The following is a 72,089-nucleotide window of genomic DNA, read 5'->3' on the forward strand; positions in this document are numbered from 1 at the left end:
ACCCATTGAATATGGTGTTTGTTCACTACAGAGTCCACTTGGCGCGAGCTGAGATCGAACCAGGGACCCCACGAACCAGAGGTGAACGCTCTGCCACTGAGCCACCACGCCCCCTTAGAACGTTCTTTGTATAGTGCTTCGATGAAGTAAACATTTTCTAATTAACAGGGAAAATATTTAGAGTTGGAAGCACTGTCTGGCACCCTTGGCTTTTAGCATTCTCTGGGCCAGTGATCATGAAGCCTTTTGCTTGGTTCACGAAACTTTCGGCAAACATAAACAAAAAGGAATTGGAGTTCCCAAAAGAAAAAGAAACGATTTAAAAAGAAGCAGGTTCTTTCAAATACACAAAACTAAAAAAAGATTCTAAATGCTTTGAGTCGCTTTTTGGGGAAACCGATAAAGCTTGTACCACATAGCCCGCGGGTCAGTTCTGTTGTATCGTTAATTCAAAAAGGAGGGGTGCAACAGCACGCAGTTGAAGATGACACGCTGTGTCTGTGTTGTAGTATTGTTGTGTTCGTGGCTGCCACCATTGTTGGGCTGGGGTTTCCGCAACGAGGGAGAAAGTATCCTTGACCCCAGCTTAAATCAACCTCTTCGAGTGCCTGCGAGTCAGGTAGCACAGCACATTCCCAGCGTTCCCGTCCTGGATGAAGTTCATCAAATCCCCAATCCCAACAACGAACAAAGGTTTACGCGAACACATTCATCAGTTCCAGTAGCAAATCCAAGGACACCAAGTTCGAGTCCGGGAACATCTCCATCTTCTGTAAGTAATAATCCATCAGTGAAAAATCAAAATAATGACGGTGGAGATGTAATGGAAGTTCAACATGCAACCTGTGAGATTAACACGGACGAATTGGTTGCAACAGCTCAAGCGACAGCCACCAGAGTATTGAAAGGACTCTGCAATCCCAGTAAGTATTCTAGCGCATGTTTGTACGTTTGGTATTATTTTAGGTAGAAAACTGCCAAAACAAAGATAACTTGGCAAGTCTTGGTGGAAGGGGAGGCAAGATTCTTCTTATTCGTTTCGGGTAAGTTAAGGATTTCTTTTGGTGGATTTTTTACTATGTGATTATTTTTTTAAAAGAAGGATAATTATCCAGAGCTTACAACAGAGAGCTGCGGTGGCTTAATCGGTAGAGAGTTTACCTACTACCTAAGAGACTCGGATTCGATTCCTAGTAGACGCGAAAAAATATTGTTCTTCCCCTTGTTCCAGTGCTGTTCAGAGGTTAACTTATCCTCTGTAAAATGACTATCTGGAGAAACCTAAATGATAAAGGCAGCCGGAGCTTGGTGCAAACTCTCACTTCTAGCTAGCCCTTAGGACTTGTATAGCCTGCCTACCACAAATGAGGGGGACACCATTTACGTAATAACACCATAGTTGTTTGGTTCCAATTTAGCGTTCCATTTCAGCCCCGAGGCTATACGAAACGTGGAAATACAGTTTAAGTACAATCAAAATCACAGTAATTCCTTCAATTTCAATACTCTCTTGTCGAGAACCGAACCCGGGATCCTGAAGGCCAAAGGGGAGCACGCTAACCACTAGGTCGGCAGGGAGTAATACGGTGCTAACATTAAATTCTCTAGGTCACAGAGATTGCTTTGTTACTATTATCTGATTTCTAGTAGTGGTAGAATGATAGAATTAGGCAAGATTTTTATTTCCTATACCTCGAATTTTCCATAACTCGAAGCAGTTTCGAGAGCTTTTGGAGATATCGAAATCCAGCTGCATACAGATTTCTCGTTTTATAAATTCTGTTGAAATTATGTCAAAAATAGACAAATGCTTATTGAACGTTCCTATTCAGCATTGAGTCTATATAAAACACGTATCTACATGTTTACGCAGGACTCAAACTGCATGCGCTCTTATATTCGTGATCGAACGGGAATCATGTGAATATATATATATATATATATATATATATATATATATATATATATATATATATATATATATATATATATATATATATATATATATGGCCGGATTTAGGGGGGAGCACGTGCACCTCCCTTCGTTGTAAATAAAAAAAATCTAGTGTCTTCAGTAGAATTCCCATTAAATCTACATGGGAGTTACACGGGAGTATATCATTCTTTTCTCAAGAGATAATTCGCTGTTTAGGCAAGAACATCACCATAACATTTTATCTATTAAAACATCGGCATCAAAACCAGAGGCGGCAATACTGCCCCCGCAAAAGCGAAATGGTTTGTGTGTGTGTGTGAGGGGGAGCAAAGCTAAAGGAAACTCGGCTTTGACCCTTTTTTAGTGGAACGATACAGAGACCATTGTTCTGGGCGGTGGTCTAGAGGAACGAAGCATCCCAGAAGCGTTCAATTATTGTTGTTTCCTTCCAAATATGCAACAATGGGAACTAAGAAGCCCAATTTAGGTGCAAAATTATAGGGCTCCAAGTATGGATCTTACAGAGTGAGGATTCGGGGGCTCTACTTTAGAATCCTGTCTCATGAATCCTTATAGGACGCAGAATGAGGTTTAAGGACCGAATGTGCGATACTCCAGTAAATATGACAGTTTCTGGTGGATTAGACCCCCGACTACAGGTTCTGTTCTTTGGAACCCCGCGGATGTGTGGTACCTCCAGACCACATTTCTTTGCCTCCCCTTCAATTTCCTAAAACTACGTTCTTATCAAGAGGGCTCAAAATCTTTTGCTGGGGGATCCAAAATCTGAACAGCCGCCACTGATCAAAATAGACAAATAATACCATTAATCGATTATCATTTCAATGGACTTCTATTTTAGGAAATTAGGAAAGGGCCTCGGTTACACTTCAGGGCTCCGTAATCAGGTGTTGAGTAACTTCATACAGCTGCATTCAATATACCTAAAATATGACGTCATGGCAGTTCTGCCTTTGTGATTCGTTCTTTTTAAAGTAGGCAATTGAACTTCGCCTGTCAAAATGAAGTCCTGTTGTTATTGGTGCACGTCTTTTTAGAAGAGCGTAGCCAGGCACTCGATAAAAGTAATTATAATGGGTCATGTGGCAATGGCCGTACCCCGGGGTCCCTCTTGAGCCCGATCAAGAGAGCCCCATCATATATATCTGTTCGCATAGAATTAGTTCTACTTCAGTGGTAGTATTTGAATTTTTAAAAATTATTGTTGACTCAAGGGGTCCACCCGCTCGGGCCAGTCCGCCCCTGCAATGGACAATTTGTACCAGGAAAATATCAAAACTTGAATCACCGAAAAATGATGTACATTGTAAGCCAATATTTCCAGAACGACGAAATGGAGGAGATGTCGATCACTCCGAGTTCAGCGATCGGTCCGTGCAGGTTATCGTGAATCATTTCTGAGCTGATAGAGTTTCAAAGAGAGCAAATTGTGAGTGTGCGCGTATGATGGGAGATTCCGTGACGAAAGTAGGGGAAATGTTCGGTGTATCAAGAGGCACAGTTTCGGAGATCATTGACTGCTTTCGAATGTTCTGGGAAGAACGCATCAGCGAAGCACCAGCGTGGACCTTCGTGTGTGTTGCGTGACAGAGACAGACGTCCACTGGATAGTAGCCTATTTTCATTTTGACCAGCAGAAGATCATCACGGAGCCAATAGTCATAGCTGAGCTGAATACAGTGCTTACAAACCCTATTAGCATCAAAACAGTCAGAAGATAACTCAACAAGCAGTGTATTTATAGCAGATCTGCAATTCCCAAACTACTCGAGACTGTTGACTATTCTGCTATACGGAGACAGTGGTGCAACGCCCATGAAAAGTAGGAGGAAGAGGCAGGGAGAACAACATTGTCATATTTCGATGGCAAATGTCTAGTTCATTTCCACTAAGAACTCTCTATATCCGCTTCTGGCTCTGGAATTTCAAGAGTATTTTCTTTGCACATCTCCAAACATTCTTGATAAATTTGTTCGAATATTGTAATGTTGTTCGTTGAGAGTCGTATTTTCCAGACCTCACCTTCGACAGCGTTTGAACTAGTGAATCTACAAGAATCAAACCTGCCGACCTGTCTGCATCTACTTTATATAAGGCAAAGCTCAAGGTTATAGCGTGGTAGCAGTTATGTCAAATTTTAGGAAACCGAAAACGTTCTCCCTTGTACAGATCACACTAATTGGGCCGGATGGAATGATGGAAGAAAATAAATATCACAAGTTCCAATTTGTTTTAATACGCATTATAATATAAATAGTTATTTGGTAGATAAACTGTACTACTACTACTACTACTACTACTACTACTACTACTAATAATAATAATAATAATAATAATAATAATAATAATAATAATAATAATAATAATAATAATAATAATAATAAATTAAAAGTGAACAGACAAATAACGTCGCACAGAAAAAGGAACTGAACTCCAACAGGACATTGATTTACCGTCCTGGTCCACTTTAAATTTCAAGCTTTGCTATTGTAGCTCCAGTTTCACTTTAAAGTAAATATCCAATAATTGTCATGTATTCTTAAAATTTCAGAAAAATATCCCGATTTTACGCTCTAAAAATATGGTAGCCTAACCAGTGACGAAACTAGATATTTGGTGCTCAGGGCAAATTTTGCGATTAGCACACCCTTTACCTACAAAAAAGGCAAATAACACACAGATTAATTTGCTGATGCCCGGGGCAACTGCCACGATTACCACCTCTTATTTCGATCTGGCTGCAGTTCAATTATTTTTGGTTATATTTACCCTTCAGCTCTGAAACTGAGTAATGAATTTGCTTCTACTTCATTAAAATGATAAAGTAAAGAGACGAAACGTAGTTTTCTATTCCTAATATGAAGCAGTGGTAGGTCAGACATTTCAATGGTAAATCCTTACAGCAAAAGAACTATAGTGGCCTTTTCCGACGTGAATTCAATTAGACAAACACTTCAAACCAGGGTGAAAAAAAATCATGATTTTTTTCAAAAAAATCATTTTTGTTGATTTTTTTGATTTAAATCGATTTTTTTGATTTAAATCAAATCTTTTTCTTCGTATAATACAAGTCGCGAACTGAAGAAAAAACATTAGGAATTAGTATTAAATGTTAATTATGTCATTTACGTGAAAGTATTGGGTTTAAATTTTGAATTAATTCCCAATCATTAACCTATTTCAATCCCAAACAATGTTTCTTAAGCATTAAGGAAAAAGTGCAGCAATGTATATCAACATGACCAGTGGCGGCTCGTGGAATTTAAAAGTGGTGGGGCACATCCAAAATACCTACATACTAGGGCGTCATATATATATATATATATATATATATATATATATATATATATATATATATATATATATATATATATATATATATATATATATATATTAATAATCTACTATAGTAAAATACTAATTAAAAAATTTAATTATGTCGGTGGATAGTCTTGCCTCCCGCCCCCTTCCATAATCTGAAATAATCTACTGCTGCACACTAGGATAACATTAGGAGTGACCATTTTTTGAATCCTGCCATCGTTGAAGATCAGTAGCGTGATATTCAGGGACGTGTTCAACATTTTTGCCGCCTTCGAGCCATTGTAAAAATGCCGTCCCGTCAATAACAATAAATTAAATACCAGTATAGCAAGGACACCCATGTTGTGGTTTCCAAGGGGGGTGCAAGTATAAGCGACGTTTCAAAAATAGTTTCAAATTTTGCTGTAACTAATGTAAACATTATATTGGATTTTCGATATTCTGAAGTACAATTTCCTCTAGGGGGCGATCGCCCCACCTTTCCCCCCCTGATGGGCGCCCTTGCAGTATAGAAATTATGAAACCAAGTTCATGAGATCAGCCAAGTTCAAGAATAATAATACAACATTGAAACATTCAAATTTCTTGCGTTGGCGGCTCGGTTGATGTTTGAAAATTGTAGGTAATTCTGGAAGTTTATCAACAATGGAAATGTTTTAAAATTACGATAAAAGAATAAGGTATCAATAATACGAGAGGGGAAATAATTGATGCAAATTAATAACTAGAATGTTAATTACTTCTTGCCAAGCAGATTTTTTTTTAAATATATTTACAAATGCAATAATTCCGTGTCATATCACCATAACTATGCATAATAAATAAATACCTGAAATTTCCAAAGCTGATATTAAATAAAATGATCTCACAAGTAAACCTTACGTTTGGGTGAATCGAGTTGCTGACTGAGACACATATGAGAAAGTAGTACTAAATGTGGTCAGTATTTCAGTGAAGTTGTAGGTGCGAAGCTCCAGGGGTTTAGGAGATACAGCTACCAGAACATCACATGGAAGTACAAAATAGTCTTCATACAGTTGGAGGTAAAAGCCCTGTAAGACCTCTTGTAACGACAAAAGGCGAATAACAAATATATGGATACATATTAGGACTAGGGGGAAGTCATATAGTAAGGGTATACCTGACGGCGGCCATCTTGAAATACGCCATTTTGAATTAAGGTTAAGTTTTTAAAATAGGAATAGGGTCATGTGATACATGATTTAAGGCGCAAATTTAATCAGAAGAACAATAGTGACGTTAGTTTTGATTTACGCGCAATTGATAAAGAGTTACAGGAAAATTAAATATGGTTGCAGCATATGTATTAGTCCTTTACCCCACCTTGTAAATTTTGCGTTAATGATAATAATTAAATAAAAAGCAGGTGGATAAATATTAGGTCTATGGTAAGAGTTGCCTTGATGGCGATCATGTTCAAATCCGCCATTTTGAATCAGACAAAAGTTTTAAACAAAACGCATAACAGTGACACCTTATTAGTAGCAAATTTTACCATAAATCCAAGGATATAACCATTTTTGCTTTATCATTAACCAGTACAAAATTAAATGGGAATAGAGTAATGCAATAGATGACTTCGGGCTAGAAGTTAATCAGAAATACAATGGTGGCGTTAAAGCAAAAATGGTTATATCGTTGGATTTATGGTAAAAGTTGCTATTAATAAGGTGTCACTGTTATGCGTTTTGTTTAAAACTTTTGTCTGATTCAAAATGGCGGATTGGAACATGGCCGCCATCAAGGCAACTCTTACCATAGACCTAATATTTATCCACCTGCTTTTTATTTAATTATTATCATTAACACAAAATTTACAAGGTGGAGTAAAGGACTAACACATATGCTGAAACCATATTTAATTTTCCTGTAACTTTTTACCAATTGCGCGTAAATCAAAATTAACGTCACCATTGTTCTTCTAATTAAATTTGCGCCTTAAATCATGTATCACATGACCCTATTCCTATTTTAAAAACTTAACCTTAATTCAAAATGGCGGATTTCAAGATGGCCGCCGTCAGGTATACCCTTACTATATGACTTCCCCCTAGTCCTAATATGTATCCATATATTTGTTATTCACCTTTTGTCGTTACAAGAGGTCTTACAGAGCTTTTACCTCCAACTGTATGAAGACTATTCTGTACTTCCATGTGATGTTCTGGTAGCTGTATCTCCTAAACCCCTGGAGCTTCGCACCTACAACTTCACTGAAATACTGACCACATTTAGTACTACTTTCTCATATGTGTCTCAGTCAGCAACTCGATTCACCCAAACGTAAGGTTTACTTGTCAGAAAACTCGCCGGCCCAGGCCATGACCCATGTTGGCCCATGTGTAAAAGCGCCCTTGATTGATATTTTGGGTGACGAATTATTTATTTGTTTCCAACAACAATTTGTTTCAACTACTATATGTCCATTTCCTTCAATTATGTGTGTTTTCTTAATTACTTTTCTGGGAAACATTATATACGTAAAGTGTAGCTCACTATTTGAAAATACGATTGCAGATGTCGATTGGTAACTTATGCGTGTAAATTTTAGGTCAATGTATTGTAAATTAACTGCACCATGGGGGCAACCCTTAATATGTCATTCGCTACACTCGAAAAGGCCAAGCATAAACCTTTTCCATCACCAAATTCTGAAAATGGCTTGACCCTCCTTCCCCTTCCTTCCGTTACCCTCTGTACAGAGTTGAGTTTCCTTGTCGCGACCTTCTTGCCGCTGTATGTTCCATAAGACAGAGCATAGCGCCTCATGCGACAGGTCTCAACATTACTGTGCCCATTTTCAATGCACATAGCCATAAGATCCCTTCCACCTCTGATGATAGGGCTACTGTCAAAGCATAAAGATTGTAAGTCCGCAGCCAAAAAGCAACCGTCGCTGTGTTGTCAAGTTTCGTCTATCCTACGAGAGCGCATAACAACAGCCTCCTTCACTCGCAAACATGGCTGTGGTGGAACAAATCCAAACATTACAAAAGAAAAAAGAGAAAAGCTTCTGTTAATGTATTAGTACTGATTTAATAATTGCAGTTCTATTTAGATCATGAATGGCAGGGCACGTGACCGGGTGCCCCTTAAACAAATCCGCCACTGAACATGACACTTTTCTTTTCACGAAAGTTACTGATATTTGGCAGGGTCATATTTTTAAACAATTGGAACTAGCTAGCGGCACGAAATCCATATAAAGTACATAAATTTCGCCTAAAATTAACTAACTCACTCTATGACCTATGGAACCCGGAGGTTCAGTGCCATGTTGACAAAAGCTCTCCACTGACTTCTATCCTTAGTCAACTGGATCCAGTTTTTACTTTGTATTCCTATTTCTGCGAGATGCAACTTAATATTGTCCTCCCATCTGCGCCTAGGCTTCCTAATGGTCGTTTTCGGATTGGACTTTCAGTTAAAACTTTGAAAGCGTTCCTACTTTCTTCCATTCTCGCTACATGTCCTGCCCACCTGGGCCTCCAAGATTTGATGACCCTAACAATGTTTGGTAAATGGTATACATTATGCAGTTCCTCATCATGAAGTTTTCGCCATTCCTCATTTCCGTTCCTTTTGGTTCCGAATATTCGTTTCAGGATTTTATTCTCAATTACTTTGTCTGCGTTCTTCCCTCAGCGTAAGCGACCATGTTTCACAACCATACAGCACAACAGGCATAATTATCGTTTTATATATTTTAAAGCTTCAAATTCCTCGACACAATTCGCGACGATAAGAGATTTTGAACTGAATCATAACACGAATTCCCTGTAGAAATTTTCTGCAGGAATTCCAAAATAAAAAAAAAATCAAGATGATCAGTTCCAGAAGAAGAAACACTTATGATTGTTAAAAATATGCTTTATGTGACGTGAAAAACAGTCCAAATGCGAGTTGTCCGTGCATTTAAGACATCTATACATAGCAGGCACGTTTTTATACTTTTCTGTTGGCTATTTTATTTCCTCTGACAATTTTTCCTGCACAGGCACGGCAAACTTTTGCGATCACATCGCAGATCGCGGAATGTTCTGCAATGGGATCAAGTATCCACTTTATCAAAAGTATTATTCGATATTTTAACGCATCCAAAAATTTGTCGTATTACGATCCCGAGGAACTTCTTTGTGTTTAGTACATAAATTTCGCCCAAAATTTTAAAATCTAATTTTTTTTCTTGTTTCGGAGAGGGGATCGGACCCCTCTAAATACGCCCCTATTATCTGGAAACAAACAAATAGACGTGTACACAAAAGAGTTTTCATCTTAAATGTCCATGGTGATTTCCCCGTTGGAATAGAAATTTTAAAACCTTGTGTTACAAAGAGAAGAAAGCAGGGTTCACCCGTAACCCGTTCAAACGGGATTTTCCCTGATCGTTCCCTACATGATACTAGTTTTCATACTGTGCTTACATACATTTGAGTCTCATTGTATTATGATTATTATCTTCCATACTCGAAATAACAGAAGAGAAACGGGATTTTACTTACTTTCACTTTAAATTACTTCATTTCGGAATTTGATTTAAATCAACGATTTTTATTTAAAAAATCAAGTGATTTAAATCTTGATTAAAATCGTGATTTAAATCAGACTGATTTAAATCAATCCACCCTGGTTCAAACCCACACCGAATAGCCAAATCTCAGCAGTAGAACATCGACTTCAGATTCGGAAGATGGTGTGATCGATCTCTCGTGGATATATATTTCGACTTGGGAGTTTACCAAGATTCTTCCTCGGTGTCACTAGGAAAATATTTATTACCCAATTGACTCATTTCCCTCATTCTACCCTCTAAGCTTCGGATGTTTCAGTCTTAAAATAAATTTAAGTGTAGTTCAAGTAACTTAACGCTACTATCTAGTAGTCGATGCTAAATTAATATTATTCGTTTTCAGATTAGATATGAAGGAGCGTCATTAATTAGTATGTCCTGTTCAAAATTCATGGCACCACTGATTTACGGTTCTGCATAACTCCTACAATGTACTTTTCCCAAAAATGCTTAAGCATATTTTGACGAAGAACAAATATAAATCCGCGATAAAATTGGAAATTCATTGAATGGAATCTCTGTGGACCAGTCCCACAAATTACAACATATATCTGATTACTAAGTATCAGATAATACAAAATTATGTCGCAATCTGGTTAGGGGAGCAGCTACCACTTTTACACAAAATAACATTATTGCCACGATCAAGCTGTATCATCTCGGTATCTTACCTAATGGTTAGTAATCAGGAAATTGTAACACTGGCTCTGTGATAAACTTCGAAATTTCTCAATGTAGTAGCATTTTAGGGATTAAGCTGAACGATTAATTTACGAAGAATCACTAATTTTTACTACATTTCCCCAGGTTTTAGTTAGTAGTACTGGTCCATCAAGCGCGACTCCTGAAGGTCGCTAGTATCGTTTGTCAACTTCGTAGCAGAAGGTCTTTACAGAGTTGCAAAAGGCCAATAGCGTTAGGAAACTAGACATACTAGATACAAGACCAGAAAGTAATCAAGAGAGAAAATCAGTATCAGTAGCAAATAGTAGATGTTGGTAGTATTCAGTACCTTATTTTTCTGAAACGATCGGAATACGAACAACAGAGAATGATTATTTCAGAAATAATAAAAACGGCTTTCTTCTCTTACTGTATATTAAACAAGACGGCTCAATATTAAGATTCTTTAAAATTATTATTATTATTATTATTATTATTATTATTATTATTATTATTATTATTATTATTATTATTATTATTATTATTATTATTATTATTATTACTGAATTATTTAATGGATGCTATGCATTTGTTCTATGTTGCCATAATCAATATAAATTAATCACTTAGTATACGAATTATAATTACTAGAGTACGAACACTTCTTTCGTCCAATGCAAGTGTAATGTTTTGCTGCAGTGTGTGCTATTCGTAAGCAAGCATGTCATATTTTAGTATGACTTTCAACAGTGTTCGAAGTGGGAAAAAAAGCAAAGGTGGTATGTTTTATTACGATTTTAACTCGACATACCGGCTATCTAAATGTTGACATGCAGTGAAGGTATGTTACCTAAAAATTGCATTTCTTTTTACATAATGACTAAAACCACTGGAAGAGCTTCTCTTTGGTTATGGGGAGGAGGCATGGAGAGTCTTTGTATGAAAAAAGAGTATAAAAATATCCCCTTATATTGTATTAGATAGAATTATACACGAAGATGCTCATAAACCAAGTTATTGTATTAACCGCCCGGTATTCCAAACACCCGGAAGATACGCTCCCCAGCAGAGATCCCGTAAATCTGCCCACGCTCAAAACACGACAAATCACATGCATTAAGACAAGAAGACACACACATACATACGAAAGAAACAATTCAATATGGCACATCAAAATATAAAGGTAACCGCTTTCTGTCGCTTTTTGTCGGGGTCTGTGTTCCATTGGCCCTCACACCGTGAGTTGAATGCAAATGGAGATAAGGTGAAAGTCAGTTGTTGGTGTAGGTATATCGAACATACTACCTGGTTATGGCAGTTCAGTTACACCGCGAACTTGCGTAAGGACAGAGTGAACATGAGACCTTCACAGAGCGTCATAAGGACGTGTATGCTGTACGAGTTCAAACTGGGGTCAAACGCCGCTGCAGCGGGCCGGAAGATATGTCAGGTCTTTGGTAAGGGTTTCGTGACTACGCAGACAGTACAGCGGTGTTTTAACAAGTTTAAGGACGGTAACGAAACACTCGAAGACGCACCACGTGTCGGAAGACACAACACATATACAAAATTAAAATCTTCAGGCAGCAATTGAAACGAACAGTAGCCAGATATGTAAGGAACTTGAACTGCAATTCAGTGTGAGTGGGAAGGGAAACCATTTTGCAGCACCTCCATCAACTAGGGAAGCACTAGAAGTTGGGTCGATGGGTCCCTGATGACTTGACTCCGGGCCAGAAGGCAACGCGAGCAGACACCTGTGTTTCTTTGCTGTCTCGTCTGAGGAAGTAGCCATTTCTGGAAACGGTGTCGACATGTGTTAAGAAGTGGGTCCTGTACGAAACTTCAGAGCGCCATCATTGGTTAGCATCCCATGAACCGGTTCCAAAACAGCGAAACCAGCACTGCAGCAGAAAAAAGGTCCTCCTGTTTGTTTGGTGAACTGCTCGCGGCATCGTGAACTGCTACCGGTGATCAGAGCATCAATGTAGCTGTGTACTGTCAGCAATTGAGCCGTGTTCAAGAAAAACTCAACACTGGAGCCAGCACTTCTAAATCTCAAAGGGGTCCTCCTGCTACAGGACAACGCTGAGCCCACGTAGTTACAATGACCCAGGACTACATTCTTCGCCTTGGATGGGAAACACTATTGCATCCGCCACTCCCCGGACATTGTACCGTCCGTATATCACCTGTTCCATTGCTTGGAAAATCACTGCAATTCAAATCCCTGGTAGAGGTGCAAAATGCATTTAATACCTTGTTCGCTTCACGGCCCACCATCTTCTACCGCGATGGAATCCATGGCTTTCCATAACGTTAGCTGAAGGTCGTCGATGCTGATAGGGGCTATTTTTGATTTTCCAGGCACGTCTTAGGTGACATATCGATGTTCGAAGGTGTTAGGTGAAAAAGCGACAATACTTTCTTGGTTACCTTTATATAAACTAAATGAACTTCTTTGAAGACACCTAATTTTAAAAATAAAAGGTAGAAGAAAGATAACAAAAATGTCGGTGTTATTAACTTAGAAATTATTTCTACATACGAAATAAAATCTTTTTACGTGCAAAGCTATTCCTCAATTACTGTGTATAAAAATGGATTTATTAAAAGTATATTAGCATCCACTTTCCAGTGACGGTATGTCTTGAGCACTAAAAACCAGAGGCGGTATGCCTTCATCACTGAAAAACCAAAGGCGGTATGGCATACCACCCCTACCTACCGTCTCACTTCGACCACAGACTTTCAACATTGAAACAAATGAGAATACAGACTGATTTTGCTTTCCTTTTTGGCTCTTTGTGTACAACAAACAAGATAACTATATAAGGGACAGACGTTAAAAGGAATGTTCAGGTGGTGAAGTCAATGAATGCACCTCACAGATTTCAGTGAATTAAATCTTGCTGTACTACAAACAAAAACGAACCTGGAGCTGTTTTACTCGCAACACAGACTATTGCAACATACGTTATTCTGCAGTTGGTAAATCTGTTGTCGAGAGATGTTTTGGTAGTAGTTTCACTGTGGCCACGGCCTACTCACTGTTTGTCGATCTATAGCAATATCACTCTGTGTGGGGCCACTAGGGGGGCCAAAATTTCAACAAGGGGACCTTCCCCCTGGCCCTCCCTTGGCTTCGCCACTGCTGTTGATGCTCTCTTATTAGTAGCAGTTTTGAGCTTCCACTATAAGGCTTGTCTACAATACTTTCCCTTTCACTAAATTTGGAATGAACCTTGCAATGCGAAATTGGTGGCCTACCTGCATGGCGGTTAAAATCAGTTCCAATATATAACTGTGAAGTCGGAATGGTCAACACCTCGTTCGTTTCGGAGAAGTAAGGGTACCTTGAAACTTTTGGTTCACCCTGTAGATTGATGAACTTGGAGAGTAAAGTCCTTGAAATTTTATTTATACCTATTTCTTGAATTGAAAGTGCCCTTGGTTTTTAAAACTCATTATTCTGAAGACTTTTATTATCCAAAACAAATTTCGAGATCATAACTCATTCAGACGACGGAAGCTTGCCAAGAATTAGCAGTTAAACTTTGGTCTTTGGGAATTCGGCGATATGGCTTCTTAATTGGACCTACCAGTTCAGGTCACGCAAAGAAAATAAAACTGAGTTTAATTTTAGCAGGAATAGAACAGTTTTAGTACTTGTTTAATTTTAACATTTTTTTCCCTATTTTTTCTTTCTCTGTATTGTTGACATTGAAACAAAGCCAGAAGTATCTGGGATGGCGTAGCGGAAAATAAATGCCTTTACGTTTCAGTTGGGAGGAATTACGCATTGGCAGTGCCTGAAAATCCAATTACTTGTTGTCTGTTAACGATGTCATAGCAACAAATGTCTTTATGTTTTTCCGTGATTCATTTGTTGCCAAGTGATTTGAAAGCTACAGATGGCCAAAATTCCTTGAAATTTCACAACTGATTGTTGCTACAAGGGAATTCTATCACTAGAAAAAAAAAGAGTTTCGGTAATGATTTGAAGAGAAAATGCAGATGATTGTTATTGCCTAATTAACATATAATCTTAACAACATATTCGTGAATTTACTTACTGATTCAATGTTTTGCTTATCATTGAATCAACTGAATGCTGTCTGGTATTTTGTTAAATGGCAGTGGCGTATTTAGGGGGGTGGCTTCCGGGCTTAAGCCCCCCCCCCGAAATCTTACTTAGTATAGTAAAGTAAATGAAATATCTTGCAGAATTTGCACATTTCCAGGCAAAGCTCGCCCCCCCCCCGAAAGTTAGCAAAGCCCCTACCGAAACAAAATCGTAAATACGCCACTGTCAAATGGTTAATAGATTTTTTGTAGAGTTTTGGTCCTTTACAATTATATTTCCTCTGCCCGGAAGATACAAATTCTCAAGAACTACTTAATGGATCCGAAGTACGTCAATTTTGGACAGCATTTAAGAAGTTCAAAAGTTAAGTATTGGATTCGTTTGTAGAGGTGATACTGGAACTGATAGAAAACCATTCTTTTACGTTGATCACTATAGAGCAAAAACAAATAATTATGGATAGCGGGAAGAATTTTTAAAAAAATCGATTCAGCGTTCCAAGAATATGTAGCACTCCCACCTTAATCCTCCACTTCTAATTTTGCTCGCTATAGAGTAAAAACGGTGGTGGTAAGTAGCAAGATGAAGTTTTCTGCAATCAATTAAACTTCCCAGTCCTAAGAATATTATTCCATCTCCACTCTAATGTTTCTACTAAAACCAGCAGTGGCAGGAATCTACTATCATTTCCGGTTTCAATATTAATTGAAAAAAAAAATCACATCATTAGTAAATCTTAAATATTATTCTTTTAAAATGGTTGCTATAGCAACACCAAGGCTTTTGAGTGGAAAATGGAGGATAATGGGCTGACAGAAGACTGGGGCGGCCTGCTATTTAAATTTGTATTGCCGACTCCAGTTTTCTCTCAAGGAGGTTACCATGTTTTGAAATGCCAAAATGCAGACACTCTTCAACTGGATAATTTGTCGTATGATATAAACTCTCGACACAAGAATGATACATCTTATATTTTATTTTCAAGTTTGCTTTTAAAACATATGAAAAATACATTCAAATATATAGAAAACAATTAAACAAGAATACTTAAATGCATCATGTTGACTTTGCTTATTCATATTTCTCATTATAGGCCTATGCGATCTTTTTTTTCTTTCTTTTTTTTTTTAACAATTCTTACTTTGAATAAAATAGCGAAACATATCTTTATATGTTAAATGCCTGAAATTGACTTGGCTACACAGTTAACCTTAGAAAATGTGGACAAATAAGGGAATTTCGGACAATATAAGCAGACGGAAATATTTCCTCTCAAAATGCGGACATGTCCGAATAAATGCTGATAAAACTTATGTAGTTACCCTACATCTCAAGTGCATCACAGTTTTTGAGTGGGGACTAATGGGAGAAATGTGGAGAATTATTGACGGGCAGACGGTGGCAGAGAAACTGCTATTCTTGAGGCGTTAACAAATTCAAACTGCAATTTTCACTATGAATTTTCGTTGTGTACACTTTGACAAACACTGCGATACTGTACTTCTTTATACAGAGTGTTTCTAAACAACATCGATAACGTTTCGGAGATGATTCCTGACACCAATATAAGACAAAAAGTATAGAGCAATCTGGATGTAGAAATCCTTCTTTTCGAAATGAAAATTTATCGGAAAAATTAAAAAAAAAAAAAAAAAAAAAAACAGCCATAACTGGAGAACAAAATTTCGGGTCAAAGTCGGGTAGAAAAGAATTTCTATTTTAGTCGTAGATTACACTAACGCGTAATTGGGTATGGTGGTGTATGGGCGGCTGAAGGGTGACCCCCAAAGCAGGGACGAATCCAGGACCGACTTTTGGGGGGGGGGCGGTGGGTTGTCATACCGCTACTTTTAAGGGCTCCAAACTTTGGGATGAGTTTTATTTATATATATAAAATAAGAAAGTTTCCTCTTCTGGGGGAGGGGGCGATCGCCCCGATCACCCCCCTGGATCCGCCTCTGCCCCAAAGAAACTGGAAATTATCAAAAGTTGAATGAGTAAAATAAACAGCAATCAAGTAAAATGTTTTATGAACAAAAAATATTGTACATAGTTCAAGTTAGAAGACTACAGTTAGAATTCGAAAGAAGTAAAGATTTACTTTGATTTGTTTGATTTACTTTGTCTCATTCGGGATGTACTTGAACCTGAACTCACAAAGTGGGGGTGATATTTCCTGAAAGCTTGAGTCAAGGTAAGATCAAAACCGGTTACCAAAATTGGGGAGCTCTCATACATTCCGCTTGGGGGCGGAACTTTACTCATTTTTATTAAAATCTTTAAGCGTGTTTATAAAGTCTGTTGCAGCTCCGAAAAATCTGAAACGGTGAGATAGATATGAAAACAGAAAAAAACATATCTTTCATCATTTCAAAAGTACAACGTATCTAAGTAAAATAAATGCATGAGACTTCCCCAATTTTGGTAACCGGTTTTGATCTTACCTTGACCCAAGCTTTCAGGAAATATATACATCATCCTCGCTTTGTGGGTTCAGGTTCAAGTACGTCCCTAGTCAGTACAGAATAATCTCTCCGAGGAAGAAGTGTGCCCCCGATGGAGACATTCTTTGAGTGTATGACTAATCGTTTACAAAAAATGTTGAAATATATATGATGCATTGGAGTTCGTTTCCTTTGTTTAGTGTTATTATGAAAAATGTACTTTACAAGCTAGCCATCACTTTAATTTTTCTCTTTTCGCTTTTTTTTTTTTAATTATAGAGTTTACCTTTGATGTGTTAACATTCCTGAAATATTACACAATTAAACTTCCTATTATACGACACTTTTACCTGCATTATTATCTAACAGTCTTTCTCCATCTTACTCTTGAAGTTCCCTAGTCGAAGTTTCATTGTTACGTTTCCTTCGCGGTACCAACTATTTTTGAGGTCCTAATACATTTGTGATGCTTTGAATTATGAAAAAGTTAAGGTTATTCAGAACGTCCAAACAGTTTGTGTCTAAAACAATAGATGGCGCCACCGTCACCAATGTTAACATATACAACTAATAAAATTAAAACAATCAAATATAAAATAAACAGTTCAAAAATTAAGCAAAAACGGATATAATCTGGTTAATGGACGTTACAAAATCTAGGGAATGGTACGTGTCGATTTCAGATATTGTTATTAGTTTCATTGTTAGAGGCCACTATTGTTAAGTAAACAATCAACTTTATCTGCCGTACTTTCTATCAGAAACTGACCAAACTTTGCACACCCATTTAAGATTGAAATATCTAGGGAATGGTACGTGTGGATTCCACATATTGTTGTTAGTTTCATTGTTAGAGGCCACCATTGTTAAATAAACAATCAACTTTATCTGCCACACTTTCTACCACAAATTGACCAAACTTGGCACACCCATCGGATTAGCACACAGATATCTACTGAATGGTACCAGTCGATTTCACATATTGTTGTTAGTTTCATTGTTCGAGGCCGCCATTGTTAAATAAACAATCGTTGGATTTCTCCATTGTTAGATAAACAATCAACTTTATCTGCCATACTTTCTATCACAAACTAACCAAGCTTGGCACACTCATTTACGATTGAGATATCAATGGAATGGTACGTGTCGATTTCACCTATTGTTGTTACTTTCATTGTTAGAGGCCGCCATTGTTAAATGAACAATCAACTTTATCTGCCATACTTCCTACCAGAAACTGGCCAAACCTTGCACACACATTTAAGATTAAAATATCTAGGGAAAGATATGTGTCGTTTTCTTATATTGTTGTTAGTTTCATTGTTGAAGATCACCATTGTTAAATAAACATTCGTTGGATTTCTCTATTGTTAAATAAACGATTAACTTTATCTGTCATAATTTCTACCACAAACTAAGCAAACTTTTCACACTTATGAACGATTGAGATATCTATGGAATGGTATGTGTCGATTTCACATATTGTTGTTCTTTCATTGTTGAAGGCCACCATTGTTAAATAAACAATCTTTGGATTTCTAAATTGTTACATAAACAATCAACTTTATCTTACACTCTTTCTACAAAAAACTAATCAAATTTGGCGCACTCATTTACCATTGGGATATCTATGAAACGTTACGTGTTGATTTCACTTATTTTTGTTAGTTTCATTGTTAGAGGCCACCATTGTTAAATAAAAAAATCAACTATATGTGCCACACTTTTTAACAGAAACTGACCAAACTTTGCACACCCATTTAATATTGAAATATCTAGGGAATGGTATGTGTCGATTTCACATGTTGTTGTTAGTTTCATTGTTGAAGGCCACCATTGTTAAAGAAACAATCAAGTTTTTCTGCCACACTTTCTACAACAACCTAAACAAAATTTGCAGACGCATTTAAGATTAAGATATCTATGGAACGATATGGGTCGATTTCACATATTGCTGATAGTTTCATTGTTAGAGGCCACCATTGTTAAATAAACAATCAACTGTAACGGCCATACGTTCTACCACAATCTGACCAAACTTTGCACACCCATTTAAAGTTGAAATATCTAGGGAATGCTATGTGTCGATTTCACATATTGTTGTTAGTTTCATTATTGAAGGCCACCATTGTTATATAAACAATGGTTGGATTTCTCCATTATTAAATATACAGTAACTTTATCTGTAATATTTTCTACCACAAATTAACCAAACTTGGCACACTCATTTACGATTGAGATATCTATGGAATGGTACGTGTTGATTTCACTTATTGTTGTTACTTTCATTGTTAGAGGCCACCATTGTTAAATGAACAATCAACTTTATCTGCCATACTTTCTACCACAAACTGGCCAAACTTGGCACACCCATTTAAGATTGAAATATCTAGGCAATGGTACGTGTGGATTCCACATATTGTTGTTAGTTTCATTGTTGAAGACCACCATTGTTAAATACACAATCGTTGGATTTCTCCATTATTAAATATACAGTCAACTTTATCTGTCATATTTTCTGCCACAAACTAACCAAACTTGGCACACTCATTTACGATTGAGATATCAATGGAATGGTACGTGTCGATTTCACCTATTGTTGTTACTTTCATTGTTAGAGGCCGCCATTGTTAAATGAACAATCAACTTTATCTGCCATACTTTCTACCACAAACTGGCCAAACTTGGCACACCCATTTAAGGTTGAAATATCTAGGCAATGGTACGTGTGGATTCCACATATTGTTGTTAGTTTCATTCTTGAAGACCACCATCGTTAAACAAAGAATCAACTTTATCTGCCGTACTTTCTACCAGAAAGTGAAGAAACTTTGCACACCCATTTAAGATTGAGATATCTAGGGAATGGTACGTGTGGATTCCACATAGTGTTGCTAGTTTCATTGTTGAAGGCCACCATTGTTAAATATACAATCAACTTTATCTGCCACACTTTCTACCACCAGCTGACCAAACTTGGCATACCCATCGGATTGCAACTGAGATATCTAGGGAATGGTAACTGCCGATTTCACATATTGTTGTTAGTTTCATTGTTCGAGGCCGCTATTGTTAAATAAACAATCGTTGGATTTCTCCATTGTTAGATAAACAATCAACTTTATCTGCCATACTTTCTATCACAAACTAACCAAGCTTGGCACACTCATTTACGATTGAGATATCAATGGAATGGTACGTGTCGATTTCACCTATTGTTGTTACTTTCCTTGTTAGAGGCCGCCATTGTTAAATGAACAATCAACTTTATCTGCCATACTTCCTACCAGAAACTGGCCAAACCTTGCACACACATTTAAGATTAAAATATCTAGGGAAAGATATGTGTCGTTTTCTTATATTGTTGTTAGTTTCATTGTTGAAGATCACCATTGTTAAATAAACATTCGTTGGATTTCTCTATTGTTAAATAAACGATTAACTTTATCTGTCATAATTTCTACCACAAACTGAGCAAACTTTTCACACTTATGAACGATTGAGATATCTATGGAATGGTATGTGTCGATTTCACATATTGTTGTTCTTTCATTGTTGAAGGCCACCATTGTTAAATAAACAATCTTTGGATTTCTAAATTGTTACATAAACAATCAACTTTATCTTACACTCTTTCTACCAAAAACTAATCAAATTTGGCGCACTCATTTACCATTGAGATATCTATGAAACGGCACGTGTCGATTTCACTTATTTTTGTTAGTTTCATTGTTAGAGGCCACCACTGTTAAATAAAAAATCAACTTTATGTGCCACACTTTTTAACAGAAACTGACCAAACTTTGCACACCCATTTAATATTGAAATATCTAGGGAATGGTATGTGTCGATTTCACATATTGTTGTTAGTTTTATTGTTGAAGGCCACCATTGTTAAAGAAACAATCAAGTTTTTCTGCCACACTTTCTACAACAACCTAAACAAAATTTGCAGACTCATTTAAGATTAAGATATCTATCTAACGATATGGGTCGATTTCACATATTGCTGATAGTTTCATTGTTAGAGGCCACCATTGTTAAATAAACAATCAACTGTAACGGCCATACGTTCTACCACAATCTGACCAAACTTTGCACACCCATTTAAAGTTGAAATATCTAGGGAATGCTATGTGTCGATTTCACATATTGTTGTTAGTTTCATTATTGAAGGCCACCATTGTTATATAAACAATGGTTGGATTTCTCCATTATTAAATATACAGTAACTTTATCTGTAATATTTTCTACCACAAATTAACCAAACTTGGCACACTCATTTACGATTGAGATATCTATGGAATGGTACGTGTTGATTTCACTTATTGTTGTTACTTTCATTGTTAGAGGCCACCATTGTTAAATGAACAATCAACTTTATCTGCCATACTTTCTACCACAAACTGGCCAAACTTGGCACACCCATTTAAGATTGAAATATCTAGGCAATGGTACGTGTGGATTCCACATATTGTTGTTAGTTTCATTGTTGAAGACCACCATTGTTAAATACACAATCGTTGGATTTCTCCATTATTAAATATACAGTCAACTTTATCTGTCATATTTTCTGCCACAAACTAACCAAACTTGGCACACTCATTTACGATTGAGATATCAATGGAATGGTACGTGTCGATTTCACCTATTGTTGTTACTTTCATTGTTAGAGGCCGCCATTGTTAAATGAACAATCAACTTTATCTGCCATACTTTCTACCACAAACTGGCCAAACTTGGCACACCCATTTAAGGTTGAAATATCTAGGCAATGGTACGTGTGGATTCCACATATTGTTGTTAGTTTCATTCTTGAAGACCACCATCGTTAAACAAAGAATCAACTTTATCTGCCGTACTTTCTACCAGAAAGTGAAGAAACTTTGCACACCCATTTAAGATTGAGATATCTAGGGAATGGTAGGTGTGGATTCCACATAGTGTTGCTAGTTTCATTGTTGAAGGCCACCATTGTTAAATATACAATCAACTTTATCTGCCACACTTTCTACCACCAGCTGACCAAACTTGGCATACCCATCGGATTGCAACTGAGATATCTAGGGAATGGTAACTGCCGATTTCACATATTGTTGTTAGTTTCATTGTTCGAGGCCGCTATTGTTAAATAAACAATCGTTGGATTTCTCCATTGTTAGATAAACAATCAACTTTATCTGCCATACTTTCTATCACAAACTAACCAAGCTTGGCACACTCATTTACGATTGAGATATCAATGGAATGGTACGTGTCGATTTCACCTATTGTTGTTACTTTCCTTGTTAGAGGCCGCCATTGTTAAATGAACAATCAACTTTATCTGCCATACTTCCTACCAGAAACTGGCCAAACCTTGCACACACATTTAAGATTAAAATATCTAGGGAAAGATATGTGTCGTTTTCTTATATTGTTGTTAGTTTCATTGTTGAAGATCACCATTGTTAAATAAACATTCGTTGGATTTCTCTATTGTTAAATAAACGATTAACTTTATCTGTCATAATTTCTACCACAAACTGAGCAAACTTTTCACACTTATGAACGATTGAGATATCTATGGAATGGTATGTGTCGATTTCACATATTGTTGTTCTTTCATTGTTGAAGGCCACCATTGTTAAATAAACAATCTTTGGATTTCTAAATTGTTACATAAACAATCAACTTTATCTTACACTCTTTCTACCAAAAACTAATCAAATTTGGCGCACTCATTTACCATTGAGATATCTATGAAACGGCACGTGTCGATTTCACTTATTTTTGTTAGTTTCATTGTTAGAGGCCACCACTGTTAAATAAAAAATCAACTTTATGTGCCACACTTTTTAACAGAAACTGACCAAACTTTGCACACCCATTTAATATTGAAATATCTAGGGAATGGTATGTGTCGATTTCACATATTGTTGTTAGTTTTATTGTTGAAGGCCACCATTGTTAAAGAAACAATCAAGTTTTTCTCCCACACTTTCTACAACAACCTAAACAAAATTTGCAGACTCATTTAAGATTAAGATATCTATCTAACGATATGGGTCGATTTCACATATTGCTGATAGTTTCATTGTTAGAGGCCACCATTGTTAAATAAACAATCAACTGTAACGGCCATACGTTCTACCACAAACTGACCAAACTTTGCACACCCATTTAAAGTTGAAATATCTAGGGAATGCTATGTGTCGATTTCACATATTGTTGTTAGTTTCATTATTGAAGGCCACCATTGTTATATAAACAATGGTTGGATTTCTCCATTATTAAATATACAGTAACTTTATCTGTAATATTTTCTACCACAAACTAACCATTCTTGGCACACTCATTAGCGATTGAGATATCTATGGAATGGTACGTGTTGATTTCACTTATTGTTGTTACTTTCATTGTTAGAGGCCACCATTGTTAAATGAACAATCAACTTTATCTGCCGTACGTTCTACCACAAACTGGCCAAACTTGGCACACCCATTTAAAATTGAAATATCTAGGCAATGGTACGTGTGGATTCCACATATTGTTGTTAGTTTCATTGTTGAAGACCACCATTGTTAAATACACAATCGTTGGATTTCTCCATTATTAAATATACAGTCAATTTTATCTGTCATATTTTCTGCCACAAACTAACCAAACTTGGCACACTCATTTACGATTGAGATATCAATGGAATGGTTCGTGCCGATTTCACACATTGTTGTTAGTTTCATTGTTAGAGGCCACCGTTGTTAAGTAAACAATCAACTTTATCTGCCGTACTTTCTACCAGAAAGTGAAGAAACTTTGCACACCCATTTAAGATTGAGATATTTAGGGAATGGTACGTGTGGAATCCACATAGTGTTGTTAGTTTCATTGTTGAAGGCCACCATTGTTAAATATACAATCAACTTTATCTGCCACACTTTCTACCACCAACTGACCAAACTTGGCATACCCATCGGATTACAACTGAGATATCTAGGGAATGGTACCTGCCGATTTCACAAATTGATGTTAGTTTCATTGTTATAGGCTACCATTGTTAAATAAACAATCAACTTTGTTATACGTTCTACCAGAAACTGACGAAATTTTGCACACAAATTTAAGTTTTAAATATCTAGGGAATGCTACGTGTCGATTTCATGTATTGTTGTTAGTTTCGTTGCTGAAGACCACCATTGTTAAATACACAATCGATGGATTTCTAAATTGTTAAATAAACAAACAACTTTGCCTGCCATACTTTCTACCACAAACTAACCAAACTTGGCACACTCATGTGCGATTAAGATGTCTATGGAATGGTACGTGTCGATTTCACATATTGTTGTTAGTTTTCTTGTTAGAGGAAACCATTATTAAATAAACAATCATCTTTATCAGCCATACTTTTTAGCAGAAACTGGCCAAACTTTGCATACCCATTTAAGATTTTAATATCTATGGAATGGTATGTGTCGATTTCACATATTGTTTTTGTTTCATTGTTGAAGATCACCATTGTTAAATAAACAATCATTGGATTTCTTCTTTGTTAAATAAACAATCAACTTTATCTTACATACTTTCTACCACAAACTAACCAAACTTTGCACACCCATTTAAGATTGAAATATCTAGGAAATAGTAGGTGTTGATTCCACATATTGTTGTTAGTTTCATTGTTGAAGGCCACCATCGTTAAACAAAGAATCAACTTTGCTATATTTTGTACCAGAAACTGACCAAACTTGGCACACCCATCGGATTACCACTGAGTTATCTATGAAATGGTACTTGTCGATTTCAGTTGTTGTTGTTAGTTTCATTGTTAGAGGCCACCATTGTTAAATAAACAATCAACTTTATCTGTCATACTTTCTACCAGAAACTAACGAAACTTTGCTTACCTATTTACGATTGAAATGTCTATGGAATGGTACATGCCGATTATCAAGGGCTAACAAGCCCTAGCCAAATTGTGTGTAATACGTCATTATGCTTGGGATCAAACGATAATTATTCCTGATCAAACGAGCTGGCCAAATTCCGATTGAATTTGTTTTCATGGTGGCTGTGGTGGAGGGGCTAACAAGTCATCGGTAAATGTTATTGTTCGGAAAATGGAATAGTGCAAAAAAAATAAACATATTTCATTCAGAACTTTGTTGTGCCTGCTTTGTAACTAGTGTGAATTAGTAGTGTGCCGCCAGATTTGTTTTCATTCTTTTTTTTTTTTTGTCTCAGGTGGAGCGGGATGGCCCCCTACAGCGTTCCTAGAATTACACTCTAAAAGCCCACAGTGTTCCTAGAGCTGCACTCTAAAATCCCCTCCCATATAACTGACCTTTGTTTCACAGCAGACACCTCACATTTGAACTCTGTTGAGATTCTGTGTAAGTTTGTCGGTTGTACGCACAAATTGAGAGTATAAACATGTATTAGGGAATGAGAAGTTCTCGAAATAAATTTGCAAGCTGAATATTTTTTCGCGACATAAGTGAAGAGTAATTGTATATCCTTGAAGAGTACCCTGGAGAGTAAGAAAACTCTAAGCAAAATAATCATTGAATAAATAGCAATGTAATCACAGTAATGTACATATGGCATGTTGTATTTCTACCAGATTGTCAGAGCACTAATTCTCTCATTTTTTGATGTGAGCGGTCTCGCTATCGAATCTCCAGAAGAACATTAAAAAAAATATGTATTTAGGTCTATTCCATTTTAAACAAACGAAATACGTTGCGTAAAAGAACTTTCCATGTTAAAATATTTGATGGGTAGAGTAGTTTGTGTGGGATTTGATTTTTATTGCATGTATCTATTGCATGCTGATTGGGTAGCTGGGAAGGCAGCCAAGATATTCATTCTGACGGTTGCAAGCCCGTGAAAATACAGAGCAACAGTTACTCCAAGGGAGTAGATAATAGATAAAAAAAAAAAAAAAACTACCGTGAGGGAGAGAGCCGAAAAGAGTTTATAGTATGAAATTTTGTCCGCAACTAGGGAAGTTCCGCCAGGAACGTAGGATCACCTGTATATGGCTCTCATTGTTGAGACACTAAAATTTTTCAATTAATCGTATACGGAAGATAAACATTAGTAAACTATTTTTATTTATTTACTTATTCCTCGGGGGGTAGTCTATCTCAGAAGATTACGATTAGCATAATTCTATGTTTCAGGGGTGCGCTTCCAATCCACCTCCCAGAGGTGGTTTTTGGGTGGGCGAACCGGACCTTGTCCTTAGATCCACACATTAATTAAAGTATATGTAACACACATGTACGTGTGTGTGTGTGTGTGCGTATGATATGTGTATATGCTAAATGTAAAATATTTTTGAGCCAATGTTTCCAATCCAAATAATAGAGCCCCACGGCTCCAACTCGCCAAAAACAAATTCCGCCTGTGTCACCTTCTACACATCAGCGGCTATGCCCATAGTATATTCTATGATAACAATTGACTGAATGTGCTTTTCAAGTTTCTAGCTCATTTTCTTGGAAAGATAATGCGTAAGACTCTCTTAGTGTTGCAACGAGACGAGACAGGACTCTTTGAAGCGAGACACGATACAATACGAAACGTTTCGTAAAACGTCTTGTCTCGTGTCTCGAAAAATACAAACACAGTTTCTGAATTTGCTTAAAAATTTATTAACTCGGAATAAATTATTTGCCTTCGAAATGTATACCATCTTTTATTATTTCAAATGATCCAAATGATTCAACGTTTCAAACCCTACAAAGAACAGGGAATACCTAAAGCACTTTTTAAAAATGATTCTTACAAACAGCTTTCACTTCCATTTTTCAATCGATTCAAGTTTAATTATTTTGTGATAGTGCTCCAGATTCAAATACAATGTAAAGCGTTCATTGAGATCAGTGTTTCAGAAGATTTTATTCCAGGGGCTGGTGGAGATATCTACGTATAAAAATCCTTTAATAGAAGTACAAGTATGCGTAGAAGTGGCAATTTTATCAGTAACTAAGTATTGTTTCATGGTCTTTCTCGTTCCGAACCAAGACAGAAACGTGTCAGCCTTTCTCGACACTGAGTTTCAAAAAAGATTCTGATTTGACAATAAAATTTATCTTTTTTATCCTTTTATGCTGTTATTCGAAGATAAACCATTTTTAAATGGGAAAGTTACATAGGCCTCCTTATTTGTTGAAGTGGCGCCAGGGGTTCTGAAAAAAGGATATCAGAATAAATGGGGAAATCTTGCCTTTCGTCTGTACTGACGGTATTGACAAATGTTCCTATCGAAGTAATTACGGGTTCAGTCGAAACTAAGCAGTCGTTGCTGGAGGATTGCAGTCGTGTTTTGTGTTGTGCTCTGTTAACCAAACTAGGTTAAAAGTTATAATTTTAACCACTTGGTTTAACAGCTCTTTTGTGGGCCTCAGCCTTTCTGGTGTTGCCACGAGACGAGACAGAATCATTCGATACGAGACGAGACGGACACATCTTTTCTAGACGAGACGACACAGCCAGAAGTCTCGTCTTGTCTCGTTTCGTCTCGTGGCAACACTAGACTCTCTAGATATATCAGTGCAAGGTATGACAACGTTCCTCACGGAGCACATGTTAGCTCTCAGCCTCTTTCTTTCACTGATGTTTGTTTACGTAGTAGATGAATATATAGAGAGTAACAAAAGGATGAGATATGCAGATTCTCCTGAAACCACATTAAAATTGTAGCAGTATTTGGAGCTTGTTATAAATGGATTTACCGGGGAACTAAAATAATTCTGGGAACTGATCATACAGTATTGATATAAATAAACATGGAAACAAGTAAATACAAAGAACTGAAATCGTGAATTGTTTTCAAAATACAGAAATCTCGAAGGAATATCTGTTTAGGCGGCTTTAATTGTAAAGGAATTTTGAATAAATTTGCATCCCCTGAATTCTTATACATAAAAAATAGAAATCTTTCTTTTAGCGTACGAATGAGATGCTTTAGGAAATTAGGTTAAGATAATTAAAATGATACTGTCCTTTGCAAAATTTAAGAGGAATACCATGATCGAAAAAGCATGAGTCAAACTATAAAGGTCAGTGGTAGCTTTTGCCATTTCTTACGACCACTATACGCACCTTATTGCGAAAAATTTATTCGTATTATAAAACCGATATCATTCAATAAATGTCAAATTTAACAGATCTTGAGAGATGAAATGACAAAAATTGTCATTACCTCTGTCGCATAAGATATTCTAGCTTTGTGACCCATGTTATTATATGACTTTCACGATAAGTGACAAGGAGAATATAAATCCCAAGTTCAAAACGTAAGGAAAGAAACCGGCTGTTCGCGCTTCAAATTATGAAAAATGTACCAAAATGGTTGAAATTATGATTTTGTATTTCTTTACGAGAAAGAAGAATAAAAATAAAAATTGGAGCAATTCTAATCATGTATGTATAAGTCCACTATCTTCTTCAAGTTACTAAACTAACTTCAAGTGTTTCAACCATTTTTGACACATAACTCGAAAACTTTTAGAGATATTAGAGGCAAGAATACGTGGTTGATAATGAGCTTTTTAATTATGTCACAATACTTTTGAACTTTACTTTATGAGAAATGGCATATTCCAAAATTAATTCAGTACCACCCTAACCTGAATTTTACCAAATGATTAGCGAAAGTGATACGGTGTGCATCGTCCAGGGATTAATTCCCGGTGTGGCACTCAAACATTTCTGTGTTGACCAAATATCGAGAGAAAAGTTGGGAAACTAAAAGATAGCGGACTTCAATCTAGACAGCCGGCGACGTTGGGTGTGGTTGTGCTTACTAATAACATAAGCCCGCTGCAGGCTCAGATCACAAGGGACTGTTGCGCCAGGATTATCTATCTATCTATCTATATATATATATATATATATATATTGGTGTTATTATTTTACCTTACATTCTCTCAGTAGCGTAAGTAAGGACGAATGGGCCTCCCCGCAAAAATGTTAAACGGACCTCCTCTTTCCACATTCATGAGTCACGTAAAATTTACAGAGAACAGTTTTGACTTTCTATGTTCTATCTAGTGAGTCACAACTTGCTCATATGCAAAAAAATGCACATTATTATTATTATTATTATTATTATTATTATTATTATTATTATTATTATTATTATTATTATTATTATATTGTGCTATAGTTTTCGTCTATTCTGCTATACCAAATTCGAGAGTCTACGACATCCGACATTTTTAATGAGGTGTGGTCGTCCCACTTTTTGTTGTTTGGTTCGATGCTGGTTTCACTGTTCTTTTCCCATCTTTGAAATACATAAGCACGGCAGATCGCGAAAACTCGACAAGTCGCGTTGTTTCCGAAATGAAGCTCCCAGCCACTTAGTCACCCTGATATATCGTCGTCCTTCCCCATTCAAGGCACAAGCATCACACTGACTAATCGAGTGAGATTCTTGTGTTTGGCGCGCGGTTGTGTTATGCCTTGTAGCTCTTATCTCAGCCCGATGATTTCGTTCAAAAAGTAGCGAGTGGTCATAATGTTTTCGCTGGTCAGTAAAAGTTTTGTTGGCATTTAATTTACTAAATAATCGCTCAGGTGTTACCGTCTTCATAGGTAAAAATGAGATATAGTTGGAATATCACATAATTTTTAACATCTTAACATTATAAAGTTTAACTTCGAAACTGAAATGGGCCTCTTTCTGTTCTGGGCCTCTCAATGTTGCGGGCCCTGCAGGCCCTTTAGTTGCGCCACATCATTCTCTCTACTCAGAAGGATAGGGACAAATAGAAAAGTCAAAATTCATTTTGTCCATTTTTCATGCATCATACACTTCAGAAAAAAAAAATCATATAATACTGATATGTAAGAAAATATTAGTATTGTTTGCCTGTTTTCTGTATACAAAGAACCATTTAGGTTCTTTTTATCTCATATTCTGGTAATAATCAAAAAAAGAAGAGAGTTTCATTTGATAAACGTACGAAAGATAATTTGTCAACGCGATGTGAATGACGTTCTCTGCAACCTAATTCCCGTTTTTCGTACAAAACTCTATTCCTACCTGCAAAAAGAAAAGATTTATGTTACTCATCAATGGTTGAGGTTTTGCCCTGCGGCTGAACAACACGGCTTGTATAAATAGACTCTGACTGACTGCAGGTGCACGAAAAAAAAAAAAACTGTTGGATTCCTCTCCCCGCCCACTTCAAGTGTGGATATCCTGGACACATTCAAACTGAGCGGTACGATCTTTCAGTTCTTCCCAGTAGAGGTACCAGCAGTGATTGCTAAATGAAAAAGTGAGCATCTGGTGGCGAAAAGGCGAAGTGCTCGGACAAGGGGGAGTTCACAGGAACCTTAAGAATCTATAATAGCACACCATAAATGGGACAGGAAAGTGAGCATTTGTGCCTAGTGACGATAACTGCCATCCTAGACATATATTCTAATGCAGGTCAAGCAATATAAAACTACATTTTACGGCATACAAAAATTTGCTGCTCCCAAATTTTTTCTGCCTCTCCTCAAGATATTAAACCCATTAGCGCCGTGCGTGATCATATGATCACAGCAGTTAGTATTTATAAAAATAAGCCTTGTATAACATACTTTCAGTAGTTTCTTTACGCTTTGTGTGTTGACTACTAGGAGAAGGTTCTGTTAACGATATTCAGACAAAACAAATTCTACATTGCGGCATGCATGTAACCTAGAGGTACAGATATCCGCAACGCGCCAGAAATACAAGAAAAATGATATCGTCCTCGCAGTAAGTATTAAAAAACAATCTTATATCTTATCCTTCCAAATTATTTTCTGTTGGATTATGTTTTAGAGATGTCAAAAGTTGTTACAGATTACATTTCACTCATCTGAAAATATTTGGGTTATGGTTATTGACGTTTTCCATCAGTGTGATCATATGAACACGCAAGGCGTTTAAGTAGCTTCTTCTCTCTTACGTACGTACGTATAGGTGTCAATAATACAGTAAAATTTTGCAGGTATATCAATTTAGAACAGTTTGTACATGCTTTGAGTTGACTTACTCTATTCTTTTCACTTTATTATTATTATTATTATTATTATTATTATTATTATTATTATTATTATTATTATTATTATTATTATTATTATTATTATTATTATAAATCACTTTTGCAATTCTTGTTACTGGTAATTGTATGGTTTTCCCTTTAGATACAGAGGTCTTTCACTTCAACAAATTCTTGATATTTTAGAATCGGATGACGTGCATGACATGCAAGACATGCTGAACCTCTGAGACATAACATCTTTTCGGATGAAGATTCGGGAAAGGGGACAACCTTACAGGGCACCAACTTACCAGTCATGCTGAAGTAGTTTTTACAGATAATACTCGACTTGGTGAAGGTGATGTGACAACTCTGTCGTTACAACTGCGTTACGTGTAACAGGGTTCAGCCTCTTTTTAATGTCGAGCAAAATTTCCAAAATGAAAACAGAAAGTACTCGTTCGTATGAATTCGGAGAGTATTAGCAAGCACATGAAACTTACTGATCAAATGGACCAGGATATCTCATATTATAGAATTAGAATCAAGTCCAAAAAGTGGTGGTGGGCGCCTCTCTCTTGGATGATTGATGTATCGCACGAATCGCATGGCTAATGTTGAGAAAAGCCAGAATAGGCATCTCACACTTAGAATTTCCAAGATACATTGTACAAACTTATTTGCAAAATAATAAAGCCATTCTATTATATGCAGGGCTTCCAGCCATTTCTGAGTCCAGCAGTCAACAACACCATGTAAGGGATGACGTTTGTCTTTATGGAAGAAACCAATTAGTGGTTCGGTTTAAGAATAAACGTTGTGCAAGTACACTGTGTTCAAACACAGTACCTACGAAATGTTTCAAATGTACCATAGGTTTGTGCGCCTACCAACTTTTTTTTTTCGATTTCCATAAAGTCCCATAAATATTGGGCTCCATAACCTGACATTTCCATAGTCCAAATACTGTGTTTATTTTTGTCTTCTACAGTGTAACAATTTCTAAGACAATAAATGTCTCTTTTCTTTTCCATATGTGTTAATAATTTAACAGGGCATCCACTTTATCATGACATACGAAAGTACTGAAACGCCTAGCGTGTTCATATGATCACGGGGCACCCCAACAAAACCGCTTACGTCACGAACTCAAAATTTCTCGTAAATGGTCCTTACACCCAACTAACTCAAAACTACACATTTCACCGAAAATAAAAACAAAAAATAATTTCGGCGTTAATGGGTTAAAGATTGCTTCAGTGAATTTCTGTTTCGATTCATTCCAAGTTCACAATACGTTTTGCGGCGTGTTTTACAGGTTAAGAAATAGTTATTGTGACTCAAGGAAGTAGTCTACGCAACTTAGGTCACTATTGTTGAGAGGCCTATAGCCAGAGACGGGGGAAGGGGCGAAATCATTTTCAGAGGGGCTGATTTGAGTTCATTTTATATTCATGCATGGACACTTACAAAAAACTGAAAGATCCAGCTAGTTAACCCCCCTGTAGTCACTTCCTAGCTACAGGCCTGACTGACAACTAAGTAGGTCTTATGGAGTTGACCTTGAAACATCTGCCAAATGCTACATCGTACATTGTAATATGAAATACACTAATACGCAGTGTTGCCAACAAGTTGATACAAAAAGTCGCTAAATAGGAGACAAAATGACTCCATTTTGGGTGAAAAGTCGCTTAAAAAATTTTCGTGGAATTTTGCCTCATATATATATATATATATATAAGATACGTGATCAACGTGATCAATTCAAGCCATAGTACCATCTACCTACAAGAACTAATAGGAAATACTCAAAGACTCATTGTGTAACTAACTATAATTTCACTTTTATATATTTTTAACTTTATGGTCAATTTTGCTTCAACGAAATCAAAAATGAGTTTAGAAAAACGAACAAAATTAAAGGTCTAGAAAAATCTTACACAGTTCACTTCTACTCACGCTTCTACAGATAATCTGTTTGCTATCGATAATGTATTATTTGTGCCTCTAAACGGAAGCTCTGTAAACTAAAAGACATTAAAAGCTGGAGTTCGTCCCTGTTAGAAGGTAAGAAATAACAGCAATCAAAGCGGGAATATAGAGATAAATGTGACGATGTACTTTCCCAGTTCGTCAACATCTAAACTGATTCAAATAAGCAAAAGGAAAATAAACATATATCTGAACTGATTCGAGTTAATAGTACTTATTTTATGACAAGTTGTTCGCAGCGCAAAAGTCGCTAGATTTGTAAGTAAGTCGCCAAATCGTCATTTCAAAATCACCGAAAAAGTCGCTAATCGGAAAAATTATTTTTTGTCGCTATCCTGGAAGGCGAATTCCCCAGATTTAGCGACTTTTACCCCAAATTGGCAACACTGCTAATACGAAGGACAGCACGTGAATGTCTTCACATGGATTAGACGTTATGCAGTGTGTCCGTAAAGTTGCGCAACCCAAAGTTTGATTGCGTATGTCTTTTGATCTAAGAATGATAAAGACCAGAGATTTGAAACAAATGTAAGCATATTCTATGTAGATATTTTTGAGATCATGACCAATGCTGGAACTTGTAATGTTTTTGTGCAGTAACGAAAGAAATTACCGTAAGTGTAAAATAAAAAATGTACAAAATGAAGAAAATCAATATTCAGTTACAGAAAACTGACTTCCTGCGGATGAATTCCTGTGTATATGTACAGTACGCATCAACATTTGTCCATTTGTGCGAAAATGTGAAAAGGTTGATGCAGTGTTGCCCTATAAAATGGCTATTTAATGCAAGTCCGTAAAATGGGTGTTTTTTTTGGACAGAAACGCGGCCGCTGGCAACACTGTTGTAAAATCACTCAACAGGTGTTTTAGGTTAATTAACGATAAGCAATGAGAATGTGCACAAAATTGATAACATGAATTTTTATGCAAAAATTTGCGATACCATACAAAACGAATGAAAGGATGTACTTTTGTTTGTACAACCACCAGCAAAAGTATCTCCCCCTAAGTGCTCTAATTCCATTACTTGGGGTCGAGATAATTTGCAGTTTGCAAAACGCCTGTACGGATGCAACCCAACTTACAAGTAACTTTTCTCGGCACTGACAGCAGTTCGTAGCACTGAGTCAAGTCTTTATGTAAGTAAAATTGTGAGTAGATGACGCACTAAACATTTCTCCATTCTGAGATGAATCTCTATGGTTCAGAGCGTGCTGTCCAATGAACACTATATATTAATCTCAATATTGCTGTGTATGTAATGTATTATTTCATTATATACTGTATGTTCAAAGAAATAAAAACACTGAATAGAAATAGTTCTTCATCCCTAAAAATACAACTACGAAAGCTCTCTCTGTACACAAAGTTGTTCTATACGTACATTTCAGCGTGATCAAATTTCGATATGTTGTAGGTACTTTAAGCAAAATGAAAGATACTTGATGTCTTTATTCTAGAAAAAAGTAGAGATAATTTGTTGTTTTCTCTTCCACGTTTAAGAGTGATGATCTCCTCAGTTCTCAACTATTCAGATCTCAAGAACAATTACACAGATACTTCATTCCATTACTACCTTGATTTTTTTCATGTTCACTAAGAGATTTTTGCTAGAAAGAAGCAACTTTCATATTGGTTCTAATGCGCTATTTATATTTGCGAATCGTCGAGAAATAAACATAATCACAAGAAACTGAAGCTATGTTCTGTTTTTCCAAGATGGCGCGGGTAGCAGTTAGTAGCTTAATTAATTTATTTATTTATTTTCCCTTTTTCTTTCACTTGTAATGATATAAAGCGCCCTCCATGTTGTTAAGAGATGCAAACCTACGAGGGTCGTTCCGAAATTAATTCCTTTTTGTGTGTGTGTTGACTTTGTATGTTCGTATCAGATGTCGTTTGTGTAGTGCTAATGCTTGAACCTTCCTCTTTTATTTGCAGCTGATCCCCTTGTTTTGCGATAGTTGGCGCCAGCATAGGAGTTTTCCAAAATGGAGTCTGATATGGACATCCGTATAAAACAACGATGTGTGGTTGAATTCCTCACTGCTGCAGAAACTGCGCCGATTGAAATCCATCGACGCTTGGTAAAGGCTTATGGAGACGATACAATAGACGTGAGCAATATGAGGCGTCGGGTACGGCGTTTTCAAGGTGGTAAAAAGGGTGTTCATGACAAGCCACGGCCCGGTCGACCCTGTACAACTGTCATCCCTTGCAATGAAGAGCGTCTTGATCAACTCATCAGTGCTGATCGCCGGATAACGACCAGAGAATTGTGTACAAAGCTGAATATGGCGAACATTTTTAAGATTCGAAAGCAGTTGTCAAAGCTGTAAGGAAGTGGTTAGCCTCAGCTGGTTGCGATTTTTACAAGCGTGGCATGCAGGCTCTGGTTTATCATTGGCGAAAGTGCATAACGAATGGTGGGAACTATGTGGAAAAATGACAGTCTGTAGCTGAAATATTGCTCTGTTCAGCTGTGATATTGTTTTTTATGTATCTCCATTAGTTTCCAGGGCAAAAATAGGAGGCATTACTTTTGGAACGACCCTCGTGAATGCGTTTGTATATTAGAAATAAGTGTTGAACTCTGAAATCTTAAGGACATTGCATTTATTTTCGCATATTTTATTTCAAAATTTTATTTATTTTTTTATTATTGTAAAGCAAAATCTTTAGAACATCATCTAAAATTATAATAGGTATCATCATGCTCTAGAATTGTATAGTAAGTAATGACCAGGTTTTTAATTTATCTTTTTTTTTAAAAAAAAAAAAACAACTAAGATTTCTTTGCAGCATACACTATTCAACTTGACGATTTGAAGAACATCTCTGGAAGTCTTCTGATTCTCGAAAATGCTTTAGTCGTCTCGTCTCGTTTTGTAAATTTATGCACAAAATTTATGGCCTGATTTTTTTTCTTAATTTCATCTTGATATTACCAGAATCCACCCATGTCATGAGAGGTCCACAAAGGGTGTAATATGATTATATAAAGATAGCATCAACAGTTAAAACATACTTATTATTGAAATAGATTGTATAATGACTTGCGTATCTTTAAACGTTGATGACTACTATTGTTCGTACAATCATTTTGAGATCCAAAATATGGCTGAACTAGTCGAGAAATTATGTCTTGCTTTGTGAATGAGACTAGAAGTACTCTTTTAATTTCGAGACGAGATGACAATTTTCGTCTCGTATGCAACACTATATTTGAGTTATTATTTCACAGCTTCTCAACATCCTTCGCAGCTTGTAACGCTTGCAAACGATAGGCTATGTCAAAATGTATGTCGGTTCTCTTAGACTATGTCAAAATGTATGTCGGTTCTCTTAGGCTATATCAAAATGTATGCCGGTTCTCTTAGTCTATGTCAAAATTTATGTCGGTTCTCTTAGGCTATGTCAAAATTTATATCGGTTCTCTTAGGTTATGTCAAAACGTATGTCGGTTCTCTTAGGCTATATCAAAATGTATGTCGGTTCTCTTAGGCTGTCAAAATGTAGGCCTATGTCGGTTTACTTAGGCTATATCAGAATATATATAGGCTCTTTTATGCTATGTCAAAATGTATGTCGGTTCTCTCAGGCTATGTCAAAATGTATGTTCTCTTCTCGGAAAGTGCCAAATTATGATTTTTCGGTTTCGTGAACAGAGTTAATATGTCGAAATATACTTCGATTCTCTCTCCGAAGCAAACCAAATTGAAATATATATTTAGGTGTCGGGACCACAACCCCCGAAAATGATTACGTTATCATTTAAAAAAATCCTACTTGTAACCAAATTGGGTGCTTTACATTGCATAAACGATAACTCAAACTCATCATCATTAAAATGAAATTAGAATAGACTTCGAATTTGAATAGTTTCTTAGCTAGTTACGGAGTAATATATGGTTCTATCCAGTAACCGGGAAGATTTTCGTTCGGAACCAACTTCAAGTGAATAGATTATTTTGCATCTGGTAACTCATTTCAAGAAAGTAATAACGAAAGGGAGATAATTGGTAGGAATAGATTATACATAATCAATGATAATTAGTGTACCCCTAGACAAGATTTGGAGCTGTCTCATCACGAAAACGCACCTAGAAAGTGTAATCTCGTCTCATATTTCGTCACGAAAATTCTGCCTCGTGGATAGATTCATGATAATAAATATTGATTTTTTTTACATTAAATAACATAATTTGATCATTTGTTATATTTTACGTTTATTCTGAACTTAAATCTCATTTTCGTGTTTGTTTGTTTCAGGTGATATTGAAGACCGTTTCCACAACCTAGAAGTTCAACTTGCTGAACAGTTTAATGTAATTAAGACAATGATTCTGAACATGGAAGACAAATTAGGAGATCATGAACAGCAAATGCGAAGACAACATAGGCGAATGATAGGCACCATTTTGAGAAATGGCGGAGATTGTTCCAACAGAGGAGGTGGAACAACAGGCATTAATGATTTGGACGAAAACGAAGCTGCTGAACGCATCTTGAGTGAAATTCGTGAAGAATCCAGTCCAAGAGATGCAGAAATTATTCGTCTAAACAGTACAATTCGAATGGAGAATGGTCATAAAGTGTTCACTTACTATTGGCAAATCAGAGACATGGAATACAAGCTAACTGGTTGGAATCATAGAAGGTCCCTTAGGAGCCCAAGTTTCTACATTTCGCCTGGTAGCTATCGAATGTATATCAGGGTTTTCCCTCGACAAAGCGGCGAAAATGTGTACGTTCATGTAGGAATAACAACTGGTGAGTACGATGAGAACTTGGAATGGCCTTTTAAGCTTAAGCATAAGATAAACGTTTTGGATCAATCCAAGAATCCTCAAGACCTTTCTTCTAGGCTTTGGGACCCAACTGTTCTTTGTAGTGGATGGAATTGGCGAAGACCTGTTTCAGGAGATAACTATGAATGTGTTGGACTTGGGTTTGGTCACGACGTCATAAGATCACGTGATTATATAAAGAATGACGCCATGGTTATCAAATTAAGTGTTTATTTAGATTAAACGAATCAGATGAATACTAACAATACTAAAACGAATACAATGTACAACTATAAAGGTTAAAAGAATACCGATAATTCAAAACAAAATTCTGCTTTTAAAAAATAAAGTGATTTTTTTAATTTTATAATTAGAGTGCAATGAACCCAATTTGTACGTGGAATTACCCAAGAAAAAATATAACAACACTCTATTTGTGTCGTACGATATTAAGATATAGAAAAATGTTAAGTGACGTAAACCATTCTTTAGATTAAATTATCGTATTGACAAAAATTTTATGTTTTCTTTATTTATATCTAATCATTGTCATTATGTTTTATACTGAAGTTAATGATTCTAACCGTAACATGTATTTTGTTAAAAAAAATATTACTTTAACTGTAACATTGTGAAAAACGTTTTTGAATATTTATCCTGTCTGTATACTCAAGCCAAGAAACATTAAAGCTACATGGTTTTCATAAGAGTGAAGGGTTTCAGAGCGCCAGAGCAATGGTTTACCAATCAGAGCGCCAGAACTTTAAAATAAGAAAGAATGACAACGAGAAGTGATGATGATTTTTCATTATAAAAAGCAATCAATGGAATTATGTTTTGAAGATAATGTTCAAATATCCTTCTCTCCTTCTGTGTGCAATTCTGAAGGGTTCAATTTTGCACTATTTGTTTACACATATTGATCGGTAAATTCGCAGTGATGAGTTCGGTATTCCATTAAACATTCATGAATTGTTCGTAGATTTTAAATTTGATGTAACTCCATAGAAAATAATCCAAATGGGAAGGAATCATATGGTAGGCCAGACTATATCCTAATTTCTCAACATAATGTGTCCGGGGAACTTTTCTTGTTGTAAGTCCAGAGTAATCCAATTCGTCCACTGAAGCAGAGGAGGACATTTGAATTAAATTATCTTCAAAACATAACGCTATTGATTGTTTTCTACAATAATAATAATAATAATAATAATAATAATAATAATAATAATAATAATAATAATAATAATAATAATAATAATAATAATAATAATAATAATAATAATTCATTATCATTAATCGTATTAATCGGTTCTTACATTCTTTATTAACGGTATTACATGTTTTACAAGGGTAACACGCACTATACCGCAGCGTAAATAATAATAATAATAATAATGTCTTAATACTATGTTGGTCAACTTCTATTTTTAATTTCATAAAACCGTGACACATCTTAGTGTTTTAGTGTTACACGCTAGGATCATTTTTAAATGTTTAACCTTCTTTATTCTTACCTTCATACAATAGTAGATTTAATTCAATACAAATCAAAATACTACTCTTGAAGTCTTTAGAATTGTACTAATATTAGAATATTAGTTGAAACAGCTTTAACTAAAGTTTATTGTGAATTCGTTTCTGAAATGAAGAAACAGGCGTACACTAACATTGCACGGCACTAACAAAATGTCGTAGTTCAGTTCTAATTAATTTAATAACTTACTCAATTGAAGACTCGCTGTAGGATACAATGTAAGTGTTACCTTGAAATTGTTTCACTTATTTTATTTTTTGAATACGTTTATGCCTTGTTAGATTTTCATACTTGGTTATATGCTAGGTTGAGTTCTAAGCAATAAGATTTTCCATATTTTGACGTTTGGGCACAATTTACTATCTTTTGTCTCTACTGTTACACTAACTTTTGAGTTTGGCATTTACATTGTTTTCTACAGCGAGTCTTCAGTTAAGTAACACAACAGGGAATTAAAGGTAAAATATTCATTCCTGTCACAAATTGCAAATTAAAATTTTAAGAATGGTTCTTCAATGATGAAACCAGACATGATTTTCCTACAACTTTTGTTACAGAATATAAATTAAAAAAAAAGTATCATGTTAATATAGTATGTTATTATAATAAAATGTTAACATCTGAGGAGATGTAGAATTATCTTAGTATGTTCATTAAACTAATTCTTCAAGAGAAAATACGTTCCATGTAAGAATAAGTACTTGATGTTTTCTATTAAAATACATATTCAGACAGAACTGAATCTTGTTTATATTTATTTTTTATACGAAAATACTTTTAAATCATTATTGAAAGTTCTTGGTAATATGAACAATGCGTTCCATAAACAGAAAAGCTTTCCACTGCTGGAAAAAAACGAAGAAAAGACGAATAAAAAGAATTGAGATGCAAAATAGAGTTAAGCGGCCGAAACATGAGTAGCACTAACACCATGCAAACTTTGTTCAATAACAGTTTCAAACGTCTTAAACTTGTTCAACTACAAAACAATGGAAACATGTTCGATCTGCTAATACTAAGTATATTGGCCAAATTTTAAACTACCGTTCATGAAAGAAATAGTCGCTCTAACAATCTTGTTTCAAATCAATTTACTCTACAAAGTACCCAGGCAGTCCCCGTACACGTAGATCTGAGTATCACAGTCACAGAAAAGTTTTGCCAGATGATACAATTTATAATAAAAAATAATAATACATTACACTTTAGTTGTATATACATGAAATAAAGCAAGGTCACCTTTGTCCATGGATAACACCATTATCATTATTTTATTAGAACTGAAGAAATAATTACACCACAGAAACCAGTCAATTATATATTGTACTCAGTGCTGTGGTCCTAAAATTTTCAGAGGGTACACGCTGATTGACAGAGATCATGTATCATTGTCATATGAGACATTGCAGGCATTTTTAAATGAATGATGTCAATCGTATGTATTAATTATTTAAATATAAAGGATACGTTATTGTTTTACAGTTTAAAAGCACTTCATGTTATTTTCTTTATGTCACTCCTTACCTAAATCACAGCATTAATAACATAAATAGGTGTAGGTATGGAGAAGGAACAGAAAAAATTGCGCCGGATTTTTTTCAAACTCACATTTGAACACCTGCTAAGAATGTAAGAGGAAAATGATGATATGGTCACTTTGGCATTGGAGTCGTTGCCCGATTAAATAAATAAATATAGACAAAACTATATACTTTTAAGCAGAAGGTACACTCTCATGACTAAGATTAAGCAGAGGGCATACAGCGTGTACCGCCGTGTACCCTCGACTACAGCCCTGATTGTACTTTCCTCGTAAAGATGTCTGGAAGTGATGATACTTGTGCTCTATACCATAATTGAAAACATATATAAGTATTTTCATATCTCACTTGTTGCATTAAATTCAGATTATGATGACGATTTTTGAGTACTATCGTTCTTATTTTATTCACTATTGGATTCCAGACCCTCTCAAAGTCATGATCAATACTACTGATAAAAGTAATACCTACAATTTTTAATTCCTGAACAATTTCTGGCTGACAAGTAGTTGAGCTTCCACTGAAAGTAGCCCAATTATTAAAAGTTAAACTCTTTTTTTTATTGTAACTTATACATGCTTCATTAGCACTACAATAGCTCATTAAGCAACTCTGAACGTAATTGAACTGAGCAGCAGTCATACACCTAGACGTCATCTGCAAAAGAGAAACAAGCAATATTTTAAAAATCATGTAAATGTGAGACTGGAAACATAGACAGACATTATGACAAAGGCTCAAGAACCAGTTCAAATAACAATATTGATTTAAAAAAATTGTCGAATAACTCTTTTAACAGATATCATCATTATCACAGATATTCTGCCATTATTGGCAGGTCACTGATGCAGCTGAGAAAACTCCATGCTCCTCGATCTTCCGCTAACCTCTTCGTCTTTACGTACGATTTCTCTGTTTTGATATCGTCTAATTGAAGTCTCCTTCGTCCCTCTCTCTCTTTCCTGCGAGCATACAATCTAAAACTTCCCTCATTATACAGTTCCTCCTTAGCCAATGCTCCAATCAGTTTCTCTTCTTCTTCTTCTTAATAACTAATGGAACTCGGACGTTTACAAATGTTCCCCACTGACTTCTATCCTTCCAACTGGATCCAGTTTCTATTTTGTATTCCTATTTCTGCGAAATCCATCTTAATATTGTCCTCCCATCGGCGCCTAGATCTTCCTCATGGTCGTTTTCCGATTCGTCTTCCAGTTAAGACTTGTAAAGCGTTCCTTCTTTCTTCCATCCTGGCTGCATGACCTGCCCACCTAAGCCTCTTAGATTTGATGACTCTAACAATATTTGGTAAACCGTATAAATTATATAGTTCTTCGTTATGAAGTTTCCGCCATTCCCAATTCCCGTTCCTCTTGGGTCCGAATATTCGTCTCAGGATTTTGTTCTCAAAATCAGTCTACTTTCTTCCCTCAACTTCCTCTTCTTAATAATATCTAAAAGTGTTCTTTTCTTCCCCATCACTTCTAACATTCTCTAATTAGTTTTCCGCTCGACCCAGCTAATTGTCTCCATTCTCCTCCACACCCACATTTTGAAAGGTAATGTCCATGTTTCTGTAAAATACACTACAATACTCCACATGAAGCATTTTATGAGTCTTTTTCTTAACTCTTTGTTCAAGGTCCTACCAAATTGTATTTTCTTTCTCCTAAAGGCTTCTTTTGTCATTCGTATCCTTACTTTTAATTCACGTTCACACTTCATTCGAAGGACATTTCCCCCCACAAAAGAAATAGAAGGGGCATCTATTCATTCTGTTCGTTAACTCTGGCACCACTGCTAATGGGATTTTTACTATAGGTGGAAATAGTTTGATTCTCCTCGTACCTGTCTGCATATCGGCTTCATTGCAAATACAAGGAAGTTTTAAAGGTAAGAGTAAATTCTAAAGACCCAATTCTTTTTTCTTTTAATGTCATTTTATTCATTATACCATTTGTCTATCACAAATAATCGTCGTTAGTGGTTAACAAAACACTGTCAAAGGAAGATTAACAGGCATAGGCTTTGTAATGATTATAACTAAGCATTAATTGCATTAATACTGATTGAAACTCCTAAAATAATAATAAAAGAAAATAGTTTACTTGTATAGCCTACCGAAGATTCCAGATAACCTTCTTTTAACACAAGTACATACATAGAACATTCTTTCAATCTAAGACACTCGCAACTTAGAAACTAGGACCAGCACCCACTTTGCAATTCGGTTTCGCAGTAATGATATGAACTTCCTGAAGTGTGCATTATGGACTTGTTTCTACTTCTGAAGAATGTCAGAGTTCGAAGGATGAAGGAACAATACGGTTACAAAATGGAATGTGGTCGTACCATATGAATTATTTATAAGATATTCTTATCACTTCTACGATAATGACACAGCTTTTCGAAAATAACCCGGATCATGCGTCTTCAGTCAGATCTTTACAGGACAATTTGTGAGTCAAAGTGAATGAACTAATAAATTTCCAAAGACGTTGCCGACATGTGATGCTTTTTTTTATGTAGGAAGAGATAGGTATTGCCAGAATTAAGTGAAAAATTAGCTGGCAGAGATATAATTTATTTTATTTTTCCTTATTCTTTTTTTTTTTTTTTTTTTTTTAATGAAACGTGTTATTCAAGTGTGTGTAATTTACGTCATACATACCAAGATTCAGAAGATAGACGGGCGTGTCTATCTTGAGATTTGGTGTTGGTAGTTCTTTCCCAAGGAAACCACAAAGCAGGGAATAAAAGCAGCAGGATTCGTAACTGAAACTGTTTAGAGGAATCAGCGGGGAGGAAAGAAGAGTTGGAAAATAGAGAAAAAGAACTCGTCGACAGCTAAAGGCTGTCAAGACTGTCTGTCATCTACCTACTGGAATGAAAACACCAGAGGGTTGCAATGCGATCGAAGCACCAACTGGGAAAAGTTGCCCTGAAAATTGTTTGGGTGGTGCTATGTATATTAACGAGTCACATCGTTTAGGTTTTCAACTATGAGGAATTATTTGTCAGAGACAAAATAAAGTACATGATATATGTTTTTGTATTAAAAATTGACAATCTGGTAACGTCTATTTGAAGCTCTGCCATGCGTAGTGATATTCATGTTTCTTTCATACACACACAATTCGTGATACCATATGTTAATATGCGTTAAAATAACATAATGCATTTATTCCGTGTCAAATGAAGCATATTGATACGTTATGAGTTTGAGGGGCCGTGGCGGCTCGGTGGTAGAGCGTTCACCTTTGGTGCACGGAGTCTCTGGTTCGATCCCAGTTCGCGCCACGTGAACTTTGAGGTGGACAAACACCGTGTGCATGGGTTTTCTCGGGGTTCTCCCGTTTCCTCCCACTTTATTCATTTCACCATTCCATTCATTTCTATCACCATCGTCTCCTTTAGCCTAGTTGGCATAATTGTGGGACGTAAAATTTAAATATTTCCTTTCATTTCATTTGTAATGAGTTTGAATGGAAATACCTGAAAGTGAATGTGATGAATTAAAATTGTAGACATGTTCGGAAAATTTAGCTTTCGTGTTTAAAAAGTCGTATCCTCATCCAAAGACATCTGTTTTCTTATCTCGTTGAGCTTCCTATGCTAAGCCTAAGTGTTAGTGTATATATATAGCGGATTGATACTCTTCAGCAAAAAGTACAGTTGTCTCCTCCAAAGCAATTTCGCTCAAATTACAATATAACTACTCACAAATTAATCCAAAATGTTAATAGAGGTAGTTCGCACACCGATAAAGTAAAACATGCTTCAACAATCTTAATACTAATATGAATGCATGTGCAATCAGTACAAGAAATGCTAAGCCTACGGAATCCTCAAATGTAAACACAAACACGATTTTTTTTTTTTTAAACTTAGTATTAGCTGTGGGACACATTATCCCAGGAAGTATCGCCACCTCAAGTCAAACACGAGAAGCATAAGAAATGGAAGCTGAAAGAAATTGCAAAGGGGCGAAAACCATTATTCATGACAACCAGCCGAACGAAGAAGAATTTACCCTAGTCACTAGAAAATCCCGACCTCGTTTGAACAGAGGAATCAAAACCACTACAGTTCTAAAGGGTACGAAACAGGGGAAAACTCGTACCATATTTATTTCAAGATTTATCTAACTGTCACTCACAAGTAACCCATCCCTATCGTGAAGGAAGAGACGAAAATAAAGATGTCAAGATGCTAAAAACTGAGAACTAAGAATGACACTTATTCCTCATGTTACATTGCAGTAACAATACAGTATGGTCCGGAAGTGGGCGTACCCCTAATTGATGTTTTCTGACGGTTTTAGGTTTTACCTACATTTGTTTGGTAACATTGCTTGGCATTGTCTGCTAGCATTGCTTGGCATTGTCTGGCAACATTGCTATCCATGTTCATTTGTTTTTTGCTTGGTAAGTTATTTGCAGTGAAGTTAGAGTAATCTTTGGAAGAGGTCGTGCATCTTCACCAGCTCCCTTTGCATGGCTTCCAAGAAGTCCCGATCTGACAATACCAGACAATGCTCTCTGGGGGTTTCACAAAGTAACAAGTAAGATATACTCGATATCACGCAACGCAGGAATTACGAGCAGCTGTGGAACACGCCTTCACCCTCGTGACTCCGGAGTATCTCCGCAAAACATTTGCGAGAACTCGGTGCAGAATTCAGCTGTGTTACGATATGGATGGTGATCATACCGATATTTATGACTCTTAAGACTTCAAGGTAACTGTGTACAGACATTCTACCGTAACTATGCCCACTTCCGGACCACCCTGTAGATCATCTTAGCCACCCTTAGATGACTTCGAAAAGATAAATAATCCTGATTCCTGGCCCGCGGCTATAAGCTTTACTAAACAATATGGAATTCTAACGACAAAATAGTACAAGAAAGCAATAGGAAACAATGGACACCAGAGATAGGGGAAGACTCGGTGAAAATGACATACTTTTACTAAAATGAATATAACTTTATTAATAAACCCCCGCTTCGAAGTTTGTTAAGTACAATTATAGGACCTTCAATATAATGTTGTAGTTAGTTACATAGGATCTAAGTGTTAAGGTTTAATGATAATAAATGAATAAATTTGGTGCTATAATTTGAAAGGAAACAAGATATGAGGTTAAAATGACATACATAAACTATCTGAGGTAAGAGGCTTATACAACATCAAAGTACACTCAAGAAGGTAACATGAGACAAATATGACATTTGAAATGTGCTTCGCGCTTGCTGACACGTGCACATTCCGTATGAGTCCAGTGTCCACACAATTCACATTGAACCCATCGCTCCTTAGGTTTTGAATTGGAATACAGATCGTTACAAAAAAAAAAAAAAAAAAATTGCAGGCACAATCACTTTCATTTTCATCAACATCTACGCCATTCACGCTTTCAGTGTTTGAGGCCTCCTGTAGTATTTTGCTTTTCTGCACAAGATCGACGTCTTTCAATAGCCTCCTTTTCTTCTATTTTCTTTTTCTGTTCTTTGATAAATGGACTACATGTTAGAATTGTTGTGCCTCTTTGCTTACGAACCAATCGTTTTGGGTTTAATCCTGATGTAGACGGAAGCGGAGAAAGTTCCTAGATAGAGACAATGTGGTGTTCACCTTCAGCTGTTGATGGAGCAACAGGTATATTTTCCGGAGTACGGCTACAGGATGATTTCTCAGATAGATTGGATGAACTATCAGAAATTGTAGGTGGGTATGAAACGTCTATTTCTAATGAAGCATCTTGTGTAGATCCACGTCATTTGTAGACATGGTATCTAGTAAATGGTCATCTGACCGAACTTTTCTCTCGTCAGCAATTCCTTCTATATCTAGAATATTCACGTTAGCTTGAGGCTTGTCTGTGGATTCCGCTGGAAGAAACAAGTGATCAAGGAAAGTATTTGGATTAAATGGGTTGATTCCTGTACTTTTGAATCCAATTAGTGCAATTTCAGTTGTAGCAGCCTTCATATATGCTAGAGCAAAAAGACCAGCAATTTGAAGTTGAGTAGCTACCTGGCCTGAATGACTTCGTGACCAATTCGAAACTTCTTGATCTAATATTTCATTACGGACCAAACAGTCAGGGTAAAATGACATAGTATGTCATTTTGCACCAAGCCATGACGTGTCATTTTCCGTCAATAACATACTACAAGAAACTGGCGCCATTCTACCAGCACACAAAAAACCGCCAACCAAGAAGAAGGTGTAAAATGATTGCTCACTGACCATAATTCAACACCCACATATTGTTCACAATGGCTTGGTAACTTTAAAGTAGTTATGCTATTTCTCAGAGCAATAAGAAAAAAATACATACCTACCTTAACATAAATCTTCCCGTCAAAACATAATTTACTCCTGTATTAATCTACAATTACCCCACTATCAATGTTGCCAAATACTACATAGGGTTATGTTGCCGACAGACACAAAACACGCACCAACACAGAGAAACCCCGCTATGTCATTTTACCTGAGTATGCCATTTTCACCTAGTCTCCCGTAAATAAAATAATCCGGGAAACCCGATTCTTTACATTATGAATCATGTACATCAGCTTGAAAGTGTCTCTTTATTGTCCGAATGTTTGAGGAGTGAACAATATAATTCAGGTCTATTGTGATTTTTTTAAAATAGTTATGGTACAATGTGCATAACACAAACATGGTGTAATAATAAATTACAATACTTTCAACCAATGGCGCAAATACCGGGGGTGAGGGAGACATGACCAATCTTGGAACTGGGGGGACTGTCCTCCCCAATAATCCGATTTGAAATGCATTTTTGGGGGGGGGGGAATGTGATTATTTGTGTCCGATTGCCCCAAAGGAAAGCGAGATGAAGTTAATGTCTTCCCCAGAATAAACCTCAAATCTGCCCGCCTCCCAATGTTGAAGACAACTCTGCTCCCTGATTCTCCGCAGGATTGTTTTTCAACTTCACAAATATTTTGAGCATCGCTTCACACACATACACACACAAAAAAGGAACGGTGGTGCGGCGACGCTGCTTTCAATACATCAACAGCAATTATGCAACAACAAGAAAGGATAGAAATACCAACGATACCTCTATAGGTAAATTAAAGGGAGGGTATATCTCCATCTTATTAGAAATAACATACAGTATGAATCGGTAAATATAGAAAACTTTGGGTTCGATGTATTGTTGATTAGACTTAATTTATCTGAAGAAGATGTAACTATAGGTCCGCATTATTTACGTAAATTGAGGACGTAAATTAAGATTTTTTTCTGTAAGTATATGGACACATTAACACTTATACTCCCTATGTTTCAAAATAAGACATTCCTTATTGGTAACTTTGACCTACCTGGAATTAGCTGGTCCACAAATTATATATACTCCACTACATTATATTCGAAGAAAAGCAGAAAGACACTTGGAACTACCGGTATGTTGCATTATAGATTTCAAACAATACAATCATTCTTAAGATGTTAAAAAATCCAACCAGATTACATTATTTATTTTTGTCAAACTTTCCAGATGTTACTGACATTATCCTCTGATCAAAATTGATAAGCACCATTCCCCACTTCTAGTGAAAAGTAAAACAACTATTAGGCAACGAAATGTAATAGCAGGTAGCTCTCACTATAATTTTAAAAATTGCTAACTTTGTTCAAATTTGTAAAGATCTACTTCCATTGGTAGTTTATACCGTCAGATACCAACGTAAATGAAATAATGGATTATATTTACACGCAACAAAATCATAACCAATCATGAACACAATATTCCAACACGAGAAACAAAGCATTATGTCAGATATTGTCCATTCATAGCCAAAGAGCTTCGAACTCTAAAAAATAGGGAAAAAAAGGTATCACGACCTATATGAGAAAACAAACAAATAAAAGTGGTATGATTCATTCCCTGAGTACAGAAAAATAACGATAAATTATTAATCCAATGTTCTCGGGATTGCTGCCAGAGTGAATGTTGCTGTGCTGAGTTTTCGTTACCATACAGCCGTTTCTGAAGATGTTACCGCTGTATGGTAACGAAAGCTTAGCACAGCAACATTCACTCTGGCAGCAATCCCGAGAACATTGGATTAATAGTAGACGCCAGCAAAACTTCAAGATCAATGATAAGTCATATTAAACTCAAAAACAATTATTATTCATTTATGGAAAAGTCTCTCCACAGTGATTTGGAAACTTCTGGTCACAGCTTAAAAATTGGAATTCAATGTTGATAGTATCCTATATGATAATTCTGACAACCAAAATATATTAGATATATTTATGGATCATTTCCAAACAACCTTTTCAGGTTCTGTAAATATAAGTCCTGTACCTCCATCAGCCAATAAGAGTGGTACCGGTATTGCAATTGAGGTGGTGAGCGCAACAGTGGTCTAATCCACATTTTTAAAAATGGAGAAAAATCAAGTTAAACTTAAAAACATGTTTTTTTTTTGGTACAATATATGCATGTACAATGTATGACACATTCAACCACTTGTGCTTGCTTTTGTTATATTGTACCAAAAAGCCACATGTGTTTAACTTGATTTTTCTCCATTCTTAAAAATGTGGGTTAGACCACTGTTGCGCCTACCCCCTCAATTCATCATACTACTACTTCTGACGTCACAAAAGCTATGAAAAATCTTAAATCTCGTAGTGCTATTTGTATTCTAAATTATGAAATTAAGGCATGATCAGATCATCTTGCACCTATATTACCAAATGTATTCAACAAATCTTTGAAAACAGGTATCTCTCCAGAAAGATAGAAAATGTTTTTCAGAATTCCAATATTTAAAGGGGGAAAATTTAATAACGCTTATAACTATAGTACTATTACAATTTTAAACTCATTTAGCAAACTTTTTGAAGCAGTAATTCGTAAATATTGCTATTTAACTAAACTCAAACATAGTTGCCTTGCTCAACCAGTCAACCATCACAAATCTTGTTGAATTTACTGAGTATATAAGCTGTGTCTTATAAAATAAGAATCAAGCAGATGTGATATACATAGATTTAAGTAAAGCTTTCGACATAGTAGGTCAATCATTGTTATTAACCAATATTGGATTATCTCCTAAATTGATAAATTGGTTCAGCAGTATTTTTACAAATAAGTGTTTTAGTCTGAAAGTAAATAATAATTTATCAAAGGAAGCTTCTATAGAAAAAGATATTCCACAAGGATCAACATTAATTCCATTCATGTTTGTAGTTTTAGTTAACGATCTAATAATCATAATTTAGATAACATAGAAATTCTCTTGCATGCTGATGATATAAAGATATTCAAAGAAATAAAAAGTGGTGACGATAGAAAAATCTTACAGAAGGAGCTTGAGAAAATACATTGTTGCTCAATCAACATCGGTATGAATATAAACAAAAGTAAATGTAAACAAATATTCTTCACTATAAAGACTCAATAATCTGTAACAACTTACAGGTTAAAAAACGTAAGACAGTTGAGAAAGTGGAATATATAAATTATCTTGGTATAATATTTGATAATAAACTAACTTTTGAGATGCATGTGAGAGACATAGGTATAATAAAACAGGTGTTAACGGTAATGGGTAGCATTTTAAGAGAATGGTCCTATTTAAAAGTGTGAAAAGTTATCTATGAATATATATAATAATTACCCGAACTAAGCTAGAATACGGTTGCGTAGTCTGAACTAATATAGGTAAAAGAAAGAAATGATTGATTGAAAGAGTACAAAAAACATACTTGTATCATCACCTCAAACTACGTAAGCTATATCATTTTTTTTTAACTAGAACAGATTCTCTGACCACCTTGAACTGCAATGGAAGTAACATTGCAAGAAAAAGGCAATGTTCATTGGGAAATTAGTCAGAAATAAAGTAAACACTGAGTTTATTTTAAGCAAAATATTATTCCGAATTCCAGCTCACAATATAAGAGGAAGAAACATTACATATAAAGGAAAATTAACAATAATTCCTGAAATACTACTCATACCAGATTAAAATACACAATTCACTGCTATCCGGAAGTCCAAATTGTACATAGCTTTTATTAAAAGAAACCATATCATACGCTTTGTAAATTATAAATGGTAATGGAGAATACGTCAGTATGTACGACATATATTATTTGTATAGCTTCATTGTATTCCTATTTCTGTAGTTATATACCGGTATTTTATAATTTTCGCGGATGTTATCCAAGCAGAATGTATATATTGAGATGACAATTACCTTAGCACTTTCATCTTTATTCAATCTGGTATGTAGTCAATAGATGGTGGGTTTTTAGATGTTTTTAACACTAGAAATTTCAATAAATTAAAATTAAAATTCTTATTTTAACATTATTTATTGTAGCTACATTTCAACAAACGTGATTGTAACTACAGTGAAACTAGTTTCAGTTTACAGAATGCTAATACTTAATATTGCATATGCATCGATAACATTTTATTCCTAGTTATCTGGTAACTAATCCTTTCTCCCATAATCTGCATCTGTACCTTTATCTTCTTCATATCTTTATGGTGAAATTCTATTTGCTACCTACAAGAACTCGGGCGTAGAATGTAAGTATAAACTACATTGTCTACTACATAAGATTGTAAATAGAGAATAATCTGGCAGCGGAAGGGTATTTTTTCTAAATAAAATAAGGAGAAAGAAACTTGGATTGCAATTTTATCGAATATAAATTTGAAACCTTTTATGATATCCAATAACTTCCTCATACCGTTTGGATTTGGCATTGCCACTATTCTCATTTCTAAAAACTAGAAAAAATGAAATGAAATCTTTGAATTTTACGTCCCACGTTTATGCTGGCAAGGCTAAAGGAGACGGTGGAATAGTGGAATGAAATGATGGAATGAAGAAAGTGGGAGGAAACGGGAAGATTTAATGTACATGGCAAATTTCTCTTTCTAATCACAAGCTACTTGAAGGACCGTAAACAGAGAGTTGTTCTTTCAGGGGCGACTTCTAACCCCCAACCCGTGATCTCAGGGGTGCCTCAGGGGAGTGTACTTGGGCCTTTGCTGTTTGTCCTGTATATGGATGATCTCTACACGCACTTATCAGCTCAACCTAGTGGCCTTCTGCTTTTTGCTGACGATTGTAAGTTATACAGAGAAATATCATGTCTCCATGACACAATTGCTCTACAGGAAGACATAAATTACCTTACAGGCTGGTGTAAAATGTGGCACTTGAAACTCAACAGTAAGAAATGTGACAGTATTACTATTACTTTGAAAAAGTCTCCTGTCCCCTCCACATACCATATCAACGATTCCCCTATCACACATTCTGCTAGTCATAACGATCTTGGTGTCATCTTTGATTCAAAACTCACCTTCTCTGATCACATCTCCTAAATACTAAAGAATTCAATGCGCATGTTGGGACTTCTTTATCGATTCACCGAACTACGCACTGTTTCTTCATTAGCAACTTTTAATAAGACTTTAATAGCGCCCAAGATCGAATACTGCTCTCCCATATGGGCCATGTCAGCACCTACACATCTCTCCAGACTTGATTCTGTTCTCAATTTCTTCATCGCTACAGTCCGTTTTCGTGTTCCTGCACTTCGAATATTATCTAAGAAGGAGCTCTTGCGACATCTTAATATTCAGACTCCTGAAGTACGCAGAATTATCTCTGACCTGAAATATCTACATAAAATAGTTAATGGAAGCTTAAGATCGGAAATATTACTTCAGGAACTATCCTTACGTGTCCCTTCCCGCATCACCCGGAATACCCACCTATTCCATCTTGCCCGTCCTAGGTTGGCTGTTATACAAAGGTCTCTTTTTTATAGAATACCAAACTGTTATAATCAAGTAACGACTGATGTGGACATTTTTTTCGAGCTACCCAGTGTTTGAAAGAGCAATTAAACGAGCTTTGACGGAATAGTTTTACTTTTACACTCTTTTTCTATGTTGTTGTTATTGTTGTCTTGTTTTTTTCTTTCTTTTGTTAACATGTCCCTGTGTAAAATGGCAAAGTTATGCTGTATCTGGGAATTTGTTCAATAAATAAATAAATAAATAAACCCCACGAACACGGTGTTTGTCCACCACAAAGTTCACTTGGCGGGGGATGGAATGCTCTACACTGAGCCACCGCGGCCCTTTAAAAAAAATAGAATCCTAGGAAACAGCTGCTGTATAATATAAGAGTACAGGTATAGTATGAGGGTATATTTTGAGAGTGAAAGAGTAACATATATGCCCAGATAAAGATACAAGGAATCCAATAAAACGACCTTTTTCAGTTTTTCAGCCACTTTCTTACTTGAAAAAGTTTGGCTGGCATCTCTTCCCTCAACTACCACCTACTTCTTCCAGAATCCCGATTACTTCTTGAAAACTAACTAACTCTATGGCCTATGGAACCCGGAGGTTCAATGCCGCGTTCACAAAAGCTCTTCACTGACTTCTATCCTTAGCTAACTGCATCCAATTTCTACTTTGTATTCCAATCTCTGCGAGACCAATCTTAAAATTGTTCTCCCATCTGCGCCTAGTTCTTCCTAATGGTCGTTTTCCGATTGGTCTTCCAGTCAAGACTTTGAAAGTGTTTCTATTTTCTTCCATTCTAGCTACATGACCCGCCCACCTAAGCCTCCTAGACTTGACGACCCTAACAATGTTGGGTAAACCATATAAATTATGTAGTTCCTCGTTATGAAGTTTCCGCCATTCCCCACTCCCCATTCCCGTTCCTCTTGGGTCCGAATATTCGTCTCAGGATCTTGTTCTCAAATACTTTCAGTCTATGTTCTTCCCTCAGAGTAAGTGACCATGCTTCGCAGCCATACAAAACAACAGGCATAATTATCGTTTTGTATATTTTAAGCTTCAAATTCCTCGACAGAATTCGCGACGACAAGAGATTTTGAACCGAATAGTAACATGAATTCCCTGCTTTTAGTCGACATTTAATTTCTTCGTGAATATGATTTTTCTCTGTTAATATTGATCCTAGATATTTGAAACTATCCACTTTATCAAAAGTATTATTTAATATTTTAACGCATCCATAATTTTCCGTATTACGGTCCCGACGCACTTCCATGTATTTAGTTTTCTCTGCATTTACTTCTAAACCCATGTCCCTGCAAGCGTTTAATAAGATCTCTGCATTTCTTTCTACTGTTCTCCTATCATCCCCTATTAAATTTACATCATCAGCATATGCCATAACCTGGTCAATACCGTTCAACTGTAGGCCCTGGTTGCTATCTTTGATTTTCCTTATAGCGTATTCCAGAACGAAGTTAAATAATAATGGCGACAACGCATTTCCTTGTTTCAGGCCATTTTCGACGTGAAAACTCGTGGACAAAAATCTTCCTACCCGGACTTTACTTTGGGATTCATTTAAACATATCTTAATTAATCTAATTAGCTTTCTCGGTATTCCAAGTTCTGTAAGAACGTTGTATAATGTTTCTCTCCTAACCGAGTCGTACGCCTTTCTAAAATCAATAAATAGTTGATGTACCGGGGTATTGTATTCCCACTTCTTTTCGAGTATTTGGCGAATGGTAAATATTTGGTCGATAGTTGATCGATTTCGTCTAAATCCGCACTGATAATCTCCAATAATTTCATCTGCGTATGGGGTAAGTCTTGCTAATAGAATATTTGAAAGGATTTGAAAGGAAAGACTTTCTCTGATGAGTTCTTTGCATCGCAGACTCCGGATTTTTTTAACATTTCAAATTTAATGAAGAAATAGCGACATGTTCCAACTTTCTTTTTCCATCATAAGAGAGAAAAAAGTATTATAAAGAACAAAAACGTGAAAAAAAATCAAGAATCAGGAAAAACAATCGGTCATTCGATATGAAAGGAAAAGACTTAAATCAGTGGGCACAGTGAGTAGTTCCCTAGTTCCGACGAATTGTGTCTATATTAACGTATGCCAACTTATTGGATCAAAATCCGGACGTCGACATACACAATTTATATCCACACATAGCTCATGTAATAATAACCATGTTAGCATGGGAGCAATTTAGAATGCAATCTCATAACGAATTTAACCATTTAATTTTAGGTAGAGCAATAATTTATTAAGATGGAAGTTTTATACCAATAATTTATATCAGGTCAGATAATTACCCAAAACTGGTGCTGTGGCCTTATGACAAAATCAATAATAACTGTCATATTAAATTAGAAGTTAGATTTTGATGTAAAATGAAATTCGTAATGAAGTCGAAAAATAGAAGTGTGTTATCAATTCGCAACGAGCACGTACTCACCAAGATTTTGATCGGTGAAGATTTGAGAGGTCGAACCTTTCTTCTGTGATGGTCACTTCAATACTCTCTCGAGTTCATTACTCTTTTTCTCCACCTACCTTTTCTTCCTAGTTTTTGGTAGCGTCATTTCTTCCGCTTACAATTACATTTTCAAGAATCTCTTCATGACTCGAAGTAGGAAGTGCTTGTTATTGACTTGACAAATTGCTGCATAACATAAGTTATATTTCCTATTAAAAGAATGTTTTTCCAGACTTAGTTTTGAATTGTTACGAGACTTCCTTAATTGCTCTACACATGTGAACGACCTAACAGCACCAAAGTAGAAACTAAGTTTTTATTTCCATTTAAAATATGAAAATTTACAAAATATTAACATTAAAATTAATAAAATATGATTTGCCCTTTACCAATTAACTTCAGTCATATTTCAATACTGCTGTTAATGTTCAAGAAAAATGTTTTGGTAAAGCTATAAATAAGTGTACGAATAGTGATGATTAGATCTTGTTCCACTGAATTATTAGATACAGTTTATGCATAATCTAAAACTTAAGTGAAAATCATGTTTCAAGAGCTGAAAAAATTACCAATTTCAAACATATTTACAGGATATGACAGTAGATGTAGAATAAATTCCATTTTCTGAAACTGTTACAAATCTCGGGGTAATAATAGATCAATTTCTTGAGTGGAAACCTCACTTTAACGCTATATGTAAGAAAGCGTTCTGGTCTTTGCATTCACTCACTGGACTAAAGAAAATTCTACCCACTGAAACAAAGCTACTACTGTAAAATCTCTAATATTTCCTCACCTTGAATATTGTGATGTAGCTCTATCAGACTTAAATGAAGAATTAGCGTATTGTTTGCAACGTATCCAAAATGCCTGTATACGATTTGCGTATAGTCTCAAACGATCAAATTATTTAACTCCATACATAAAGCTGGGCCTCTTGAAACTTGCAGATAGACGTTATTCGCATCGACTCACATTTCTCTTTAAGACTGTGCGATTTAAACAACCTTCCTACTTATTTCAACGTTTGCATCCACTAAATACTCACAATGATCACAATACAAGATCAGGTGTAAATAAACTCCTTTCTCTTCCCCTACATTCGTCAAAATTCTACTCAAATGCGTTCTTTGCATCCACTATCCGTGCATGGACTGAGCTCCCATCCAACACAAGGCAATGTCAGACAATCAATCTATTTAAGAAGTCGGTTGAACAAACCCTCCATAAGTTTAACAAGGCTAACTAACATCTGAAGAAAATGCTGATTTTTATTCTTCCTAACTTTTATTTGTTCTTTTTGTTCACTAAATGAATGTGACTAAACTATGTGGTTATTTGTAATTTATGTGTGCATGTGATGTGATGTGATGTGAAATATGTGTGTGTGTGATTGGGAGTGTTTTATATATTTTATACATATTTTATTATTATTATTGTATTACTAATCGTGATCATTTCATGGTCAAGTGGGAGACAAGGCATGGTTAGCCTTAACTTCGCCATGTAAAATAAGACTAAATAAATTCTGCGAATAATGAATTTTTGATACTGTATTAAACCGATATTCTATACAAAATGGCCGTTCATGATTAGTTTTACAAGATGAACTCCTTAAGTCCTGTAATAGAATATCTGAAGCATAGAGTCAACTGTTTCCTTAACAGAGAACGAGATCTAAGCGAGATTCATATAACAAGATTTTTAAAATACGTGTTTCTCTGTCCCTGGTAGTATTATCTTGACTGTCAATTTGAATTTAGGCAACTCAAGAAATATATGACAAGATGCAATATATAATTTTCAGGCTACGGTAGTTTGGCAACCAAAACTCACCAGAGCTAGGCTGGGTTGCATAACTTTCATTTGCAAGTAAACAGTGTAATGCCAGTTGGAGAACCAATCAAGCTGGTACCACCAACTGAACTGGGATTCACAAGTACTTAATGTTGTTAAGACACTTTTTTTTAATTGTAGGATTCACTGCAGGGAAATGAAAATCCACTGCAGGAAGGAATGAATGAATGAGATGACACAAGCAGTAAAGTTGGTAGGCCCTAAGTTTTCTTATTGCGGAAAAAGTCGCTATTAATCCATTTATTAAAAATAAAGCTTTATTGTAAACACACACACTGCATTTAAAACATACGCATAGCTATTAACCATCTCCTCTTTCTCTTCCTTATCTTTCAAATTAACGCTCTACAAGTTTGTTTATGTAAAGTTCCGAACTCAAGACGAGTTTTTTGACTCAATTTCGAAGTCCAAAAATATAACACCGTCTTGCTTTCGCGACACATGATCAGAAGTTTTTTTTCTTCTTTAATGGATAGAATCATAAGCTTCCATTAATGTCCAACTTTACCTTCTTCCTCACCTACCGCTTTAACCTTGAAAGCTCGCAGATTCATTGAATCCTTCCTCTGAGGAAGACTAAAGGAAGTCTGTATCTGATTTGATTTTTAATGCACTTTTATAATACGTTCTAAAAACATACCCAGTACGTGTTGTTTATATTTTAATAACCCTTCTAATCCTGAATGTCACTTTGTCATTACATAAAATAGTAGAACTTCTTTCTCTCTTTGTTTTTTTTTTTTTTTTCAGTTAGTATTACGTTTCATTATAATTCACTGCTGGTATGCCATTCAGGTTTATAGCAGACCAATTCAATCACTAACTCTTGCTGATAAAAGATTGAATATATGAACTAAAAGGATATCGGATCAATCTCTTTCTTTCTACCCTTCTTTCTTCGTGCTAGTACATCCAGAATACAACAGATGGCACCAGCACTTACGTGAGGAGAAACATGTAATAAAGATCAAAAACATTATCATAAAACAGTAAACAGAAGCTATATATATAAAGCTACACTTTGTTTCTTGCTTGATTTATTTGTTTTTAAATTTATTTTTATTCCTTAATGCTTTTAAGTTCTTTTCATATTATTCCATTTCGGCAAGCAGATGATTTCGCTGTTTCTTCGTTGTTTTTGATGATCTATTGCAGTCTTACCCAATTAGTAATTCGCAGAACTTTAGGAATCCGTGGAACAAATTTAGGGGGTCTATGTCATAGATGTAAATAAGTCATGCATGATTGTTTTGTTTTAAACAAAATATTTAAAACAAATTAGTAAAACTTGTTTTAAACAATTGATTTTATTTAAAACAAATTTTATATACGTTTTAAACATGTGTATTTTTAAGGCTTGTTTTAAACAAGTTTATTTTTATTTTTATTTTATTTTTTATTTTATTTTATTATTGTATTTTGCCAGAGAAATAAAATTGTCGAAAAGTGCTCCCATTCAGTAGGCTATTTTCTTCCCGTAGATTTTATTGTATTGTTTATTTGCTTATCAGTTAACTTCCGAGAAAGTGTAGTAGTCGAAGGTTGGACTACTTGTAGAACTGATATTATCAGGGAAACAAGTTTTTATGTTGTATTCAGAAAACAAACAACGGGTTCTTTGCTAAATTACGGTTCTGAAATTAAAATATTGTAGGCATTCGGCACAGTTAAAGGAAATTTGCAAGCATAAATTATGAGTAATTTGTCAATATAAGTATTAAATTTAGCCTATTTGCTCATGCATTACGAAAGATGATGTGCAAATAAAAAAGTACATTTTCAGACCAAGGTATTTTTTCGTGCCCTTCCATATCTATTCTTACTGTAATTTCCGTGTATTGTTCTCAGTCAATATTGCAATTTTCTTAAACTTGAGAAATGTTTTCTCAAGTTCTTCCATGGTTTGGAAAAGACATTGCTTTTACTCGTCTTATTTAATAAAGTCTTGAGTTAATGTAATTCTCCTTTAAGCTGCATCATTTAGCCTCCAACTTTAAGGGGCGCCATTCTTGTGGAAGCCCAGATATAACCATTAACTGCAGACCAAGTGCTTGATGTTTTAAAGAAAATGCGTAAAATTGAGAATTTCTAAGAATTTTTTGGTTTGTGGTAATGGTGTGGTATGGTATAAAGTCTATAGGTGCACTTGCATACTGGATTCGTTTTTTATCTGTGGAACTATGAATGGGGAGAACTATCAAGCTATGCTGCAGAATCAAACGATCCCCTTACTGCTAAATCCAGAAGGAGAAATTTCCAGCATATTTCTAAACAAGATAGCGCGTCTCTGCACTACGCCATTTGTGTCCTACAGTATTTTGATGATCAATTCCTAGATCACTAAATCGGTCAATGAAGATCTTGAAGTATCCGATTCTCTTGTATCAAAAGAGAATCACATATTTCACACATCTTACACAGAGAATCATGAATGTATGTTCCTTTACGTCGCCTGATGTATTAGTACGGGTCCATGAGAACTGGAAAAATGCCTTGCATTATAAGAGGAAACGCGAGTTTAGACCCTAAGGACATAATTAGGAAACTTTCAGAAGCAGCAACTCCGAAATGGCTTGTTTTAAGGCTAAATTAACAGCACAGGAGTATTTCTGGTAAAATTCTAGTCTTAAACCATGTAACATGACCCCTTTTGCATTTGAAATTTCGAAGACCAATCAAAGATGGCAGTCATGATGCCCGATAGCACCAGTTGATGTGTCAAATCACTTCCAAATTTCATCATTCTCTCTCAACCCATTCTCAATACACAAGGGTGGTGAGGACTTTTGTTTCACCATGTATATTGTTTCACCATGATAGATTGTGTGAAATCTCTATAGTAGGTAGATTTTAAAATCTATCTAAAAAAACACGTTACAACCAAGAAAGTATTTATGAGAGTCACTGGTAAGAGGGTGTAATAAAAGGGAGTCGTGATATGAAATAAGTTGAGAATTATTGATCTATACTGAAATATTCTGTAACTAGGATAAAATAAATGAAAAGGTCGAAAAGAGCAAAAAGTCTTAACAAATAAGTTATTACATGACTTTGGAATATATGTTTAAAATCATGTTTTAAATTGTTCAAAATGTTTAAAACATGTTTTTATATGTGTTTTAAACACATCTTTTTCATGTTTTAAACACTTGATTTGTTCTAAGAAAATCTAAAAAATCTTTTTTTCAATCCTGATGTCATGTAGATGTATGTGTTGTGCTGTATTCCTACAAGAGATATAAAGCTTTGTAACTTTAATTGTTATTAATATTGTAACCTACTATTAAATATATATCTCTCAATTACTACTATTGCACAAACACCAAAATTTAAAACTATAGGTTCCCTAACTTGTCTTAAAAATAAAAACGGAGATCTGCAAGTCTGATGTAATTGGGAACTACTGATCCATGGGATATTTAGACCTCCAAACTATGCTATGCTGTAAGTATCGTAAGTTTTATAAAACGGCTATGTCCGTCCGTCTATCTAACGACAAATATCAGAACCAACTCGATAAAGGGTATCGGCAAGCGGTTGTTTAGAAAAGATTCAGTAGACTACAATAATAGGTTCCATCTTCTCTTTTAACCTTCTATTCAAACCAAACCGTTTTCGTGTAAGATTTGAGGAAGTATAATACGTTGTCCATTACTTGACATAAAGGTCTAATATACTAGGTATAGCTTTGCTCGTAGCAAATAATGAAAACTAATGCAAATTCTCAATGTCAGTTACTTAGATATTTATTACTCTGCAATGAGGGATGAATGCTAACAGATACTTAATCAAGGAGCCTAAGCTCTCTTATGTTAGTTACTGTGCCAGCAAGGACCAAGAACCGAAACATACTTGTGAGCATAGTACAATTACGCACTTAGTGGTTTGACGAAAGTTTTCACTTTCGAAGGGCAACTTCCATATTGAATCTCAAGTAATCATCTTTCTTTTCGCTTACATCTTCATTTGGGCTTCGGCCCTAGGTTCCTTCTTATCAAGACGGACTTTGGCAACGCTCCCGGGACATCGTAGCTCGGTCAATAAACTTCACTTAGTATGAACCCAAACGGTTGCTAGAAACCTCAGTCCCGGATTGTTACCGGGACGCTTCGATCAGGACTTAACACCTCTGTTTCTCTTAGTTACTCTGACTGCATTAAGAAAGGGCATCGCATTTGCTATCAGTCTCTCTCGGATGGTGAATAATCTGTGAATTCGAAGAAACAACGAATTACACCTATAATTAATCAGAGTATCAACCATAACATAGATTAGGCATCAACTTCAGCCGAGAATTCCAATACATATCATCAACCAGAGCCTGTATGTAACTTTCTGTTAACAGATTATGACACCATTCGCGCAGTTTTTCAGCAGTTGGCTAAATATGTGCCTCGTCCTGAGATACGCGAAATGGACCAAGGACTTAACTATCAGCATTATCTCCAAGTGTACGCAAAGCCCTTCCTCCTCCTAGAATCGCTAATGCTATCAGTTGTTATACGAGGAGTGGAACCAGGCCTCACTGATGAGAAATTTATGAGGAATTACATAAGGAAAGAATCCGTATAAACAACAATTACGTTGTCTAACGGTACAACATTACTATGCTATGATGCAGGTACTAACAGGGCAGCCACAGTTGATAGACCAACTTTTGTCTGATGAAGCTTACATTTATCAACGACATTATAAGACTAAACCCTCTAGCACACCTCCTCCTCTACCGTTACGATGTGAGTGATGTCAGCTTTATAATGCACATCCTACATCCGGATGTCAGCTTTATAATGCACATCCTACATCCAAGTGTACTAACGATATTCAAAGAGGCTATTGTTCATTACATTCTATGAAGTGTTGCCCCAATCAAAAGGCAACACCTCAGTGCAGTACGTGTCCTGGGAAACATACGACATAGAGCTACAGATGCAAGGCTAAGCCACGACTTGTACCTCCCAAACCAGAACTTGTTGTACCCATAAAGTCTGCTGACCGTCCCACTCCACGCGCTAATTCTTTACTTCATACTGTTACTATCGAAGATCTGCTCCGCTTTCTCACGATTAGTATGCAGAACATCCATCCGTTTCTTCGCACTTACATTCTCGATCAAATCATTCATGCAGCTAAATTACTGTTTAATCTTCAGCTCCACGCCAACTATTTTGGACAAACAGTTCATTTTTAAATCCAACCTCTCGAAACGTTTAATATGGCAGCTTTCATTTCCCATTTATTCTGTTTTTACGTGATGGCTTATGAACATCCATTCCCTCTTGACACATCAAGTGCTTTTCACGCAGTTATTACAGGAAGAATGAATCTCCCAATTTGCACTCAATGAAACTTATCTGGCTCCTTACCTACAGTGTTACATACCAAAATATTACTTACTATGTCATTATGCTAGGTCTGGACTATGTCTGTACGGTGGTACAGCTATCAGCATTAGCACATGTCTACCATACCACACTTACCATGCCTCAAACTCTCAATCTTCCTGAATACAATATAACTACTATCTACTTTCGACGTCGACAGCCATATTTCCTACAATCTATAATTACCCAGGAAAGCTTCTCAGCTATCATTCCTCTCGTTTCATTGATACGCAGTCTCGGCATAATATCATCTTCAAGGAAGACTTAAATTTCCATAGTCGAACACAACGCGACAAACAACTCTTCCGTAATTTACAGTAGAACAAACTTCCACTACAGGAGAATTTCACATCTTGCCACAACCTACAAGACCAGCTAGCAATAGGGAATATGGTGGCTCAGTGGTAGAGCGCTTCCCTCTCATGCGTGGGGTCCCTGGTTCAATCCACAACCAAGTAAGTTTGTGGTGAACAACATCGTGCCAGTGGGTTTTCTCGGGATAGTCTTGTTTCCTGCCACTTATCATTCTACCATTTCTCCATCATCATTCACTTGCTTTAACCATCGTCTCCCTTAGTCTAATGGTCATAAACGTGAGACGTTAAACTCGAAGATACTAGCTAGCAGTACAACTCCTGACGTAATAACAACCTCGTCTTCTCTATCTCCTCAACATTACTGTATTGGACTCAATCGGCAGCGATCATCTTCTTATTAAACTGGAACTACAATGTAAAGTGACGTCATTAAATCCCTTACCAGCTAGGCAAATCTTTCTCTATCATAAGGCTAATTGGGATCTATACCGATCCATAATCGAAGACGCCATTAGTCCACTTTTTGTACCTCGAATGCAGAATAACCTTGATCAAGTCATCACAGACCTTACTGCAGCAGTTCAAGATGCAGCGGAACATTCCATCCCTTTTACTCATGTGCATTCACATAAACTATCTTGCCACCAAAATGCCTTACATTAATTACTGCTTCATGTCGAGCTTTTCGTGAGTACGGAACAAGCGGCAACTTGGAGGCACTTCGCTTACACCGTCAATGTCTCCGAATAACAGAAAATACATTATAGCATACAAGAAAACATAGTGGTTTCAAAAGTGTAACATTCTTACAAAAGAAACTCATCCCAGCAAATATTGGCGTATATTCCATCAACTTGGCAAAACAACTCTCACATCCTGTCCTCTTCTTCGCAACAATCAAGCTCTTAATTACTGAAATCGACAAGGCAAATCTTTTTTGATGCATTTTTTCCAAGGATCTTCACTCCGCTTTCTGTATGGTACACACCCGCCACGCCTTCAATCTTCGATCAACCATCACGCTGATCCGTCCTCTGCTCATTTACAATCATCTGTCCACCCCTCTGGAATCCAACGATCCACTTACTCAGGCTATAGACTCAGATAATATCAGAGCTACTTTAGCAGCTAAACGCAATATGGCACCTCGATTCGACTCCATCACATATACTCTTATCAAACATGCACCTTCCTCTTTCATTCTCATCCTAAGTCAAAGTTATATTCATCCTCCGTACTGGCTCCGCTTGATTGGAAGTATTCTAAAGTTTTTTTAATTTCCTAAGTCAAAGAATCCAACAATCGACGTACAGTCATACTGCCAATCCATTTAACAAGTTGTCCTTGCAAATTATTTGAATGTACACTCGTTCGACGTCTTCACGCCCACCTTTTAATGCACCATCTTCTACCGAGCCATCAAGCTTGTTTCCGACCACCTTTCAGTACACTAGATCATCTATTACGACTTACTACTACCATTTATAATCAATACAACAATGTTTTCCTTCTTGTTTAGTTACATTTAATTTGGAAAGGGCATTTGATAAGGTGTGGTATCCTGGCTTGATATAAAATTACATAACTATCTACTACCCATATCTTTTATACGATTAATCAATATTTTCTTAACAGGACGCATTGCATATATTTCTATTGGCAAAGCTTTATCTCGTCGGATATTCTTACACTCTGGCGTATCTCAAAGTTCCTCTTTGTCTCCTTTGCTGTATTTACTGTGCGTTGTTGATTTCAGGTTCAATTCTCAAGTCCAAGTCTATCAGTTAACTGACGATATAGAATTTCTCACAACGGCTCGTGCTGCCCAGCGTATCAATAGGCTATCGACACATTTGTCCGTTGGTGTTACTTCTGGAGACGCAGTATTAACTCTGCAAAAATACAATCTGTCGTATTTTTACCATCACGCAGATAATCCAGAGTGTTCCGAAATATGAATTTATTAAACATTTATGTGTACTACACGCCAGTTCCTCTTACATCGTCTCTTATTTACCTTGGGGTGATATTTGACACGGAACTTACACGGACTCCATATCTTAAGAAAATTTTTACTCAAGCCAAGAACAGACCGAATCTGCTTAAACATTTAGTTGGTCCAGCTGGGGTTTATGACCACTTACTGTCCTTCATACTTACAAAGACTTTATGTGGACTACTTTAACTTATGACCACTGCCTCCGATAAATTTTATAAACAATTATCTATGATGGAGCGACATGTTTTCAGATTGGCCTATTGAATTAACTTACCAAGCTCAACCAGGCTCTGATCTCATAAATTTTCCATTATTTGCCCATCTAGAACAGCTTCGCATCCGCTACATTACGAAACATTTTGACTTACAACATCCAATGCTTCAGGACGCTATGATCAAGACAATAATGCACCGCCACGATATGTCGACACTCCGTTCCAACACTATCTCACATTGTATCACTTGCAAATGGATCCTGCAAATCCAGACCCAGAAGTATTTGTCATATGAATCGCTGATTTGAAAAACGTCGTAAGTCAGTCATATCTCGGAAATGAGTTTACATGCAGATTCGATTCTTGAAGGGTAGCTACATCGTTGGGTTGTAATATGTCAGAAGTCACATAAATAGTTCATGCAATTTCGTGCTGAAAACAAGTGTTGCTGAGTTGAGATGCAACACAAATCATTGAATTACGGCATTATTGACATTATTGACTTATGACGTTTTTCAAATCAGCGATTCATATATCATCCATGCCATCTGCCATCTTACATATATCCATCATATACAGTATTTACCAACTAACATGGGCCTCTCCTGTCTATATCAGCTCCTGAATAGTCCCAGAAACAGAAAATAACTACATCTGGTCATTAACAGAACTTCATGTTCTTGCGTCTTTGTTATTTTCCTTTCCCTTTCTTTGCATTAGTTCCTACCTCTTAGAACCTAACGTGAATGGGATGTCTGCCTATCTATCGCATGGTTCTCTAAATGATGCTAATCTCTCTTGCTCCAAATGAAGAAATATTCTGGCATGTCATGTTTTGGGGCATGTTTGTACTGTCATGTTGGTTGTCCAACTATCAGGCGTACAGTGAAACAATTCTCCTGGAGGAATGACCTATCATTTCTTCTAACTTCAACCTCCACTTAATTTTGTCGTTCGCTGAACAAGAATCCTCATAAGTATTCGGGAAAATGGAAATGTTTTTTGTTTCTTCTCCCTACAATGTTGTAATAAAAAAATCCAAAAACTCAAATTTTCACTTCTGTTCTGAGAAATTTTGTAGAAACGAAATTTTGGGAAAACGAAAGTTTCCATAATTTTCACATACTAAGAACTACTAATTAAATGTCTTTCCAATGAGGTATAGTTTACATCTCTCCTGTGTTTACAACCTGCATTATAGTCAGTTAAACTGAACACTATGGTTTCTAGGAAAACTTTTGGAAATAGGTTACCCAATATGATGGCCATAGTGACTGAACTCGACGCGGGATTTTTTTGGTACTTTCCTTGAGTTACTGAATAGAGTATCATGATCACTTTAGAAAAAGTTTTAGCTTTTTTTTTTTTTTTTTTTTTTGAATGTCCGGGTTTAAATCTAATTGCACTATACTATATATACATGTCGTATTTCGGAAACTATTAGCCAAGATGTTATTTGCGTTATTACAATAGGTGCGTTCTGCAAATGTTTTATCTTTCCTACTCGAATATTTTCTCAAATCAAGTACTGTTTAGAATATTTTTTGAACGTACTAATTCGAATATGTTACGCATACAAGGTTAAGCCTAATAGATGGTCTCAAACAAATTAGAAATATTTCATGTCATCAATAAATTTAAAATGGTAAACGCATTTTTCTCAGGATCCAAAGTTCCTACAAGAGAAACAGAAAATTTAACCAAACAACATAAAGCAGCTCAAGTATAAGTTATTTAGTTGTTTTAAATAATGATTATGTGATAAATAAATAAGAATTTTACATGCATTTTACGAAACTTTGAGTAAATGTAAAAACTCCAACAAATGTAAACATTATGAATGGAAGACTAGGCTTTAGCACCTGACAAAAAATTACCATTAGGTCAATTTGTCCATTAAAATGGACAAAGGTTTTCTATAGATAAAGTGCGGCATACTATAATACTACACGTAATTGAAGCAAACTTTTACAGAATGGTGATTTTTGATTATTTAAGAATGTAAAACAATCAAAATGATTTTACAATTTGTACCAAAAACACAAGAAATGAGGACATTTTCTAGTCGCTTTTCCTGCGTTCCTTCATGGTAGCCATTTTACTTCGTTTCAAGACTTATAGTTTATGTAGTATCATCAGATAAGAGTTATCCTATTAACAGAAACACCAGGTGTTTATTTAAGGTACCAAATATTTTTAACTGAATATTTTCATTGTAATCATGAGATAACGGGATAAAATACTTATTCATTTGAGTTGACGAAAAGACTGAAAGGATTAAAATAAAATATTTAGCTATATTCTAAGACAAACTTACTGTATAGTTTTAATAAATACGATATGAAATAATCTTTTTCGCGAAAAGGATTGGTTTTCCCTTATTCAAGAAATTGGAAAGACTGTAAGTATACTGCCCACTAAATGCGAGTAGTTTCGTATTTTAGACTGTTTATCTACTTAAAAAAAGCACGAAATCTTAAATATCAACTTAGCAGTAGCTTGTTCTCGATTGTGTTTCACTAAATCATTTTGACACGGACATACATCATTTTAATGATTCACGTTCTTGTACATAGCAAAAACTTGTCTTCATCATCACTCTTTGCAATCATATTTCTTCCTGTTGCATATTTTAGAAGCAAGTTCACTAGAACACACCAAGAAGTGAAGCTAAACACATTTTAGATCAGCCATGTGCAATAACCGGCCCTCGGGCCGGTTACGGCCAACTGAACCCCTTTCATCTGGTCCGCTTGATCCGTTATTGGAGATGTATTTCTTACATAAGCTCTTAACCTGAATTGAATTTTTCCCTGGATAACTGAGTCCCACCTTGAAAATACCCTTCGCGTTGGAACATCCAATTTACCACCGAACATTGAGAGACTAGTTCAAAACATGAAGGAAAAAGTTTCCCACTAAAATAGTAAATAAATATTTTTCTGCGTCTTTTTAACTAAGTAAATATTTTGGTTACAGTTATAGCAGTTTTCATGCTCCTGTGGTGTTACCATACGATGAGCAAGTTTCTCCATTTTGGTTATCTAATTCTTGTGAAAATATTATACATTGTCTTCTACGGCCCTCAACACCCGTAAGTCTTTTGTGATTGGCCCACCTCTGTTTCAACTTGTACATGTCTGTTTTAGACAATAGTTAAAGACAATGAAACAAATCCAATATACTGTAAACAGGTACATAGGTTGAATTTTGTTTTGATAATTTTACAACTCAAGTTTACTTATACTTGTAAATCTAAAGTACTAAAATGATTACGGTGGCGGAACAGTGAACTAACCGATTTTTTTTTTAAAGAAAGATAACACAAAATAATTACGATTTACCCAGGGAATTGAATAGCAAATGCTCCATTGTACTGGCGGTCTTGAATCTAGTTATACTTGGCGAAGGTACAGTACATTCTGAAGAAGTGTTCGAGGTATTTAATATTCGTGAGATATCTCTGAACACGAGCATAAGCAGGGGGAGGGTGCATCTTTGGGGTTCGGATTCTGCACTGAAATCAAGACATTTCAAGACAAATTTAGTCTAATTATAGGGGAGATTTTATAAATTTTAATATAATTTACGCTCATAATAAATTTGGACTGCCCAACTCCTGAAATAAATTCCTGCGAACGTGGCTGTCTCTGAAATCTACTTTTTTTCTCTCTCGCATAAACCAGCGGGAGCTCATGCGTTTCGCATTCCACGTTAATCAGTAGGTCCCGTCTCATATAGCCTCGCTGCTGAAAGGGACGTTAAGCTCAAAATCAACTCAATTCAACTCTCTCGGATCAAGGTTGTAGTCAATCTCAAGAATGAACATTTCTTCTTTTTTAAGTTGATCTTCGCTTATCCATGTCGGTCCCAGCGTTTTTGCTGTGATCTTGCATGGTTCCTCTAATTCTTGAACCAATAACTAACTAACTAACTCACTAACTCTATGGCCTATGGAACCCGGAGGTTCAATGCCGCGTTCACGAAAGCTCTCCACTGACTTCTATCCTTAGCCAACTGCATCAAGTTTCTACTTTGTATTCTAATCTCTGCGAGATCCATCTTAATATTGTCCTCCCATCTGCGCCTAGGTCTTCCTAATGGTCGTTTTCCGATTGGTCTTCCAGTCAAGACTTTGAAAGCGTTTCTACCTTCTTCCATTCTAGCTACATGACCCGCCCACCTAAGCCTCCTAGACTTGACGACCCTAACAATGTTGGGTGAACCATATAAATTATGTAGTTCCTCGTTATGAAGTTTCCGCCATTCCCCATTCCCGTTCCTCTTGGGTCCGAATATTCGTCTCAGGATCTTGTTCTCAAATACTTTCAGTCTATGCTCTTCCCTCAGAGTAAGTGACCATGTTTCGCAGCCATACAGAACAACAGGCATGATTATCGGTTTATACATTTTAAGCTTCAAATTCCTCGACAGAATCTGCGACAACAAGAGATTTTGAACCGAATAGTAACACGAATTTCCTGCTTTTAGTCGACATTTAATTTCTCCGTGAACATGATTTTCGTCTGTTAATATTGGTTCTATTCTTGAACCAATAGAACAACCAAAACTACTAAACTAAATTTGCTAATCTAGATCGTCCAATATGTTCAAAATACTCACGCACGCTCCAGAGTTCAAGTACATCTGTCTACATCCGGCAGACAGCCAGTCACTACACCACTGAGCCATCACGTTCTGTCAACTGCTTAGAGTTGAAATAGGTCAATAAAGAGGAGTAGGTCTATGTTTCTCCGATTACAGTTTCCCAATTCTCTGGTTCTATTAGTGAGAAATCAAAATAGGTTATTTCGATCTCGAATTCAAAGTACTGGTTCGATACTCCTGAAGTAGTCTTATTTAAGAGATTATAGATAGCTTGATTGTTTTTTTAAATCCATTTCCTATATAAGGGAGAACTGAACTTTAAACCGATTCTTTGCCTTCCATTTCCTCTTACCTTTCATTGTAGCTGCTATGTCTTGGTTCATTTTTACCTCTTCTATTGGTTATATATAAAGATCCTCGTTATATATGGCGAAACCTTCAACCTCACCAAACCTATCCTGTGTACAGCTTAGATAGATTTCCTGTAAAGGCATCTCGACGCCAGGATTTTGGTAATGTGGGTGCAAGCTAGGATGTGACAACACATCCTAGTATTGTGGCCAGAATGTTCTGCACTATTGAGCCTAGAAAAACACGGTATGATAGCAAGTAACTTATGAGAGACTTACGAAGTCACTCAAATATATCCAAACATAGGAAACAAGAAATATACAAAATTGAAAGGATTATTGTAGGAAATCTGAAAATCGAAGTTAATGTGGGTGCAGCTGCACGCACTGCACCCACTGTGGCGCCGCGTATGTGTAAAAGTATTTCTTTCAATGTAAAGAAGACACCGAGTAGAATTAGAACAGGATTTTAATTTAATGACTTTAAATCATTTAGCAAATTAAGGAGGAAAGAGGGCGCCCTTAATAAGAGCTAACCCTCCTCTCTTCCACAGGCTTCTATATTTAGAGAATTTTAGATAAATGTCTGAAACTACTTGCTTTTTTTTTTCATTTTCCTTTTCTTTAGTCGATTTGTACTGTGATTCTTTCTCCAAATCCTTTTCCTTCCTTTGGTTGAAAACAGTTCATCCCTTTTTCCTTGTGCGCTCTCGCTTCTAGTATTTTTCCTATTTCCAGACATAGGCTGTTCTGTCTCTTCTTTCTGGCTTTCTTGTGTAACTATGATTTCTATCTTCTGCAGTTCTTTGTTATTTTTACATTCACATTCCTTTCCTGATTTCTCATTATCGTGTTCGTTCTCTACTTCTTCCAAGACTTTAACTTCTTCACTGTATTCTTCTTGCATCTTTGCGCCATTACTCGTTGAATTTATTTCTTCCACTCCGGTTGTTTCTTACATCTCACTTTGTTGCATCTCAACTTCCATTTGACGAAATTTGCTATCTATGCGTTTCATTAAATTCTTTTTAAAGTAAACTAGCTGTTTGTTTACTCTGTTCATTTCGGAGTTAAGGTAAATGGAGAATTTTGTGAAGGAATACCCGATCTTAGGTTCCTCAATTATTTCAAGGTCACCAAATCTTTCGGTCTTCATGGTCAATGATATTTCTTCATTGCTCAATTTCTTACGATTCTCTGAACGGCCGTTAGTTTTCGAGCTATGTTTCTGATCATTTTTCTAGTTGATCGCATGAATGTGAGTTCTTTTCATTTCCTTCTTAACGTTTTCTTCGTCTGAAGTAATTTTGACCTCTTCTTCTCTATTACTTTTCTTCTAGCTATCACTCTTCTCACTTTTCCGGGATTTTCATTTCCGTTCCATGGAATCACTTTCGGTAAGTTTCTCTTTCTTTTATTCTCTATGTCTATGCTTTCTGTTTTCCTTATCCTTTGGTCCACTTTTACTTTCACTGTGATATTCATGACGCCTTTTATCCTTCTCTTTCCTTTCTTCTTTGTCGTCACTTTTATGTTTTCTCTCCTTTTTCATATCTTCTTTATCACTTTTACTTTTCTTTGATTTCTTCTTTTCCGTTCCATGTTGTTTCATCTTTCACTATTTTCTTCTCTCTTTCTTCGTTCTTTTCTTCTATGTGCCTATATTTTCTGTTTTCTTTATCTTTTACATTTTCTATTTTATCTTTTGCTATTTTCTTCTCTCTTTTCTTTTTCTTTTCTTCTATGTGACTATGTTTTCTGTTTTCTTTATATTTTATATTTTCTATTTTATCTTTTAGTATTTTTTCTTTTTTCTTCTTTTCATCTTCAACAAGAACTTTTATTACTTTTATTTCTTCTTCCATATTTATCTTATTCTTCTTTATTATTATTACTCGGAAGAGCCTTATCTTCTTCCCTCTTCGTCTATCTCCCACCTTATTTTATTTTTATTTGTTTATGTAATCCACAGTAAAATTTTCAAAATTTCTCCAACTTCTTCTACCATTCTCCTTTTCACAACGTTGTAATCAATCCAATCCTGAAGACTGAGATCGCCATTTCTGTACAGGACAAAA

At 35.9% G+C, this 72,089-nt stretch overlaps 1 protein-coding gene across 1 annotated transcript; it reads left to right on the forward strand.

Moving 5' to 3' along the window:
- The first annotated feature begins 293 nt into the window (after positions 1 to 293).
- Positions 294 to 40,143, forward strand: LOC145689003 (uncharacterized). The gene is made up of 2 exons (XM_081763147.1): positions 294 to 923; positions 37,352 to 40,143. The coding sequence occupies exons 1-2, from the start codon at positions 485 to 487 to the stop codon at positions 38,110 to 38,112; spliced, it is 1,200 nt and encodes a 399-aa protein (XP_081619273.1). The 5' UTR covers positions 294 to 484; the 3' UTR covers positions 38,113 to 40,143.
- Positions 40,144 to 72,089: the final 31,946 nt, after the last annotated feature.

This window comes from Thermobia domestica, chromosome 1 (assembly GCF_964235325.1).
Source record: "Thermobia domestica chromosome 1, izTheDome1.hap1.1, whole genome shotgun sequence".
In the NCBI taxonomy this organism is placed as follows: domain Eukaryota; kingdom Metazoa; phylum Arthropoda; class Insecta; order Zygentoma; family Lepismatidae; genus Thermobia; species Thermobia domestica.

Bases quoted from the DNA above. Each gene is read 5' to 3' on its own strand.
- LOC145689003 (XM_081763147.1), top strand. From the start codon at position 485: ATGACACGCTGTGTCTGTGTTGTAGTATTGTTGTGTTCGTGGCTGCCA. The intron at 924-37,351 runs GTAAGTATTCTA...TGTTTGTTTCAG, and splicing joins GAAAGGACTCTGCAATCCCA to GTGATATTGAAGACCGTTTC.